Source organism: Apteryx rowi, unplaced genomic scaffold (genome assembly GCF_003343035.1).
Source record: "Apteryx rowi isolate R43461 unplaced genomic scaffold, aptRow1 scaffold_347, whole genome shotgun sequence".
Taxonomy (NCBI): domain Eukaryota; kingdom Metazoa; phylum Chordata; class Aves; order Apterygiformes; family Apterygidae; genus Apteryx; species Apteryx rowi.
Window position 1 is genome coordinate 234,222 of NW_020449941.1, and position 72,089 is coordinate 306,310.

General features: G+C 41.1%; 1 protein-coding gene across 1 annotated transcript; it reads right to left on the reverse strand.

Moving 5' to 3' along the window:
• Positions 1-16,779: 16,779 nt before the first annotated feature.
• On the reverse strand, positions 16,780-57,285 carry LOC112969397 (leucine-rich repeat and fibronectin type-III domain-containing protein 2-like). The gene is made up of 2 exons (XM_026072668.1): positions 55,913-57,285; positions 16,780-17,698 (listed from the first exon to the last, which is right to left on the reverse strand). Exons 1-2 carry the CDS (start codon positions 57,283-57,285, stop codon positions 16,780-16,782), a joined length of 2,292 nt encoding a protein of 763 aa, XP_025928453.1.
• Positions 57,286-72,089: the final 14,804 nt, after the last annotated feature.

Below are 72,089 nucleotides of genomic sequence, written 5' to 3' on the forward strand. Positions count from 1 at the left end.
TTAAGTTTCTCTGGAAATGGCATCAACACATTTGTGCTAGATATGATTCACTTGATCTTTCCTGTATGTATTCCGGTGTGCTTCATTCACCAGAGAAAGGCAGGCACATTTAAGACTAAGTCAGCAGCTGTTTAGAAAAGGAGTGAGCAAAGATTACCTCCACTGAATGGCATTTCATGGTAGTTCCCATAGGTGCAGAAAGCATAAATAAGCACACCTACTGCAACTACTTCCCTCACAAACTTGAGTGCAGGACAACCATGGTAAGTAAAGACAGCTGRGTTCAGGACAGCTTGTCAAAGAGCACAGTGTGCACAAATAAAGTAAAATAAGGATCAGTTGGACAGAAAGTACAGGGTCCTGAAACCCTCTTAACAACAGGCTTGTTTTACAGCTTTTCTGTTACTCCCACGCTGAGGCAAGCAATGAGGAAAGTCAAGAAGGAAACAGATATTCATGTTTTTCAGAGACCTGATGGGACTGGTGCTTAAACCCATATTGCCTCAGATTTGTCTGTTCTCCTCACATACCCTTCCTCTCTGTAAAGCGATTATGAATCCAGTGCTACTGGTACTGAACATGCTCTGCCTGCCTGCGCCTTTCTTTGCCCGCAGAGGGTCTTACATGGAGCTGTTGCTGCCTGCTCAGGTTTTGTGCTCTGTGCTGGGACTATCAAAACCAAGTCCTACTGCCAAAGTGTCCTCTCCCGTTCAGGTGGGATCTTGGGCTATTTCTTTTACATGGTCCTGGAAGTTCTACTCATTCACTGCCTTTCCCTCACATGTGAGAAAGGCAGCCCTTTCCTCTAAGCCATATTTCACATGGGATAAACCTGTGTCACACAAACAGCCAGAAGGGATTTGCCCATGCCATGTCTTTAATCCAGGCTAATTCAAAGCAGATGGCTCTGAGAGCCATGCGCAGGGGCACCCACTGCACCAGTCAGTCCCTCCCCACACGGGGCCCGCTGGCAGTTGACGGGGTGGTCCCCGACTGCCGGTGCTACAGGAAGGATGGGAGGCTGTCCTGAGCCATCCCTTTGCACAAGTCCAGGGTGTCTTTCCACAGGCCTGACTCATCTCATTATTTGTAATCTTCTGGAAGAGGATAGTTAACCTTAAATCTTTTTCTGTCCTGTAAAATCCCGTGACCTCATGGGGGAGGATAGATGCTATCCATTTAATGGCTTAGCGTGCAGGGATGCTGGAGCCTCCACCGAGGTAAGGACCTGCAGGTGCAGCCTGCTATGCTAAGCCGAGACGTGACATCTGATTGACAGTGAGAGGCGAGGACCTACTTGCCATTTTGGTCATTCAGAATTGAATTCAACAGCCCCTTGGAAAATGCACCATGATGGGCTGCCCCAGTGGACCCTGAGAGGGACTGAGTGCCCTAGCAAACCTCTTTAGATCTCTAATTTCAGTGTCCTATAGCTGGCTGTCAACTCTGCCAGATGCTATAGGAGACATAAAGTCAACAGGCTGCACCTAACTGGGCTTTATTCTGAAAGGTGAAAGGATGTGATTTCTTTCTGATGATTTCTTTCTAACCCAGGCTGGTAAACAGAACGGGCATTCTCAAGCTTTCAAAAATCATGTGTCRCACCTGCCCCAAACCAATCACAAAATGTTACAGTATTAAAATGATAAATCTGGCATTTGAATTACCTTCTGATCTTCAAACTTTAGTCAAGAGGCTTTCTGCCACAGCCAGAAGGGCAAAAAAGTTTTTTTTTTTTAATGGAAGCTAACAGTCTGCCAAAATAATAAAAGCATAGGAGTTGGGCCTTTAAGAATGACACCAAATATAGCAAGTGTCATGATAAAAATCACTGACACTGGGTCCATTTGTTGCCCTGAAATGTACAGAGTGACAGCCCTTAGAATTTGTATACCAGCAAGAGTAACTGCAGATACTATTATTATTTACCTAAATGAAATATATAATCCCTTTACTGAAACATTTTCAGCTGGAAATCAGCCCAAATAATTTAGTGGATTGAGCCCAGGTACTTATACTGTTTCTATCAATCTGGTAACTGAACAGCTTGTGAAATTAAAATATACTAAGAATTTCAAGGTAACGTCCCATTGTCAGCAATTAAAGTTACATCTCCTTTCCCTGAAAAACTAGTTGTTCTTTTTTTTATGTATGATTTTACACTTGGTTTTGCATGCCCTTTGTCAAATGTCTGATTTGAACCTGAAATCAGGTTGGGCTGTGGTTTTGGAAATGAATTGTTCAGTCAGGTCAGCTAATCTATAAAATCTAAGTGTGTTCATGATTTCTGTCTTGGAGGGAAAAAATCCCTTGTTCCAGCAGAACAACAATGCTAACGGTGGCCAAAGAGTAGGGAAGCAAGACAGTTTTTTAAGTATTCTATTTCTACAACATTGAGAACTTTTGAAAAATGAGAGCAGGAGAAGATACACATGAACAGTGAGATGTTTGAAGTGTCAAATAGATACTTCATGGGTCCCTTCCTAGATTTAGAGATTAGAAACACAATCAGAATCAGTAATTTGGATGCTTTTGTAAAACTCACTGATTATTTATCTTCACGATTAAGTGGCCTAAATACCTTTGTAAACTGCCTTCTTTGTTGCAACAAGGATGTGATCCCAGTGGGAAGTTGAGAAAACATGAATGAGATTTGATTAGGGATTCCTTCCTGTTTTAGGATAGCAAGCTTCTTGATTTCTAAACCAAGTGCTGCTTTTCAGGCAGGCCAAAATACTCTGTATTTGATACCGTGGGACCATAGTTAGGACACAATAAGGTGGTCATCAACCAAAAGGTTGGGAAACAGTTCTCTAGGTAATCAGTTCAGTGCCTTGATATTCTGGGCAAAGACATTTTGATATTTCTGCATGAATGGCTAGTGTTGCATTAAATGCAAGCTATAAATGTACACCCTCTATCATTAGTATGTCACAGTGCTGGCCATGGGCCTTAGACTGTGTTTGTTGTCCCTCCTCAACTGACCACTCTTGTGATGTTACGGACTGAAACAGGGAAACCACGGCTGTCTTCTGTCCCCTTTGCCAGTTTGTCCCTCTAAGGGATACCCAAATATTGCTGCGTTCCACTTCTGTCCCAGAAATGGCAAAGGAAGTTTGTACCTAAGGGGTTAACAAAAAACCACATTCAGCTTCCTCAAGACTCAGCAAATCCACATTTCTCTACTCTAGGAGTCAACCTTCAGAGCTCCCCTGTGAAGCAATTTGCAAATGACTGTGTTGGACAAACCTATTTTGTTTCCCTTGATTCCGAGATCAAAGTCCAGAGTACAATACTTTTGTATTTAGTACGTAAATCCTTCCTGCTTCAGAGGCATCCACTTAAAGGAATATATCGACTATATATATATATGTATGTATGCATGTATGTATCTATCTATTTAAAAGATTACATTTCTCACACAGCAGACAGAATGAAGAGCAGAATACCCTGCTAAAAGTATATTTGAGGGAGGAATAAACTCAGTAACTAAAGACTCAAATTCCAATTCACCAAGTAGGGATGAACTTAAAGAGACCCAGCGCTGACACAATGTGTTTATTGCTCTTGTGTTTAATTTTCCTGCCCTTACAGTGTGGAAATTCATAGAAAGTCCATGTAAACCAATCTTGATACACTGCCAGAGTCTTACTGGTAACTCAGTAAAACACAGAAGCTGAACACAGCATAACCTGGGCAGGTGCTTCAGAGTGGGGCAGGAGGGATAGCAGGAGAGCTGCTAGAGGGCAGTTGTCCTAAAAGGCACCCCTCTTTCTCATGGCAATGGCCCTGACAAGCAAAGGGACTCAGTCAGTCATTCCTTTTTGGCTTGAACATAACAGCAGAAGTCCACATTCCCTCCCTGTGGCATCCAGGCTGTGCCATGGAGGGAGCTCGCGGAGGCCTGGGAGCAGCAATGAGGAGCCTGCCAGAAACCCTGCTGACTGCCAGCATGGTGTAACAGGGACATACCTCTCGGTGGAGGTGAGGGGGTTAATGCGCAGCACCACAGTTGCAGCCACAAGCAGAGAAGCACTCCTTTCCTGCCCCATCTCCCTGTATTGCTTCCCTGCCTCAGGCTGACCTGACACATTCTGGTCTTGCAGCAAAACCAGGGTCCTGCTCCCTGAAGCTTTTAGGACCCAGTTGCCACCGAAAATAAGAAGAAAAAGGTACCCAAAGGGTTGTTAGGGGCAGTGTCTCAAGTTCTGGTCGCTTTTAAAATGAGAGGTGCATTTAGTGTGAATGAAGCTTATAGGTGAAAAAGATGTAGTGGTGAATGCAGTTCCTGATATTTAGCGATGTGTCTTCTCTCTGAAGAGAGACAGCAATTAGTGAACTGCATTCATCTCTTACCTCTGACACTACCTCCTTCTGTGACCTTGGTCATTTTACTTTTCTATGGCACATAAAAAATGAGAATGCCATAGAAATACTTTAACAGGCTCTGGAGACTGACATTATTATAATATATATATATGTATGTGTGTATGTATGTATGTACGTATATGCAAATATATGCAGAGTTTTATTTATCAAGGTTAATTTTATTCCAGACGTTTCTTAATTACCATCATCAAATTATCATCATCAAAGGAGTGTTTTGACATCTCCCTTAGAACTAATAAAATAGTAGCACTGCCAGTATGTGGATCAATACAGAACTGTCTAGTCACAGAGAGAGAATATATACTCTTATATACAAATCTATTACTTGTAAAAAGCATAACAAACCGAAACAGAAAATTTGTACGTGTGTGGGCAAAATAAAGAGACAGAGAGAAAGGGAGAGAGAACAATGGAGAGGCAATGTTATACTTCATTTCTGTCAGTTCTTGCTATAAGTTTGAGGAAATGTCTGTGGAAATCAACGGGAGTATTCCTGTTGCTACCAGTGATCTCAGGACTACGTGCAAGTCAGATCTTCAGAAGATGCCAGGACTGTGGATAGACAGCGAGGAATGGAGACACTGCTGTTTTACTTTTGCTTCATTGMCTGAGATTTATACACTCTGTAGCAGAATAATTGTTCTATATGTTGAATGCATATCATATATGAAGACTACTGAAGAAATATACTTTTATAGAAGTTAAAAATTTCATGATGTGTAGCTGACTGCAAAAAAAAGTGCCTTTTCCCCTGCCTCCTATTTCCCATGCATTGAAAAATTTCATCTTGCTCTCCCTCCAGGGTTTCCTTCCAAGTCGAGTGCTGCCAGGCCATTCAGGCTTGCCACGACACTGTCACAGTAGCATGGACCTCCAAGAAGCCAGGAGACTATGAGAAATGCAGATTTTCTCACAGAAATGTGGGCAATCTTACACATCGGGGGGGGGGGGGTTGGGTGAGGTCCTAACAAAATTAGTGCAGTTTGGATTCACTACTGTTATTTGAGTATTTTTCTAGGTGTTGCAGGCCATCTCTAGGGATTTTTAAACATTGGAACTAGAACTTGAGTCCCATGCAGCTTAAGAGAGGAGAAAATTTAGTGAATGGGAGACAAAGTCAATACACTTTTAGTGAATGGTTTTTCTCTACTCTCTGGAGCAATTGAGTTTTTCCAGGTCAGAAATTTGATTCATCCTAGCACCCTAAGCCAGACTCTCCAGCTGGGATAAACTAGCAGAAGTGTCCTTGAGATTATGCCCATATATACAATCTGAGAAGCTGCCCTGATTCCTCTAGCATTTCTTCACTATGTTTTAAGAGAACTCTGCCTTTGAGGGAGATGACAATACAGGCAGAAAAAATGAGAATGAAGTAAAACTTGAATACAGACTAATTTGGATGTTTTTGTAAAGTCTTGCAGCCTTCTCTCCACAAACCATTAAGTCCTAATTGCCATACTAATGTTATTTTATATTGTAAGTGCAGCTCCCAACTCCCGATATTATGGCACCCAGCGGAATTAAAGCAGGCACTTAGCTTTACCACACTCTCCGCTGTAACCTTTTCAATCCATGATTATTATTCTGCCAATGCACGCTTGTTCATTATTACTTAAAGGTGTCATCCCTTTCACCAGGACGACATACTGCTGTGTAAATTAGAGCCTTAACTAACCTGGTTCAGTGCTGAAGCAAGCACCTTTCTTCTTACTAATTATGAATTAAGGGCTTCTTTTTTTTCCTGGTGGAATGAGTCTCTCTCCTTCATTCCTAATAAGGGCAATGCTGAGGTGGATTTAAAAGGTTCTTTTCTGGTAAAAGGGTTTGATCTGTGATAATCTCTTGTAATCTGGAGACTAGGAACAAACTGAGCATTTGGTTTGGACTGCAAATCCACTCTCAACTCTTTTTTTAAAATTTCAAAACTCATTTAAATATGCTACCTTCCTTTCCCATTCCATAGGGCACATCAGGGAAATGCTTTTCCAATTAGGATTCAAATTTGATTAATTATTATTAGTTAATCCCAGCTCTGGTAATTACATTCCTCCTTCAGAAATTTCACAAGCCTTTTAGAAATTATACAGTATTAGGCTGCATGTTGCATGTTATAACTCTTTGTTAGCCTCAGAGCTGATATTCTTGCCCTGCCTGTGTATGGAGTAGAACCTGTGCAGTTCAGGAAAATCATTATTCCTTTTTTAACTGACCTTTAAAGCTCTTAGAATTACATTTTCCAAATAATCATCCGATGAATTTAATTTGTTTTGTTCTCAGTTTGTTTTCATTCATGAATTGCTTCTGACCTATCCCGATTTTAGCAAATCTTAGTCTCATTTGCACAGAATTTTGGAGAAAGATATTTTATTCTAGGAGTTGTATTTACAGTGTTCATTTCAGCTGCTGCATTCCCCRTACAGCTGTTTGTGATAGATCAGATGTTGTTATTTCTACTCCCTCGCTGGATGAGAATAATTTTTTCTAAGTACAAGTAATGAAGAAGACATGATGAACAGCAAATAAAGAACGGYGAATATTTGTGCTCATGCAAGAGTAACTGTATGCTAATGGAGGTAGTGGTAGGAGGATCATTCCCCAGGCATTCATATGAACGAAAAATAACTGACATGAATATTTACGAACTGAAAATAACGTGGGATAGACAAGCCATAGTAGAACCAAACACATTTTGAGTCTGGCTAGGTTTTCACTAACACAGGTGGCAAAGAGAGCTTCATCTCCCCTTCAGCTGCTGGTAAAAAAATATCAGTGGACAATACAACCAAAGGAGACTTTTACCAGTACAGGAAAAGATTGGTCCATGGCTGTTTTGGAAAAGGCTGTTTTGGGAAATCCTGCTGGGGGTGCTGAGGATGACAGATGAGAAGACAAAAATGTTGTCCTGAAAAAGCAGTGTAGCAGCCTGTAGAACTGCTGTAATTTAGATAGGTCTCTAGCACAGGCTAACTAATTTTGGGGGTTGTGAAGCCAGTTAAGACCAGAAGAATGCAAATCCACCTCTGTTGACAATGTTTGGGGGTGAAGTTTTGTGCAGAAAGCACACATAAATATTGCTGTCAAGAGTTATTTCATATTTAGTTTTAATTATCCCACTCCAGTTTGTGCTTGGGGTATAAATCCAAAATAAATCCAGAATAAATCCTTTCTTGAATGGCTGAAGATTTACTCCCTGGTGTATTTCAGAGGAGATTCAGTCTAATGCAGAGGATTTCATTCTGCACAGCAGTAAGGTCCATCTGTACCCACCTAGTAGTATGCACAATAGGAGCATCCAGCCTTACACTGTTTATATTTATAGATATGAATTTTTATATATATACACATATAAACAGAAAAATTAAATGTATCCTAATTAGTTTATAAGACACATACAGTAGATTCTCCAGAATAGCCAGGAAAAGATGGGGCCTCTGAAAGGTACGACATCCTCTCCTCATGAAAATGAGATCCAGGTCACCTGTCCAAGAGACTAATTTTGAAGCTCTTCACCAGGTGTAATCCATATTAATGCCAGATACAATTTAAATGAGTGGCATTAGCAGTGAATCTAACCTACCTGACACAGTAATACCTTTTAGCTGTTTGGAAACTGGGTCACCAGTTTGATATCCTTCTCAAAACAAGGATTATTCTTTGTCTCCTGCTGGAAGAATGACAAAACAATGGGTTGGTTTAGTCAGCATATTTTTGGTTAGTTAGTTAGTTTTGTGGTTGTTATGAAGAAGTTGTCCTGAAATGGGCGTCACTGGACTATTTATCAGGAGTGAAGAGTTAGCAGATCCTCTGATACTGATGTATGTACATACCACCTCTTGGGAGAACACTTGAAGATAACGAATGCCTTTCAGGAAATTGGGATCCTCAGTTTCTGTGTGATAAAGGAGCTGAATTCATCTGATCATTTTGTTACGCTGAATAATTCAAACATCTGTAATTGTAATCCTCAATCTCTGTAGCCAGCAACAAAATTGCATAAGGGTAACTAACTGAGAAAGGAATATGGCCAGAAAGTATATCAGCCAAAGTCTGTCCGCCTATTCTCTGGTGGTTTGCTGTTACCTCATAGCACCAGCTGTGCTGACGTGTACTGCAGATAAAAATAGCCTCTTGCCTAAAATCAAATGATAAATCAGTGAAGAAACAGGGAAGGGAGGAGAGGAGAAATGCAGAAGGGAGGGAATTGGTGGGTTCCAGAAGGCCAGGCTAGAGCTGTGTGATCCTTCCCTCATGAAGAAAATGGAGCTGTTACAGACTGGTCTAGATGGCAGAAGTGGAGCCACCTTATGGATCGAGCTCCCAGAGCCATCTATGACATACCCTCACCAAGGAGGGACAAGTTCCTCAATCTCTTTCAAGCTCACACTCAGTTCTTTTCCTGGCAGAAGTCCAAACCATGTGGGTCTAACCCTCTGACTCTGCTCAGCCAAGGTTGGAGGTGGTGCAGTGATTCAGGCAGCCAGCACCATTCACATACTGCAGCCTAGAAGTTGCAACAAAAAAACATATTTCTCTCATCTGTATTCTTGACTTCTAACCAGTGCTAACCATTAGCCAACACTCAGTGTATCATGGGCAGTTACGTTTCAATCATTTGAGTCTGTGTAGTCATTTCAGAAGTGTTTGTGTAGCAGCCCAACCGTACRGCTAGTGAAGGCTCTCTGGCAGCTGCTCCCAACCATTTGTATTAACGGCCCCAGGACTGACTGCATTTTCACGTTCCTGCTAAGCTTTGCACTGGCCTTGCAACCCAGCTTCAAAGATCCACAATCCCATTGGGGTTTCTTCATTAGAAAGCCATCATCTTATGGTCTGTATTAAACAGGAGGAGAAATAAGATAACTTCTTTTGTTGATCTTAAATCTATGGACACCAGTTATTAGGGATCAAATTAGTACTGTGTTTTCTCCTTCTCATCTCCAAATATTACTACACAACCCTGCTATTGCAGTGTGCAATGAAGTCTTCTGGAAGATGGGATCCTTCTTCTATACAAATTTTCTATTATATGCATATTCAGGGTATTTGAGTGTAAGAGAGAATATCTGGTCCTTTGTTCTGCCCAAAGTCATGTGAGAAAGGCACTGTTAGAAGTGATGGTGATGGAGGGAGTTGCTTGTTTTATGGCACAGATTTTCATATTTGGTGAAGCTYCTATTTATTGTTGTTGTTGCTGTACACTTTGCTCTGGGTTTAGTGACACTGTGAGACACACAGGAGGTGCACTCTGGCCTCTCGCAGGCGAGGAATGTTCTCATCATCTCTGTACATACTCATCTATGGGCTACATTTCCAAGCTCCTCGGGCAACTCAGTCTCAAATGACAAAGCTTATCTTTTTTGCAAAGTCAGGCTTGACAAGGTCAGAGGCAGATAACAGAGGAAGAGTCACTCAGAACTCATTTTTGTCCCAGTTTTAATTCTAAGTTGTGCTTTGCTTTCTGGGATATGAATTTTGGAAGAAACTGTCTGCTTCCTTATGGAGGACAGAATAAGGACATGTTCTCCTTATGGAGAACAGAATAAGCCCATGAGGCTTGGGGTACAGCTCTCTGAATTTTTCCTGAAGATGCTTTTCCTGAAACAACTGGTGTTGAATCTATCACAGGGTATTGGGCTAGAGCAATTGATCCCAACTAGCCAGACCTAGCATGTTCCTACATTGCCAAGCCACCTGTCCATGCCTGTGACCTGCCAGTGATCCAGTGCTGGGGCTCCTGCTTCACCAGGTCCAGCCCTTGTGCATAAACACAGATTCCAGCAGTGACCCACCATGCAGTCCTCTGCTGCAATAACACTTGGATCTCATCAGTCCAGTGAGTACCATTTTTCTGCCTGTGGTACATCAGATTTATGGGTCAAATTATTTAAAGCTTCACATCTCTGAGTCATGTTCGAAGGAAGGAAGATTAACACATCTCCTCTCTGGATTTCTGTTTCAGCCTCATTACAACAGGGTAAAAAGTAGATGTTTCACAGCATGCAGGCCTGCCTGTACTTTCTCAGATCCTACATTTCACATCAATGTACCAATAATTCTGGCAAAGAGGGCCAACTTCCCTGAAACAATAGAATCTATTCTTTCTGTGCAGACACCCATCTTGTGATTTGACTCATAAAATGTGTAGGTGATAATTAACTGCTCAGTATTAAAATATTCCTGCATTGTTCATTGCAGAGAAGAGGATGGGAGTATTAATACTTTCAAAATAAACTAGTGCTGCTAAAAGGAACCCTATGTGAAAAGCATCATAAAAGACATCCATTCAATTTATCATTGCTCAAACAATATTTCAGGCAAACATGGCAGCACGGCTTATTAAAGGTTCCCAGCACATTCCCTTGGAGCTCTGGTTTTCAGTGGCTGAATTTTTATTTGGAAATTTTCAGCCAAAAGGATTCAGCTATTTTCAAAAGAAAAGGAATGGAAAATTTGTTTGCTTATATGAAAAAAGAAATCCGGAGACAGTTTTAGTGGTCCCCATGCTTTGAAGTGCAGCCTGGATAATTTGTGAGTGAAGGGACAGTGTGTCAGGTGTGCTTTGTGCTACTTTTAGGGAATGTTACTGAGACCTGGCCAAACCAAAAACCCATGAAAAAATATGCAGACTGCACATGCTCCGTGAAGACCTCATTAGATTTATCAATAAAAATCTCTGGAGACTGTGCATGCTTTGTCTCCTCGCAGCTCCTGTATGTGACCAAACTGCACATGCACCACCCCACAACAACGCAACTGGACTGGCTCCAGCTACGAGCTATGGATATTCCTCGGAAATGGCAGCTCCAGGCTAAGTGCACTGGAGCTTGGAGCTCATCTCTCCTGTGCTCTAGATAGCTCTCTAGTCAGCCTTGAGGCACTGTGGAGAGGGCAAAAACTGGATTTGGGCTTAGGAAAAGGAACAGGCTGAAGCAAAGAGTTTGATAAGCTACCTAGAAAGAGAAGTTTCTGCTCTCTTTCTTTCTCCTGTTACTATTTCATAAAAAATTTTGAATGTTTTATTGCCAAACCAGAAAAGCTCTACATAACAAACCATAAGGTTAAAGAACATAACATATATGGGTGCATGTGTTCACATAAGCGTGTGTGCATGAACACAGATGCACACATATGCTGATATATCTATATATATTTGTATCTGTGGCATTTGCCATCTGTTGGCAGTGTAATGCTGTGAATAAGCATCTGGCATTATTTCATAGAGTAGGGCCTTTTGACAGCTGATGCTAGGCAATGCGTACCATTGGGGATTAAGGAGCAATTAATTAGGACCAGACAAACATATCACAGAAAATAAAATCCCTATATTGAAAGCAAGAGTTTCAAGGTACTCTTTGGTTTAATTTTCATTGGGCCTAAGACCTAGAACCAAACTAAATATAACATATGTGGATGGAGCCCCTCATCATGTTTAAGGTAATTTAAAAGTAAAACATGTAAAATGTTAATAATGTCATTTGTTAATTCCACATTCAGAATATTATTACATCTCCAGAATTACCCAAGTAATGAATTATAAACACTGAACACAGAAGGGAGAGAGTCATCGATAATGGGCTCCAGGAAAATAGGCTTCAAGGAGTAGATGGGGGAACTGTATACACCATATGGTATGTTGTGTATTACCCATGGGTTAATGGGTACAAAACATTGGAAACAGATGTGACACTTAAGCTATTCAAAGACTAAGATGTGTTCTTTGTTATCAGATGGAATTATTCATTGGCTTCCCAATCTGAAAGTGCTTAAATCATTACTGCATTTATTGCATTTGCCCAGATGCCTCCAGGGGCTCTTTTTGGTCAGCTGTCTTTGCAACCCTTCTGCTGGGTGAAATGTGAGAATGAAATAAGCAGAGTCTTTTGAAACATTAATTTCTTCTCTTTCCAGGGCGAATCAGTTCCATGGACTGAGATATAAATAAGCTTAGCCAAGGGAATGCTACAACCTTTCAGTCCTGCATTGTGCAGTGCAGTGGTACCTTTCATTGCTTTGTTGTAATGCATTGCTTTATGAATGGATTAATCTGAATGGTAACCAGCTACTGGGTGGAGTTTGGAGAGATCTAAAATGCTATGGTCCTCTAAGGACAAGGGGAAAGCAAATCAGCTGATGTTTTCTAGGGCTGGCAAACTCAGAAAAGACATTTGAAACCAGAAGCATATTCTAATTCATGCAAACAGTAAGAAAGATACAAATTGTGAGTAAATAGTATGGTCGGCTTTGCTACTCGCATGTACACACACACACACACACACACACACACTTTCATATTCATATACAACCAGTAGATTCCCAGCAGTCATCAAGTAAACACCACATTATCAGAAATTTCAGAGTTTCCCATTTCATTATCTTGTTTTACAGTCTCCAGGATGATATTCTGGGGGATTTGGGTTGTTTCTTTTAGTAGGACTAACTATGTGCAGCATTTCATAGTGGAGTCATATCCTGTTCTTTCAAGTAAATGGCCTAATATATTTTTAGAAACAAAGTTTATGCTGCTATTACAGAAGATGCCAAAAAAATTAACTTAGGTTACACACCCATGTACAGTTGTCTTTAATTATTTCCACAGGCTTCACTTTGAATTTTGCAGCATCTTTAATTGTCCAGGCTCTTTTTTCAGAAGGTTTTTGTCGATCWATGTTGTTTTCTTTACTGTCTACACTACATGACACTTGCATCTAACACACAGTGCAGCTGCATGCCACACTACCACATTAATTTATGTGACAGCACTCTTACTTGAGGTCTGCATAAATTTCTCAGCATAGGGTTGTGGGATTGGGGGACTAGTGCATTGGAGCTAGCTCAGCTCCTCAGCAACATGTGAAAATATTTACTACACTCAGGTAAGTGGATATCTATATATCATTTCATCAGCCACTGATATGCAGTTGCCCTCAGAAGTGGAACAAGGAAGAATCCATTCCATGCAGCAGCACTATACAAAAATAATCAAATACAGAGATGCTGAATGAGGTGCACACATGAAAACTACAGCAGAATATAGACAGGATAGAGCTTAGTCAGGGTGGGGTATTTGGAAAAGGACCATGGGATTGCACTCATGTGTTAGCAATTAGGGTGTTGATACAGGGTTTGACACAAAAGGCAGTGATGTCTGCAGCAGTGCAGAGGTCTGCTTGGTTGGTGGGGCAGTGGTAGTCTGAAGGATAGTCAGGATCCAGCAGTGCTCCAGGTACTACCATCTCAGGACTCCTGGCTGGCTCCAGTCATCTCTAAGGGTTGTGTCCATAGGGGTATTTGCTGTGGTCCTCATTATTTTTTAAAGCTTGAGAGTCTGTTAGGTAGGATCCTTCCCAGCCCCACCACTTGAGCACTACTGGGCACCTGCACTTGTGAAAAGGAGGGAAGGGGCAGGGCCCAGACTGCTGGAGGAAAGCTGAAGGTCTCTGCCAGCCTGGGAACCCTGTGCTGAGCTGAGGCACAAGAACATTAGCTCAGGGCTGTGTGGAGGCACTGTGGTCACTTTCTGATGCACCCTGCTGGTCCCTGCCTCCCCCAGGAGTCCCTTGGTCCTCATGCTCCCAAGTGTTGTGAGCACGGAAGATAATTGCTGGGTATGGGTTTCATTTTGCTCACTATTTGCAAATTTGCTGATGTGGATTGAACCTCATTCATTAAAGCTAGATGAACTGAAATCATGATTAACAGTTATAAATGCAGCTGTTTGTTAGATTGTGGACTTTATTATCTGGGTCCTTTGGCAATCACCTATTATTTTAAAATAGCATCTGTTGACTTATGTGTAAGCTTGTATGAGAAAGTGAAAGAGATGTTTTCCTTTTTTACAAAGAAGACGGTACTGGATTTTGCTTTTGAAAATTCATGGCTGCATATGCTACTAATACTGATGATGAACTCAACAGCTAAATTAAAAACAACCCAGATGTCATGTTCAAAGGGAAGCAGAAACATAATAAAAAGTAGTCTGACCACACTGCAGCATAATGAGTAAAAGAAAATCATTACATGAACTTCTTCAAGAGTCTTCAGTACAATGTAAATGTAAGTAAGTGTCATCAACAGTTAATAAGAAGCTGCCATCTGGACAGTTGGATGATGTAGATTCTGGCACTGGATGTGTCATTCCTCCTGAAAAGCATGAGAAAACCAGAGGCTCTCAAAGATGTTGCAAATAAAGTTTGCCTGGAACTCTTCTGAATATATAAATGTTGGCTGTGAGCCAAAAGCCTACAAAGTTAGTAAAAAAAGGTTTTCTCATATTTCAGCAGATTTCAGATCCAGGCTTAGATCACTGTTAAAACATATTAGTGATAAAGATCTGTCTTAAATATAGCTATAAAAAAAGATGTTTTTTTGCAAGTTTTTTTCCTATGCATTCCAAAGAGAGTTGTACCACTTGATTCCTACTGTATGTCTAAAATCCTGAAGACAATGATCATTTGAGGGAAAGAGAAAGCAAGCATATAACTTTTCACAATCATTTTTTAAACAATTATTGTTCCTTGTTTAGGTTTCAAAGCAGACCACAGCAGAAAAAGGAAAAACAGGTGCTTTGCTTTTCCCCAAGAATGTTTTTACTGTACATTTTTTAGCAAAAAAAGAAAATAAAGGAAAAAAAATATTCTGATCACAGAGATGTAATTTTCTAAAACTCCAAGTAAGAAACGTGACAAATACAAGATCAAGTACACAGCCATGTCACAATATATCTCTGCGCCTTTAAAAAAAATATACATAGAGTTTTTCATGTGTTATTTTCTCTGTGCCTTGCACCCTTTCTCCACATCTTTTACAAAATCATAGGAACAATGTGCAATTTCAGAATGGTTCCCAGTAGCTGATTGTTGGGAGACGACAAATAAATAAACAAAGTAAGGACAGTTGCAGTAGCCACCAGAATGCTGGAAATCACAGTAAAGTCACTGAGGACAATGAAATCAGTTGGGTGGGCCTTGTGCATTCCCAAAACTGCAGTAATGCTCCCCCAAAAGGAATCAGAGAATCAGTTTGCAAGCCCTAAAGAGCTCCTGTTCTTAGTTAGCAAGTACCTCAGTGAGGGTGAGGGACAGAGGCTTAGGAGTATATGGGGGACTGGGGAACAGCAGGCTGTAATGCAGGGGACAAAAGGGAGACACTATGTTCTGAGACATCCAAATTTAACTCAGTTTCCATGGCTAATTGGGAASATACTCAATCCCCTGAGTATGCACAAAACTTACATTTCCTGTGATTCTACTGATACAGTCAAGTCCTGTTGGGGCGACTGTACAAAAGAGCTCTTGTCACAATAGAGTGAAAGTGTGTGTTTTCTTTGTTTCATTGTCAGCTGAACAGAGAGCGACAGCATGACCTTTGCCAGAAGCAATTGGTATTCATAAAGTGGAGAATACATGGGAGACACTTTTGTTTTCTCTTTCTTTTTTTTAGATATGAAATCTGATTACTATTTTTCCTATCTTTGATAGCTAAACTCCCACAGATATCAATAGCTGCTGCAATCTGCCTTGTGCATTGACAAGCAGAGACTATGAAGAAGATGGAAAAAAGAGGAATTTTTTTTTAAATTTATTAGCCCCTAGATTTCATTTTTTCCTAGGATTCAAAGGGGTGGTGTTGGAGGTGGGTTATACAGTACATCAGAAATTTGACCTTTGTACATATCCTCCTTTTCATCAAGGGGATTGATGAGAGACTGAAAACAAAAACAAACAAAAAAAACCTCATGAAAACATACTTTCTGCTGTGGGGGAAAAAAACAACCTCAAACCAGTAACAAGGCAAATAAAAAAATCATCAAATCCCAACCAAAAGTCCACTCAACAAAAGGTATTATTATTTTTCCAGATGTCACTGTTAACACCATGATATTAAGCTTAACATTTGCTCTGATCTGTCCCTCTGGATGCCCTGTCTGCACTTTTGAGAATGTCACTTGCAATAACAGCCAGAGACATCCTAGCACCAGTCTTATATCCACAGAAGTGTATTTCTGAGGTTAAAAGAAGAGGGTGGAAAAAAACCCAAACCCTTCAAAATTAGATTTGTGCTGTTAAACCCATTTTACCTTCCTTGTTTAATCTTGTTTGACGGTTCACCAAGAGGCTGAGAAACTTTTGGAAAGCAATGCTAAATACAACTAGAAAATTCCTTGAAACATTCACGCATGGTTTAGCTGGGGCCGGACATGAAAGGTGCCATACGTGCCTATTCACATTTCATGACCTTCTTCCTCTTTATCCCCATTACTTATTTATTTACCTATCTTTTTGGCCATTATGATTGAGAATGTTCCCACCCCTCTCTTTTCAAATGCATGGCCCTGCAGCAAACCATGCTTTATCACACATGAGGCGAGAAGAGAGAGGGAGACACTGGTATTTACACTGTGCTTTCCATTACCCATTCTGAGCTCCCAAAAGTTCCTTTTGCCCCTATTAGGTCATTGTCATCATACTGCAAAAGCATGCCGTTCACAGAGAGGCTCCTCTTTGTCCAAATGTTTGTTATCTTTTTTGGGTAGGTGCAACACTGAGATGTGGCAAAGTCCCCCATGTCAAAAGAATGGCTGCGTTTAGTTTTGCCCTCCAGAGGCAATGTGAGGAGGCTGCGAAATTTGGACTCCGCTTGGCCCAGCAGTGGCTCTTTGTCCGAGTGGCGGGCCACTGTGGAAGTTCTGGAGTCTGTTGCATCCTCCTTTTTCTGACATTTCAGTTCCAGGGAGGCAAAAGCTCCCATTAGCCGGTCAATATTGTGTTTTGACCTAGAGGGGGGCCTCCACTTACTGGACAATGTGCCCTGTTCACTTTGGAGGCTATAGTCATCACAGTCGCGGCTATTCGCGGAGCTGGAGGAAGAGGAGATACTGCTCCGCATGGACTCACAGTTAAACTCCATAAGTTCATTTCTCACCACCACTTTGGGGTTGACTTGGGGCAGGACTCCATTCTGAACTGGTTGTGCTCCATTTGTTTGTGAGTAGACGTTGCTGACGTTGGACATCTTCCCCTGTGAATTGTTGCAGACCTTGTAGCGGACCATGAGTATAATAATGAACACCAATAAAGTTGCCACAATGATGCCTCCAATGATCAGAATCATGGTCCCACCCAGGAACTGGCTGTGGATGGACTGGCACTGAGGATAGTCTTCTTTGGTGAAGAACTGGGCACATCCCACAATGTTGGTGGCAGTAAGGGTCGTAGCTGTGTCATCCCACATTGCCAGGACACAGAGGTCATAGCCTGTCCCAGAAACAAGGTTGTTTACCACAAAGGCTTTGTTTGTAGCAGGAATCATCCTTTAAAAAGAGAGAGAGAGAGAGAGAGAAAGAATAAAATAGGTTACTCTTGACACTAAGGGAATAGACAGGAGGGCAGACATAAGAACAATGTGGTGTTTACTGTGCTGGGTGCTGGCAGAGATGAGCCAGAGTTATGAAGTTCAAACATATGTTCGAACTTCCCAATCCCTGTGGGTCCAGTATCCCAGCATTTAGCAATGCACAAGTTTTCAGGGCCATCTCTCTAATATGCAATAAAGGGTAAAAAAGAAAAAGAAAAAGCAGACCAAACTAGTCTGTTTTTTTTTTTCTCCTCACCTGCATCTGTCCTAATCTTAAATATACCTAAACCTGAACAAATAATTCAGAACAAAAATACCTGCCTGCAACAAGCAGTTCTTTCTGAGCATGCAAATGATCCTTGCCTTTGCTGAGTCTGAACCTGGCAGCCGTGACATTGCTTCATGGGTGCCTGAACATTTACTTTGTAACATCAGCAGGTTGCTTACCTTGTTAAGACAAGAGGCTACATTCAGGCTGCACATTTCCTGAAAATGCATGGCAGGCAGCCACCTCTCTCTCTTTCCCTGCTCCCCACCTCCTTTCCCCATCCTCCTACTCCCCGCTATGGAAAATGGCTCCTAGAAATGCAGATATCTACTTTGCCAGAGATTTCTCCTTGCAATCATCTTCCTCTATTTGAGTCAAAAAGAAATACTGGCATTGGCACTATGAGCTATGGAAGTGAGAGGAGAGGTAGGAAGATGCAAGTTTTTGGGTTTTTTTAACCTACTCAAAACAAAACCTAATTACAGCAAACTAATAGATAGACCCAAGCTGTACTCCAGGTTTGGTCATTTATGAGTGTTACTCTTTGCTGCCACAAAACTTAAGCAGTCATTTGCACCCATGCAARGTTAGAGCATCGCTAGCATTCAAACTTATCAGATGGTAATGAACATGGTCTACCCCCACTTCACACTGGTGAAAACTGCAGCACAATAGTCAGGGCAGTGGCAAATCTCAGATTTAGTGCCTGGTGGGAGGCTAAGAATACAACCAAAGAGGTATCCTGTACATTTTTCTCTTTACCTCTCCATAATAATGGGTTTGAGTGAGAGAAAAAAGTTGAAATGAAAAAAGGAGCCCATTCTTACTTAGAACTACAGCTCTTTAGCATCAACAGCAAAGCAGCCCTCGAGGCACTTACACCACGGAGGAAAATGGTGTGAGTGCAAAGAGGAAGGCAAGGCCTGGCTAGAGGAAAACAGCATACTCTGCATGGGAGTGTCTGGCTTTCTTAGCCTCAAATAGCTATTGCAGTTAGCATAAATTACAGCACTCCAGAGGCCTTTCTGTGCAGTGGAAGGGAATGTGCCTGCACAGAGAAGCAGCAACATCAGGGCACTGCAAAGATGAGCTTCTGATCATCTTTGCATTTATGCGTTCACGCACACTTACACGCCCCTTCAGTGTGGCCACAGGCAAGGATGTGGCTCCTTTTTAAAAAGCAAACAAACAAACAAAAGAATTTTGTAAATAAAAGAAGTATCAGTGAGAGACAGCTGGAATAAAAACATCACCTGGTAGGTTTACTCAATGTTATATTTGAGATCTGTGGCACATTTATCATTGTAATAGAGCCATTCTGCACAAACACAGATGAGCTTTTCAGAATGAGCTGAGATCACAGAAAGCAGCCCTCCTGGAAAGCTCCAGATACATTTGCTAAAACAGTTGTTTATGGTCAAAATGGTTGTTCTGGAGTTATTTCGAATTGTTCTCCCCTCGCTGTGGCTCTTAGGACAACACACCTCCAGCCACTGTGGCTGGGGCAATGCTTGTCCTCTACTGAACTGTTCAACAAACTGTTTTGTACTGTCAGCATAACTAGTAGCCACAGAGTCTGGTACTGATTGTTCCTGTTGACTATTACTATATTTCTCCTTGCCTGAACTCTGTCCTAGCCATTACTGTAATTCACAAACTATTCTCCCATCTGTAAATAAGTGGGCCAGTGGGTTGGCAGTTATGACTCTATTTCTAGCTGGTATATGCTCTCACTTTTTCCAGCCTTTCTGTAAGCAGGGACATACTGAAAGCTTCAGAGGAAGGCCTGGTGTTGACTGAAATATCTCTGCCCTTGTTAGTGGTGTTGTCCCCCCACCAGATGATTCCCTCAGCTCTCCCATGTCCTGCAGATTGCAGGACCCCACTGTTTCCTGCAGGTCACTCATCCCTTGCTTTACGCCACTCTGAGGAGTGGAAAAGTTTTTCTTCTTTCTTTCCTTCCTTGCATAGGCTTCATATAGTCCCCATCCTGCCAAGGGGACTTCATATGCACACATCAAGAATGATATATGGAATAACAGAATCCTATCAATTCTCACATATACAGCTATATCTCATTTATTAACAGTGCTACTGACTGCTTCATATCTCGTGCTGTGCTACCTGATGCTATATTCCACATTCCACTATCACTCTGATCCACATGCTTAAAAAAGATCTGCAGCGCTTAAGTCTTTTAGAAGTTCTTTCACTATGAAACTCCGGTAAAAACAGGTACCACTGTTAGAAGAGAGAATAGTCAACCCCACAAAAAGGAGCCTAGGACTTTGGTCATAACTCTCAAAAAACAGAGCTATAGCACTATCAGTTAGAACAGTTCCTCTTGCCTTGCACCAGTGAAACACAGAGGTATCCTTATATTGTCTCCAAGCAAGCAGCAAATAACTGGGTTTACCTAATATGTAGCTTTACACATATCTTATGCACATAGAAATACAATAGTTCAGCCTAATGTACCATGCCAATTTATATAGTAAAGTATCAGTAAACACTGATAGCTTCAATTATTTACAACTTGTTCTCTTCAAATATAGAATACACATAGTCTTTCAAGGAAATATAACTGCCTGGAATATTTCAAGGGCTGGCAATCAGTGAGAGTGACACTGTAAGGCCAGTGCATTTTTGAAAATATGGCAGTGATGCAATGATGAGTCCTAAAGCCTGGCCAAGTTAACAGTTTTGATACTTGCCATAAAAGCTCCTCTTAGCCTTCGAAAGAAACTGAGTGATTTCTAAACTCAGTCAGTCCTGGCAGCTACAGCTGTGGTAGTACTGGGACTAATAATAGGTTTATAATGGAACACAGTTGCAATCCCAATATGGAAAAAGCAATCAACTCTCCATATACATCTACAACGAAGAATTTTGGATGGTTCTATAAATAAACTTCAAATGTTCTTGTAAAATATTCAAATTAATGTTATTGTAAAAGAACAGCTGAGCATAGGCATAAGCACCAAGTTCAAGAATACTAGGAGTTAAGTAACTAATCTCAGAAACAGCTTTCTAGCTTCTAGGGAAGATGATCTTGTTTTGATGAAGTTGCCAAATTGTAAGAGTATTTTGTGACTCTCTCCCAGCTTGAACCCACCCTTCCCAAACCTACTGCCAGTCAGCTATGATGGATGACAACTCGTAACATTCCCCACACCTAAAATCAATGAAGACACATTTTCACTCTGGGATACTGATGACTCTTTGATTATCCCCAGCGTAGGTAGCTGCAAGATGCCACTTCAATCTTTGGTTTACTCCAACCCAGGGGGAGGCTTTTCATAGATGCTCTGTACTTTACCACCATTAATCATGGAGGACCATTCTCTGCCATTTGGACTCAATAACTAGGAGTTGGGAGAAAACCAAAAGGAGTCTTTAAAATTGTGGCTGGTCAGCTCCCCCAAGAGTTTGTTCAGTCGACTTGTGGGCTAAACACAGAAAGTTGAGTTCAGGTAGTAAGAACCTATTGTCTGGTTCATTGGAGAAGATCAAAAACAGCTTTTGAAAGCTGAGAGCTTTTGAACTCAGAAGATCATTGTGCTCACAATGCTCACAGTCCTCAGATACCAAACCTATTGGATTGTACCAATATCTTGAAGCAAGGAGCCTGATATTGTTCATACGCTCTTCAAGGCAGTGTGATCTTGCAGAGCTGTTTCTTATCACAGAACTGGAGCAGAGACCTCAATTACACATAGCCTTATTTAGGAAAAAAAGAGAAACGGCTGACTAACTGCATGAGGAAATCAACAAGCAAAACACTTGCTTAATTTTAATCTGAGATTACTAGGATAGCTTTTAATGTGCACAGTTTAAGGAGCACAAGAATTGTAAGCATTGGAAAAGATTACTCAAGGGAAAGAAAACAAATACTCAAGCATAAGTGTAGTGACATTTCACAGCAGAGGATCTAAAAACAACCTTACCTCTACATATAGATAGACAATCCACTTAACAAAGGGGTATTTAAAACCTAATTAGAACAACAACAAATTTGAAAAGCCTCATGARTCTTAAATCTCTTCTTTCTGAAATTTCACTGTGGTCCAGACACATATGACACAGTAATTTCTGTCTTTTGCCTCTATTTTATTTTTCTTGGGGCAGGAAGAGCAAGCAAATTTCCCCCATGCTGATGCTGGGATTTTGTTATCTGATTCTTAAGGTAGTTGCTGAACCATATCAGTGAAGATCAAAATAACTCAAGGAAAACCATTCATATAAGAACATGGTCTGACTTCTTTGAAAATCTTGCCTCTAAGGAATGAAATGAACATGGGTGTCCTAAAACTGACCTTCTTAATTTACAAAAAAAAAAAATCCTCTTATCTCACAGGCACAATGACATCACTTACTGAAAGAGGAGGGGAGCTACTGGCTGGGACTGGGGCATAGCAAAAGTGCCTGAAATGGAATAGCAGTAGATGATCCTGTAAGAATTTACATGTGATGAAGAGCTATGAGTATGAGATGACAATTTGCAGGGCTTTTGCAAACAATACTTTCCCTTCAATACATGGAGATTTATGTCTCATTTTCTGGAAGCACCAAAGTGAGACTGTAAGATCTGTTTTTTAAAAAGGAAGCATAGTTTTAGCACCCTTCTCGAATTCAACTCTATTTTCTACCCCCAACACTAAAAAGTCCTTGTTGTGTCCTTGAAGACATAACATATGTAAAGCAATTCTGTAATAACTCACTTCAGCTTGTGGCGATATTAAGAAAATTAGAAAATAAATGACTTAGAAATGCAGGAGAAAAAGTTTTGTTGCAGACTTCACTTATAAAACCAGATGCAAGTGCTCACTGAAGCTTGCAGAGAGTGAACTGGGCTGAGAATTTAGGAGACCTGACTTTTATTCCCTACTTTATCAGTTACACTGACATCAGGCTCTACTTTATCAGTAATTCTCAGTTCCTGAGAAATCATTTTGTTGTGCTGTAAGTCTCCTCATTTATAAAAAGGGGATAATGCCAGCAATTTCCTTTCAAAAGATGCCTGTAGTATATGGAAGGAAATAGTAGATATTATGATTAGACTGTAATATACAAATGGGTTCTTTTCTTCTTTGTAGCATTGGGGATCAGCGAGAGCGAACTGCTGGTTAATACTGTGGTTATGCAAAACTGACAAATTAGAGAAAAGACAGATCAGGCTAATTGGCTAGGAAATTCTGTTCCTTTTCTCCATCATACGAGGGGTATGATACCATCTGGTCTTTGCTTGAAACTGGCTGCTTTAATGAGAGGACTGGCCAGGAGCTTTCAAGGTAATTCCTTTGGGAAGGCACTTGCATCTCCCCAGAGTCAGTTTTATGCTTACTCACTAGATTATGTTGCTTCTCTCATGGCCCTTTTTTGTATTATCCAGGGCCATACATTATCTATATTGCAACAATTTCTCTTTTTCAACTGAAAAGCATTTCAAACTGAAAGTCATGCTAATTTATTAAGTGCGTGTATCTGTAAAAAAGCCCGATTGCTAGGGCATAAACTTGCTGTGCCTAAACTGCTCTACCCAAATCCTTCATGTAGGTTCTACAGTATAGATGATGGGGTTCTGGTGCATGGGAATGTTTCTGGGCACTCTTTAATTTATTAATGCAGCTGTAGCCTGTACACTCAATGCAAAGTAAATGTTTCCAGTATTAAATATTGTCACCATGAACTACAAGTTTGTAATGGAGAGGGGAAAAGGAAGGGGAAGAGGGATGGCAGTGAGAAATGGCTACGGTTCTGTAAAATCTTATCCTGGTTATTTAGCACACTAACTTCCCTGTATAGAAATCCCTTACTGCGATAATATCAATCTCACTGCACCTTCCTAATCTTAAATTATCTCAAACACACAATTGCATTCACATAAGAAGTGCAAAATACCACCATCGATGATCTCAGAATTAAAAATTGATCCAAAAACGTTTAATACTGGAATCTGATGAATTTTGATTTTCCAGGGAAAATCTCAAGCTTAAATTAAAATCTCAAGTTAATTTAGTTCATCAGTAACTTCATCCTCTATTTTTTATTTATTTTATTTTTTTCCAACTCAACAGGTAATTCTTAAAGAATGATAATGCCGGCTAGGTCTCCTTGAAAGCACTGTAGAAAGGTCTGGTAGGGACCTGCTCCATCTTTCAGGTGGAGTGCCCACTTTCGGTCCCAGTGGGATTAAAGTGGGATGGTAGAGAATGGGAGGGAGGAAGTATCAAAAGTGACATACTGAACAGAGACTGGCTAAAGAGTCAGTGAGAAGAGTGGGAAATCAGAGGATGGACTTCATCGCTGGCAGAAATAACACATAAAAGACCCTTAAATCCTGGTGAATGTAACTTAGTGGCACACAGATCTKGCTTCTGAAAAATAGAGATAATAATGAGGTGTTATTTCAGGGATGACAGCTAAGGAAAGAAAGAATATCAGGCTGACATGAGCGAGTATGCAAGAAGAAAAGAGGATGATGAAAGTTGGTGGCTCTGGCAGTGTCAGAGCAGTAGAAAACAGGAGAAAGACAAAGGGGCTCAAAGCAGCCATTGGCAGGGCACTATCAGGCATGTGGTGACCATCAAAATGATGGAAGTAGATCAGTAGGCCACTGAATGGTGACCAAGATCACAGAAACAGATCAATACACAGCTGAGTGCAATCAAATGCAGGGGAAGGTCTTTAAGCAGAAAATGAGACAATCAGAAAGATAGTGAAGTGAATTAGAGCAGTAGGAAGAGTTTAGATGGTGGACAGATATTGAGAAGCCTGGAGAAAAGGGCAAAAAAGATCAGAAGAAGACTAGAAGGATCTAAATTGTACTGAAAATGTCACACATGATGTATTGCCCAGGAGCAAAAGCAAGGAATTGATGTATTTGGACTGCACAGCTAGCACTCTTCAGTGATGCCAACTTTTGTGATTTCCTTGAAAGTTTTATGGTATGTAGTGTTGTTGGCATTTTTATTGTTTTTTTTTTCCCCTGAAAGCCCCAGTTCCTGGAGTCACAGAATGAAAACAGAGGCTCAAGTGTTATTAAAAATCAAGTAAACCAACACTGAAGATTAATTTATGACCCTTAAAACTGCAAAAACAACAAAAAAAACCCTTGAAAATATAACTTCAATCATCCCAAAGACTCAGGAATTAAGAAACAAATACATAGTGCCAACTATTCTACCATGTGAAATCTCATAATTGTTTCATGCCTGATTCAAGACTTTTGAATCCGAGAATCTGAAAACGACATAGAGCTACTGTGACTTGCACCTGGAAAAGAGGACAGTTGTATCTGACTACTTCTGGTGTCCTGGGAATGAGACGGTTTTTAGTACTAGCAACATGGCATAATTTCTTTGTCAGTCATGCCAACACAAGAAAATGTCAGATAATACTGGGAGGTAGTCAGGCTTGTTCAGTAAACACTAACCCAACCCAGCATTAATATTTCCCTGCATTTTTTAATTTATCAGGTTTTGTGTCTTTATGACATACAATCATGATTTTGCCTCTTGATGGAACATTTATTATTAAACCCAAATCCCTTCCTGGTTTTCTGAATCTTGTCTCCTCATCACTCATGCATGCAGCTGCCCTTCAGAGAATCTGTCTTGTCAAATGAAACACATACATATTGTTTCATTATTATTTCCTAATTTGCTTACGCTCTTTTCTGCTCACATAGAAAAGTAAGAGGGTGGGGGGAGAAGATAGAGCCAAAAACAATTGATAAATCTGCCATGAAATGGTGGGCCAGGGAGTTACTGATAATGAATATATCTACAGAGCTACAGGGGAAAGAAAAAAAAAATAAAAGCATTGAACTACTACCTCAGAGAATATAAATTTCTGGTGAGATCTATTAGACTTCTGAATGGTGTCCACAGGGGATGCACTAAAGCCATGCAACAGGTTACAGAACAAAGCATAGGCTTCATTATTGCACGAGGCTGAGAAAGAGGCACTGTGGCACAAGGTATTCTGCTTCTCTCCATCACCCATTGCTCTAAGAGGCAATTCTCCTCTCCCTATWATTTCCATCCAGATTCTGGCCTACAGTAGGGATCCACAAACCAGCAGAGCTGGTGAGGCACTTCTGGGTGAATGAAGACCACCAGACTCACTCTGTGATGCCCTGCATCAGGGAAGGTGCTCAGTTCAGCTCTCCAGGTGCAAGCTTCTGTACTGAGGCAACCTCATTTTGGTTAATGTTGGTAAGACAGCACAAAAAGGAGACTTGCAAGTTCCCTGCTCTACACTATCATTTCTTTCACACGGACGTGACAGCAGCAGGCATTTGGTGCCCTGACCATTAACTTTAATCTCCTAAGGGAATACAGACATACCCCATGAACATTTGGCAGCACAAAAGATAAATTACATTCAATCAACCAAAGCTATTCAAATGCACAAAGAACACCTTTCACCTCAATATATCTGGGATACTAACTGCCTCAGAAAAAAATCCTCACACTGATTCAAATCCAACTAAAACATATTTAAGCTCATTAGCAGTATAAATGAAAGCCCACACAGTATTCCTGTTAGTAAATGTGAAGCTGAAGTATTTATAGAAACAATGCATAGCCATACCAATAAATTCACTCTGTATCATATTAATGTAGAGTCAGAGAGCTATCATAATTCTCAGCAGTGTTTTGAAGAGCCAGATTGTAAATCTGAGATTAATCAAAAAATACCTAAAGTCAGTAAGCTATTCTACTGATAGTCACAACAACACATTACAACACAATTTCCAAGGATGAGAACAGATAAAAGTTATGCATGAAAGGTGTGTTCAAGTCTTTGAAGAGTGTGTGTGACCTGGGACGCTGTTCCCAGGGTTTTACAGACAGATAGCCCATCTGCTTGGCTGAAGTGTCATGCTTATTTTCTCTCTCTCTGACCCAAGTAATTTTGAATTTTTTTTTACAGAGCTGAAGAGTTACACCAGAARAGGTCATCTACCATACCAGCATGTAGCAGAGGTTCCTAGAAAAGAAACAATATTATAAATAATGAGCAAATTTAAGAGCTCAGAGGAAATTCATTTGCAAAAGGGATTCTGCTATTTTTCCAGCAGAACACAGCTGTGACAGTCAGCCACATGCTGTCCCTTCTTGCATGTTACAAGCAGAGCTGTCCGCTTACTTCAAGGCAATGAAATCTGTGCAAACGATAATGATAGGATCAAGAAGAGATGACTGGGATCCCATAGTGATTGTCAGCTGTTGACCTTCCTTTTCCATAAGAGTTCAGGTGAGCTGAAGTGAGGAGGAGAAGGATTTTGGGTGACTACTAGCAGCTTCTTCCAGGCTTACTATGCGGGCACTTGGTGCTAGCTTGCAACTCACATATCCTACAGGAACTCCATGCCCTACTACACAGGTTAATTTTATATCTAGAAGGTTGTGCTGGAATGCCACAAACCCCAGGCACTGCTTGAAGTGGTGTTCTGGCATGTTTTGTAATTGACTGGTCAAAATAAACTCCTGCAGGCTGTTCCAGGCTACTCTGTCACAAAGTCTTTTTGTACTGCTCAGAGAAGCTTGGTGCCAGCTAACAGAACAGCTAACAAGATTATTTTAACTATTCCAAATAGCAGAAAGATTCTTACAGATTGAGTCAGAAGTCTCAATATCAATGGAAACTCTGTSTATAAACTGATATACTGGCTTATATACAAATATATCTTAACATCAGTTTAAGACACAGTCTATATGCTATTATACAGTTTAATCATGTCTCATGTAAACATTCCACCAAAGTTCCCTTGGGCCCTGCTAACACTTCAGTAACTCAACTTGTGGATAAACTAAAGAAATCAGGAATGGTCTTCTCCCAGAATCCTGAAAACCTCTCTCACTAGGAAGCTGAAAGAATGAGTTTTAATATCAGTTGAGAGGCTGAGAGAACTGCATTTGCCAATTCTCCAAAAATGAGCCAAAGAAATGTCATCTCACCAAAGATACTGTCAGAGTATATACGTATATTCAGAGAAGAACATAGTCACAATTTAGCGATATGAAAGGGGACTTACTTGAAGAGATTTTTACCAGCACAGGAAGGTTGAAAAGCAAGCAGAGATCTGAGGAAAACTGAAAGATTGGGATCCAGCCCTCTAGCCCCTCAGCAAACATTTGAAATATCTTTTGTTATGTAAAATAGATACATCAGAATTGCTTGCTTCTTGTAAATTAGGAAAATTTATTGAAAAATAATAAAGGACGGTTTAAATAACAAACCTTTTATGTCAACCATCAAGCTTTTTGTTTCTGAATTAGAAGAGGGAGGAAATCTTTTGCAACAAAAAAACCTGCAAAATATGCACAGCAATGCACAAGGTAAAAAGAACCAAGATGATTCAGAGTGACTTTTACAATAACATTACGAGAAGAATATCTTTTCACTTGAAGAATGAGAACATAGGGTGTAAAAATCACTAAGGGTCAAAAGCATTGTCTCCTGGCAGGGGTGGGGGGTGGGGAGTATGGGTGAGAGACATAGACATGTAATAAAGACACTTCCTAAAGGAGAGGTTTGACATTGTGTCATTTTCTGGGTATTACAGGAAAGCAAAAGAAAAGGAAGGCTGGAAGGACTAGATAGGCTAGAAAGACATGAAGGCATATAGAATTTAGGAACTCTCTGAAAGAGACCAGAACATAGTTACATACTTTAAGTTTGTGACACCAAAATTAGATAAAAGCGTTTCTCTGCAACCAGAGACACCCTGCTTCTTTCAAAGCTGAGGCTGGACTGAAGGGATACGCTGTGAAGAGGGACAAACACATCACTCAGTGAAAAGGAAGCTAAAATCCATCCAAGTCAGAAAACAGGCTTTCGTTTATAATGACCTCAGGAGGAAGAACAGAAGTTAATGGTAGATTCCACTAGTAGCACGATATCTTTCTAGAGGGACCTTGACAGGCTGGGGAAATGGGCAGAAAGGAACCTCATGAAGTTCAACACAGGGAATTGCAAAGTCCTGCACCTAGGGAAGAATAACTTCATGCACCAATACAGGCTGGGAGCCAACCGGCTGGAGAGCAGCTTGGCAGAAAAGGACCTGAGGGTCCTGGCGGGCAAAAGAAGATGGGGTCAGACTCTTCTCAGTGGTGTTCGTGACTGGAYGCGAGGCAATGGGCACAAACTGAAACACAGGAAATTCCAGCTGAACACAAGAAAACACTTCTTTACTGTGAGGGTGGTTGAACACTGGAACAAGTTGCCCAGAGAGGTTGTGGAGTCTCCATCCCTGAAGATATTCAAAACCCAACTGGACACGGTCCTGGGCAACCTGCTCTAGCTGATCCTACTTGAGCAGGGGTGTTGGACCAGATGATCTCCAGAGACCCCTGCCAACACCAGCTATATTGTAATTCTGTGATTCTGGCCTAGAATTATGTTTCTCTCCTTAAGGGTCTTAGACAAGTGTCACAGATTTCTAGTACATGAACGAAGTGTACTAGAAAGTAGTTCACTAGTGTTCTTTACATGCTACAAATGAGACATAGAAAACTGACAAAAGTTGCCAAGAGTCATCTCATAGGCTAACAGCAATGCCCGAAAGTGAAGGTAAGCACTCCAGAATACCAGGCAGCAGGTCCTAACAGTGAACCTATTGCAGAGAAAAAAGCATAGGCAATATTAATTGGATTTTCTTCTTCCAGCTACTAGCATATACTTTTGAAAATATATATTTGGCCCTCCTTGTGTTTCCTATCACTCACAGAAAGCAGAAACAGTTGGAGTGGAACTATATCCTACTTTTCAGCAAGGTGACATACTAAAAGGTAAGGTTACTAATAGAAGACTGCTCAGACTTTATTTCTCCCCTTTATTTCAGAGAACCACAACTGACCTGTGTAGGTTTGATGGTATGAYGCTAAAAAGAGACTAAATCATGTTTTAACCTCTCCAATTAATTAAAGCTTTACCTGGGTCATGAGATTTACCCATGAGATTTAGAGCTTAAGTTACACAGTTTTGCTGAATATGGTTTTAGGATCAAATGGACTCAGACAATGCACAACTCACCAGCAAGTGAGTTTTTGCATGAAAACCAGTCACAACTCATGCTAGGCATGCCATCAGTCTGTGGATATCCCTACATCCAGATATGGTATGTCTGTTACTTATTTACCATGACTGATTATTAGTTATCGTGCCTAAGGTACTCACAATCACAGATATTTCATTGTCCGCCAGTAGAATGAAAGTCAAAGGAGCTTCTGCACATTACAGGCATCCTTTTGAAGTCATTACAGATAATGGAGAACAGTTTGTGAATAATTTCTTTGAAGAAATATTGAAACAGGTAAGACCTCCCTGCACTACTGAAAGAGTAGTGAAAGAATGGACTTTTTAATCTTTGCTTGAAAAACTTTCAAAGCAGTGAGCAATGAAGGAAAAGACTGGCAGACTGCTCTGCTCTGCAGACTTTCAAGTATAAAGGCTGCAAAACTATCTCTTCTTCACTCTGGAAAATCTTCCCTGAGCTTCCCTGTTGTAACTCCAGATAGCATAAGTAAGAAGGACATGCAAAAATGACACTGAAAGTTAAAAAAGGAGAGTATGGAATAAAATGCAAATCAAATACACAGTGATACTAAACCCACAACTTTTGCCCACTTGGAGAATACAGACTTGTTTGTCATCTCTCCTATCAGAGAAGGGAATGCTGTTCTCATCCTGTCAAAATGAGCAATAATAAAAATTTGCCAAATGTTCATTGATCTTTAGGAGAAAAATGGATGGATTGAACCTTGATTCATAATATCGAGCAGTATCAAAACCTGAGTGTGACCCTTCTGAAAAGACTAAGAAATATAAAGCCAGGATCTATCATTCCTAGAAAGGAAGGGAAAATAAATACTCTAAGAAAACATCACTCCATAAAAATCCAAGATCCCCAGCTTCTTGGAGAACACAGCCAGCACTGCATTCTAAGGTATGCTAGTTCTATGATTTCCTGTACGTATACTTGTCATAAGTGCTATCAATAAGGGCTTTTTACTCATCATTTCTAATAGCCAACGTAATCCTCCAGAGGAAGGTTAAATACATCCTTCCTTAACCACTACATGGGCTAAAGGGCTTCCTTACAATCTGCAGTCAAGGAAGAAAGAACTTTTGTTGCTCTTACTAAAGCATCTTCCCTTGTTTTCTCAATAAATAAGCACACCAGAAGTATGGGAGTGCAGCTCAGCTTGTATGAGCAAGAGAATAAGGTAGGCAGGAACTTTATTCTCTTGTGGAGCCCTGTGAAGGGATTGCTTCACGTGGTAATACTGCTGATTTTGGCTTCCCTAAAGTGAACTGGACTGGAAAAAGTCCTAAAATTGCCTCTGCACCACCGAATACATAGCTACTTGGCTCTGAGTTCTCTTTTCCAAATCATGAGTCCTCTTTCTAGGTTACTCTGAGACTGTGCTGTTCATGTGATGTATGGAGCTTGGCTAGGAACTACCCTCAGTCTGTGGCTGGATCTAAGCAAAGCAGTGTCTGTCTTTTTGCTTAAGGAGAAAATGAGGGTTAAACTTGAGGCAGAATCTTTCACTGTGACTGATGAAATGACCTTTCCTACCTTCTTGCTCAGGAAGTCTTCCAGCTTTGGAGTGTGGGGAGTTATTTTTCTGAAAGTTTAATTAGTCCTTCCTTGTTTCTCTGCCTCATCAAAACGACAGCAAGAGGAAGAATCACCAGCAGAAAAAATGACGCTGGTAAAACTGCTGAACAACAACTCTGACTAAACAAGGGTAGAGGATGTGGCCTGTCCCAAGGTGTCTCTAGGTAGAATACTTGTATTTCCCCCAAAACAATGCAGCAAAGGAAGCAGAATGGGAATTTTTGCTTGGAATGGGAAGATAAGAGCTGTCTCTTCTACTCACAGTCTGCTTGGGACCAGCCTTTGATCATGACTGAGCCTTTGTTTCCACCATCCTTGGAGGTAGCTCGGACAGGGTGCATGCCTGTCTTATTCCTGATGCTTTCGCAAGTAGATTGTACAGGTGAGAAAAATCCTATGACCAAGCACTGCTAAGTCTTTGTATCTGTTTTAGAGTTCAGGATTCTTTGCAGAAGAGAGATTTAGGGTGCAGTCCTTTGCTGGACATGTGCATGTCATCTTTGCAGGTGTGTATTTGTACTCTTCCCCTACACTGAGTGAGAATCTTTTTCCCTAGACCTGACTTTGGAAATATTGGCCCTGCTGTGACACTGCCAACAATTGTTTGGTGGCAGGAAAGGATCACATTCAGGGATGAAATGGAGACAGCTCAAGCACTGCAGTAAACTTCTACTAGCCACTGCTTTTCACACAACTTTTAGAGAAGTTACTATCTGATGTGTCTTGTGGGTGGATTATAATTAACTTATCTCAGCCAACAGAAACTACAGACTGAGCCAAATGATTCCCCACAATGTGTGTGCTTCTCTCTTCCACATTAGCYTAACTATAAGGCACAAGCCAAAGACTGAGTTTAGTTCTAAATTCATGTAACTATGCACCTAATGAAGGTATAATTCTGACTCACAGTGATTAAATTTCAGTGAAATATTAAAGGATGCTTAATTGGTTTTAGCACCTCAGCAGTAGAAAAGAATTTATTCTGTCATGACTAAACTTCATAACCATGTTTCAGAAAATTAGTTGCTTTTTAATGACTGTGCTGGCAACTTTTTGCAGTGCCATRGAAAAGGTGAATAAACATAAAAGTTCTTATAGTCACAGGTGTAATTTCCAGTCTCATAGTGTAAATACACAGTGACCTACCACAGGGTAGCAACTCACCTAGCTCTTGTTTTCTCCTATACACTCTGCACTTGTCTGTGGATACTGGCCCTTTTATTCTCCAAAGAGCCCCAGAGCATTCATACACATATTTCTGAATCTGCCAATATTTGGAACTTTTTTAACTTGGTCTGGAGTGAATCACTCTGCTCTCCCTCCAGCATGAAGAGAAGTGCAATTGCTGCTCCTGAACATATGGTACAGCCTAAGAAAAGGGTAATCATGTAGGAGTATATCCGTATGGATCACTTACCACACAGTCTCCACCGGAGAATTCTAAGAGATAGCATCTCTTTTTCTTTCTCAAAATGTTTGTGTTCAAAATTTTCTGTCTACTGTGTTCCAGCATGCTCATGGTTCCTCAAGAGAGGAAAGCCCACTCCCATTACAAGCAACCTTTTACCATTCTACTGCCAGGGACTAGTTATACCAGTTGCTAAAGAAAACATACAAAAATTATCCTCCTTTCTGTATTCATCATCCTAGATTTGTCCAGAGTCATTTCCCATAAGAATGAGATTTTCAGATACTGAAGTAGCTGGTGAAATGTTAATGAATATGTTTGTCTCTGAAGAGAGCAACTTGTAATCACTTGAAATGGAGATTTTCAAAGTTACAAATTTCTACACTGTTCTCAGCTTGAGAGATAATGTGGGCATGATGTTTGCTCCCAGAACAAGCTTCTCAAATTACAAGATTTGTTTCCCTCAAGAACCTATAAATGTCRTCTGGGAGACCTAGGTGATGGGAAAAAAGGATCACCATTTCGCAGGAATTCAGAGCAGTTTTATGCAAATACTTTGAGGACCTCAAAATGCTGTAATCAATATCCAAAATTATCCACTTAGAATAGTCTCTAATGGAAACCCTTTATAAAAATCAAGAGATAGCTACCCTAARTTGAGGGATCACCTGGCTCTATTCTTGGGTACCGGACAAACAAGTGGATTTGGCTGATAGGATGTTTCTATGCATTGGATAACATAGATGTAAGGCTTGCTAGAGCAATCGCTACTGCAGGTGCTCACACAAAAGTTTACTATGGCATGACAAAAGAAGGTCTAGCTAACAAATCTGACTAATACACGAATCCCCTACCTGAGCAGAAATTGCAAGGTTGATGATGGCTGATATCAAGTGTGCATCCTTTTCAGGATGGGAGGAAGAAAAACTTGCTATAGATATAGGATGACTCAGATAAAGTATATAGGACAGTATGGCCATAAAACATGATCCAGATAAAATGCAAATATATCAGTTGTTTTTCACCATGGTATAAATGAGAGTAGAGGCACAGAAATGAACACAGTAGTCTCAGGGAGCCTTTTGGCATTGAGATTGTTCACTCAGCCACCAGCACACTATGCCGTAACTCTTTCTCCAATGTTTATAAGCAGAGCTGTTTTAGGGTTATGCTTATGCTCATTAAACCTGGACAAACCTGTACTGCTGGACTGAGTCTGTTGTTATTTTTTAAAAGAAATCTGATACTGCAGTCTTTCAACTGCAGCCCTGCTGGCACTGCAGTACTTGAGACCTTGACACTGATATATCAATAACACCAGCAGAAGCAGCAAAGAGGAAGACACTGATGAATGAGTCTGGTGACCACTAACCATCCCAGACAACAACACAGCTAAAAAGACAGGTCTAGACCAGCCCCCTTCCACAGTGACTGATGGCACAGAGGGAAGGCTGAAAGGCAGAGATGTGTCTGCAGTGTTCAAAAGATCTTTGCATACAACTGTCCAAGGGACTGACTGGCAAAAAGCATCCCCAACCAAGAAAGTGCAGATTTTCATAATTTTCCCTCTCAGTGGCAGCCCAGAGCTGTAACTCCGATTCATAATTCACTCTTCTCAGTTTACACACAAGTAGAAATATCCCATGCAAGCTGAATCTTGCTAAGATGAAATCCATTGAAAAGATACCAGAGGAACAGGCTAGGTGAAGCTTAATAGTTCATAACTTAATAGCTTATCCAGTGAACAAACGACAATATAGAGACTTTGATCCTGCCAAGTGCTTTCTGCTCCCATGGGAAATTGCTCAGAGTTTGGTAGGATATAACCAGCAGTCTTTGAAATGTGCCTGGTGTTTTCATTAATTCATTACTTGCAGAGCTGTAAGGGGAGGGCTGATACTTAAAGACATGCACTGACTGAAAGTTTGACAGCCTTCTACGGTGTCAGTTACAAAGAGTCTGCTTAGTTGTCAAGGAAGGCAAGGCCACGTAATACCTATTTTTGATAAGGCCTAAGAAGATCCATTCAGCGTAACTGCTGTGACATAACTGTCAGTTAAAGTAATAGTTATTCATATTCACAAAAGGTAAAGCAATTGCAATTTTAATGTATACAATTGTAGTCACGTACRCTGAGTTTAACTGAACCTATTGACTTTACTGGAAGATTTGATTGGCAGTTTGACTGCTTTTACATTTTTGCCTTTATAGGTGGCTGGTTCACAAATGTTAAGAGCAGTATGGATGGTTGTGCACATCTAGTCTGACCTTTTGGACAGCATTGTCCATCATAGGCTTGGAAGTTTTATCCAGGGATTCTTCCACTGAGCCACAGCACACTGGTTTAAAAAGACACCTAATCTTAAGGATTCCTCAGGGAATCAGTAGCCCCATCTTCTTCTACTGGCTAATACTGCAAGGTTAAAATCTTGCAACTCATTTCCAATTTTTAGCTCCAGGCTGAGAAACATAAACACTGATTTATGTACCTGCATATAAAGCCAGACCAATAAGCTAATAACGGATGTTGAGACAGGGTGACAAAGCCAAAAAGGTGTTTTTTTTCTTTTGGGAGAGTCAGAGGGTAGTATGGACGTGCATACTTGGGGGAGGAAGGCAGGGATTTGCTGAGATTTGGAAGACAGTGTCATGGGTGATGGATGGCCTGTTAACAGCTAAGATGGCTGGCTAAACAGCCTGTGGCACCTCATAAAATAGTTGAAGGATAGACTTGAGAAAACCCAAGTAGACACAAGCAATCTGTACCAGGACAAAGTGAACATGAAGAAGAATATTCAGAGATTACTTGAGGGAAAAAGTACTAGGACAAGTGGTTGAAATCGAAGGGGATGCACCGGGTAAAGTGGAAAACTAAGCCATTAAACACGTAAGAGGAAAGAGAAGGATGTCCCACGTATTTAAAGCCAGTTCTGGTGTGCCCAGACACAGGTCATTTATTTTGTAGTCAGTCACTTAAAATGTACCTGTGGCTGTGATGTACTTTTATGTGTTATTATTATATTAAGAGACACACTGAAATAACATTTAGAAGCTTCAGCTGAGGGCCACAGGATCACATAAATACATAACAACATAAAACCAGTGTCTTTGCATTTAACATGTTAGTTGAAAAGTTTCTATAGTAATACTCAGTTCTAAGGTGTCTCTATCATCATTTTGATCATCATGAACTCAGTGGGGGGAAGCCAGTATCACTCAGCCTAAGGGTTTTGTGCAGTAGATTTTTAATGCTTTCATGATAAGGCATTTTCAAAGTTTTTGCTGCCTAGACGAAATAAAGATGACCTTTATGCTTTACTTTTCTCTATTCAAGGTCAACAGCGGTTCTGTGATCTACTGACAATGGCACATGCTGCCTACTGAGGAAAGGACATCCCATGGCTGTCAGTGATTAATAGTTGTATTTCCTTCTCCCCAGAGCCATAACTCACTCAAAGCTTCAGCATTTGAGAATGACGGAACTTCCCTGGAACAGATAAATCCATAAATCCTCCCCAGCCACCAAAAAATTGCCAGCTCTCTAGGAGTTTCTTCACAAGTCAGGCTATAGTTTTCAGATTAATATGTGCATGTAACAGAAGAGGGGGAAAAAACAGGTCACCAAGAGGAAAAATCAGAGAGGTAATTTAAGGTTACAGTTACTTTCCACACTCTGTTCACTATTGTTCACTTTGCAGGAAGAAAATGTCAGACAGGTGGACATCATGTATTGTCCACAGTACCTGCATCTGCCACAGTAAATTCATTTGCGATTGTGCTGGGAAATATATTCTGAAGCACGGGACTTCTCCCCAAAGCATCCATATAAAAATATCACCAACCAGTCTTCAGAAGCACTGCCTGCAGGAAAAGCGTATCAGTCACATCATTCAGAGTTATATTTGCTGACTTTAGCTACCAAAAGTTTTTATTCCTGATAGCTCTGTAGAACAAACTCATGTATCAGAGAGAGTGGGACTGTGTTTAGGCTAATGTATCATCTACAAATGGCTACTATGCTCCAGTTACAGCATATTTGTTGCAGGCGACATGACAGGAATAAATGTGCTAGCAGGGTTGGGGGGAAAGGCAGCAGAGGGGTCTGTATGGTCTCTGTCTTCTGCATGGGCAGCAAATAGACAGGGCCCTCCAAAGGGAGAGGCAGAAACCTGAATGATGCTCCTATTCAGACTCCATCCTTGGAGGCATTTGTCCCCTACTCCTCTTGAAAATTGAAGTGAAGAGGGACTGGCTTCCTCACTCAGCCACTGAAAGGTCCATCTTCCCAGCTGGCCAAAGCTCAAAATTCACTGGTGCTGAGAGGGAGAGTCCTGTCTCCTGCCTGGCTGCACCAGGAGCTGGCCCTGCTGCCCAGGGGCTGAGGCGAGTCAGGCTCACAGATCCGACTGAAATGTGCTCCCCAAGGTGCCAAAGAGCAGCTGTCACGGAGCTGTTACAGCGTGCTGGAGCTGGCGAGGGAAGGCAGGGGTGGGAGGAGGAAGAGTAACCCTCCTTCAGCAGCCAGGTAGTCTCAGATCAGTTTAAGCTGACTGTGCAATCACAGTCTAAATTAGATGCTGAAGTCAGGTGATACGAAYACCTCTCTTGGGGAGCCAGGCAGTGAGTTTGTGTGGACTGTCAGTCACAAACAACGTTTTTGTAAACAAAACAAAAGGCATGTGAAATTGCCAAAATGCTAAGTGTAGAAACTCTCCGTTAYACACCGTAAGGTTCTGCTTTGAAGTTCACAGTAGAACTTTCATAACAGAAAAATTTCCTGTAGGTCTCAGGAGCTGTAGTTAATTTGCACAAATATTTTAATCAAAACTAAGTAGTTTTATTTGCATTTTTTTTAAAAAGTGTTCATGGATTCAAGAAACAAAAATTTAACCTTTTCAACTATTCAATATCAAAAACTTAGGGAGTTTTTTTTTTACTGTTCGCTTTTCAGTGAAAACCTATAAAAAATAATGGAATAGAACATTATTTCCTAAATATTTTCTTTACCTGTTGTAAAATTTTACTTTACATTTTGAGTGAAGAAGAATTTTAATTTTATAGGAATTTTAGCTATGGCCTAATTTAGCAATGGCCTAATTAAGAAAATCTTGAATATGGCTTTGAGTACTTTCTTCAAAGTTTTGGTGCTTATCCAAATCTGACTGAACGTCAGTGAAATCTCCATAGCTTCTGAGGATGCAAAATAGAACTGGAAACCACTGAAAAAGGCTGTTCTGCTTCTATTCTTGGCCCACTCTATAGCAAGAGAAAGCACCTCATGTTATTCCAGTGCTGGAGCAGAGCAAATACCGAATTCTTAGAGAACTGTTAGTTAACCCATCCTTAAAAGCAATACTGCATTTCTTATCTCTAGGCCCACATGGCAGGTTGCTTCCACTTTTTGATTATCTCAACTGTATTTGCCATTATGTACATGAATGACAGATACACCAGGACCATCCCACACAGACTGACAAATCATGTCCTAAGTATATATTCATCTGCCAGTGTTCAGTAAAATAATGGCATAAAGGCCATCTGGAAATACTGACGTCAGAAGAGAGAGCAAGGATAAGCTTGCCAGTCAGATCATAAAACGTGATCCCAGATGACTTATCTAACATATACATCCCAAACAAAAGAGATCTGCACAGAAATGTCAGAAGTCATACCTGGCATAATTAAACTAATTAGCAAAAAAGCTCACAAAACTTTCAACCTGATTATGCTGAATAGCAAGTAAGCTGAGGACATCTCAATCTGGTCATAAACCCCATTAAAACACAAGTGGAAAAAGGGGATCCAATCCTAACAGAGTCTGTTGGCTGAGTAGAGCCACAAAGGCTCTACTCAGCCTCTTGATTTGTAGCTAAAATCCATGGGTGAATGAAATGAAAGAGAGTAGAGATTGCATTAATCAAAGTTACATTCAGCTTATATTTGGGAAGAGGAAAGGAGGGGAGAAAGATAAAGAATTTTTATTTCTAGTTCCCAGATTGATCCCTCTGCCTTCATGCATGCTTTCTTTGTGGTCATATATATGACCCTTTTCGTACTGTATTTTCCATCTTCATTCCTCTCCCTTTAGCTAAGTGTTATGAAGCTCTGTGCCTTTTTGAACTGGCATTAAGACAACATGTAAGAGACAGCACCCTAGATCAATTGCATGTATGTCACCTGGTTAGTTATGTAGGCACTGCAAAGGAAAAGGACAACACACTGTGCACTCAAAATTGAGCCAAGCATCTGGAAAAGAAGGGGCTTTGCTTTTCATATATGTGCAAAACTTAGCAGGAAGGCTGCAGCTGGGATGGGACAAGTGTGGAATTTATTGCTAGTGTCAGAGAGTGATTGAAAAATGTGACAGCTTCCAGGGCATGAATTGTAGTAGGAGATCTTAGGTTCCTTGAGCTGTAGTGGACTGCTTCGGCATAAGGCAGAGCTGTTCAGTTTCTGTCCAGCAGAGGGATTCATTACTCACACCAAATCATCCTGTCGCTGAGTTAGCTTGTGTAAAGTGCACAAGTATTTTCCATTAGCTCCATGTCTCTTGGTCTTTCAAAGCTATTACAAGAACTAACATTAGATATACCTCACAAAACCATGGTATTCTGAGGGCAAAGGTGRTTGAATACCTCAAATGAAACATATTCTTAGTGTTAAAATAGGGGTTTCTGCTAGACACAAGTTTTTCTTATTTGCTGTCAAGACAAATGAGAATGAAAGTTACAGCTGCAGGCACTCACAGCACTCTTCCTCTCCCTGGCACCTGTGATGGGTGCCCTGGGTCTGGACCTCACTCTGCTCCTCCACCACACCTCTGCTCCTTTCCCTTTCCCTCACAGACAGCCTCCATTTCCCATCGTGCACCCTGAGCTTTTCTGTACCATCGTACCATTGCCTCGCCACTGTGGGTGCTGAAAGGAGGGAGAATATGTTGGGGTGTGAAGCATCCTGTGGTCAGGAGAGAGAGCGAAGTGAATATGACAAATTTAGGAAGCTTTGTTTCCAGAAGGAGAACCACCCCCGGGGGCATGATGCATGGTGGGGATAGAGCTATCACTCCTGAGGCTCTAACATCCACAAAGAGATTGATAGCAACATTTCCACATTTCCAAATGAATTATTTTAAAAGTTTTCTTTCCATAAGCAAACAAAACAACTGTTATGGAGACTTTTCAGCCTGATTCTTGACAGAAACAGATGTTGCAATATTGGAATTTCCCATGGGACAGATATTCCAGGGTTTGTTCCATTTTAACAGGAATAGAAAATAAACTTGAGTTGATATATGGTTTTCTTCTTCATAGCTTTTGCAGAGGCAGGTGGCTGGAGGGTGTTCCAGACAGATGTTGCACACTGCTGCTGTGATTGTGAGACCAAATAGTATGAATCTTTTTTCTTTAATTAGTTTTTAAATCTGTTCCTTTATTCAATGTGAGGAAAATCAATTACTCTGCAGTTTTGTCCCATCACATGACAGATAGGTTTGCTTTGGGTAAATTGAGGCACCAGCTTCAAAATTTCCATAAGAAAACATCTTCCATTTGGTAAACCAGTAAATATGACTTGCTTTGAAAAAGCAGCCTAGAGGTCTTTTGAGTATACATCTCTATGTCACCAACAAGTTTAACTAGGGTTACACAGAAAAGAGGAAATGGCAGAAGCCAGGAAAAAAGTTCTGATTTGAAGGTTCTTGCTGATCACATCCTCAAGGTCTTTCTCTAAGTAGAAGGATGGACTCTGCTTCTATGGCTAGACTCCCTCTGCTTCCCTATGAACATGGAGTGCTTCTGAACTGAAATCACATAAAGAGGGGTAGAAAACAGGTTTCAACCTGGTACAGACATATATAGCTTCAGTAACTCATGTACGTGATGCTCAGCACACACATTAATCCAGTCTTAAATGGAGAGGTGAGGGGGCCAGTAAACTTTCAGGAGGTTGATCCAATGTTGACTACCAAAGCTAGAAATTTTTCAGGAGAGGGCAGATAGACCAGTTTGCCAGTCTTCCTGACTCCACGAGCCACAGCCTGTATACACCCGAGAGCAACAAGATACATACCAGACATTTCTGAGTGCTGATGAGGAGGGGAGGCAGGAGATGTTTAAGGTTCCCCCCACAGAACCTCTTTGTCTTATTGAAAGCCAGGTGGGCTGGGCACACCTCTGGCTCCCAGGGTGATATGGCAATGCTCACTTCTTCCTGCATGCCACTACAGGAATACCCAGAACCCTGTATGTTGCCACAACCCGACTGCTGGTCTCAGGACCTAATCCTGCTATGGCAGTGACTCTCAAACTATTTCTGAGACCCATGCAGCTATAAGGTCACAGCTCTGAGCTAAAGTGTGATCCTGGCCATGCTCATACTAAATGCAAGATTCCAGACATTTTAACAACACCCTGGCCTTCTCACTGTGACCTAGACACATCTGAGGGGGGACCAAAAAGAATGAAGAGGAAAACTATACAAGCCCAAATGGGCACACTGAAAGTAGTGAGATAGGAAAACAGCCTTACTAAGACTTTGCCCATTATCACCTTCAATAGCTGATCAATGTCGAGTGACCTTGAATAGATAGCTACAGAATAGTAATGAATAGGGGAGTATAGTTAGTGATCATCGCTACAAGGTGATATGGATTTTGAAAGGAAGTGATAGGACTTTGTGTGAGGTAGGCATCACTAGAAAAAACTTATGTTACAATTCCACACATTACAGCAACATAAACCTTAGTGTTATATGTACTAATCAGGCCAAGGAACAACTCTCCTTGCATGGTTCTCTGTGCTATTCCTTGTATTCTTCAACTTTTTCAAGAAAGCCCAGATATATAATGAAGACACAGCTTTGATTCCATTCACCTGTAACTTCTAGTTCAGGCACCTCTCAGTGATGAGCTAAATCTTTGTCTACAGTAGGGCTAGCAAGAGGAGCAAGATTTATATACTGACGAACTAATGCTGCCCAGGAAAGGGAGATCTTTTCGTTTGGAGATCCAATGGAAAAATCCAAAAAGCTTTGCACTTTCTAGATAAAACGTGTCCTTTAAAGATGTTAATATGAAAGTTCAAATCACTCTTTTGAAAGAAAACAGTATTATTGTTATTATTTTTTACTCTGAAGCCAAAATATCAACTAGCTTTTGCAGGAAGTTTTGTGTCACTGTGCTACTCCCAGGAGTATTCCACCTCTGCCCTCCAGAGTGCTGTTCCTTTCACTATAACCAACATATTCATAAACCCCAATGAAACCAGTTATAAACACCTGTGATGCCACATAATGGAATATGCAGAAAATTCTAGGAGAAAACCCAAAAGGAAGCTGCTTAAGAACAACTAAATAAAAGGATTTACTCTGAAAAATACTCCAGCTCTAGCATAATTAGCTAATTAAACCACAGCCAATATAATTATCTACTCTGAGAGAGCCTGGATGGGGAAAACAAAGTGAAAAGGTGAAACAAACAACAATATTATGTTTCAGCAAAAACAAAAATAAGAGCTAAACCCTCAGACACTTCCATTAGTCAGAGCTTGTATAGCACAAGTTCTAGCCACCACTTAATCCCACCAACCTGGTGTGGTACAAAGATGTGGTACTGAGCACCTGAAACGGGACTGTTACATTCCCTCAGGCTTTTGGTAGCACTCTTCACAGGCATGAATCCTGCTGCCAGTGTTTATACCACCTTTCCTTCCCCTTGCAAACACTCTTTCACTTTCAAAGGAGTGGAGTGTCCCCCGAGAAATAAAATGGAATTTAAACTACTAGACATATATATAGCCTTGTGTCCTCGATGTGCCTCATCTCCCTAAGCAAATCGCACAGTTGTCAAGTTTCTATCTCAGGTACTTCTACACTATTCAAGCAGAGAGATCACAGCATTGCTAGTGCCACTGAGGATGCAAGGAGGTTGTTGCCCTGCTCTGCCACTGCCCTCCACTTGGCCAGCAGCCTGAGTGACAGCAGCCACCCAAGGTGGCATAAGGTCCTGGGCAGGAGATGCTCAGGGTCCATTGACAGTGGCCATTCCTCCTTCCACCTGCTCACAGAGCAGGGGCACTGTCAACATGGTGCCCAAAACAACAACCAGAGGAGGCTGCAAGGAACAAGGGATGGAGGAGAGAAGCAGGGGCACCCTTGGCTCCCTTCCCTGCTGCAGCACTGCTGAACACCAGGCTCCCTTCTAGGTATGAAAGAGAAGGGACATGGGGAGGCAGACTGGTTTCAATCCAGCTACCTTCATTCCTCCTCCCCTCTCCCATGCCCTGTCAAGCCATGACCCTCTGTGCACAGGGGAGGGAAGAGGAGGCACTGAGCTCATGACCCATCCTGGCCCCAGAGTACCCAAGCTGCACTTCTACCTGTACATACTCAGATTAGCAAGATTCAAGCTCATTTGCATGCTGCTGTCCCAACTCTGTTTGCAGTGCAATGTCCTGGGAGGTTCAGAGCACTGTGATCACTGCAATGTATCTTTCTTATTCTGCAACAGGCTTCAGGAGAAGAGAAGCAGGCTTCCCCCTCCCACCCAGCACAAGCAGAAGGACTGATTCATCAAGCCTGACTCTTTGAGGCAAACTGCCAGACAACAGAGCTGCTGGTGGGGTGCCTCTGGGCTGTCATCTGCCCATATGTCTATCGGGCAGCTACTGCCTGTGCAATCCCCACTCTAAGAAGAATTCAGAGCACGGTTTGGAATATCTACATTTGAATCAATTCCACAATCCAAGCTGATTAAACAAATAAATAGATAATAATAAGAAGAAAGGTTTGGGGTTGAGCAAACAGCTCTTTTAWTTGTTTTCTTGTCAAAATGAAATAAATTGTGAGGTAATAAATACATTACAAAATTTAAATCTAGGCAAATTCAAAATAACACACAGGGAAAAGGAGGTGGGAGGACAGATGGGCAAATTCAGCACAAATTCACACCTAGTGCTGGCTGACTCAAACTGCTCATCTCTGCAAATAAACTAATCTGTAAACCAGGAACAGCTGAGCAGAGGAGGGATTATGGTACAGCCGTACTGAGTTGCATATAGGAACGTTCAGGCTACCCTAACTCACAGCTGTAACTCCTAATGGATAAAAGCTCTTTCCTGTCTGAGGATCCCAGGGTAGGTATTTCTCTCTCTTTCCTAGTACCCCATGTAGCCTACTTTGTTGTCATAGCACACAGCTGATTTTGCTTCCACTCTGCAAAGCACTCAGCCAAAGGCTGAAGCCAATTCCCATTTCCTTTCTGGGCAACATCACTTTGTGGGATTCTTGTCAAGTGCTCTGGGACCCAGTATAATCACACTGTGACTCTAATGACATCAGTAGGGCTCTTACAACAGGCCAGAATTTGCTTGCTGTCTAGACTTCTTTTTCTCCATCTGCAAAAATTGGAACATTTCATTTTAAACATAGACATTTCCCAATTGCATTATATTCTCAAGGTTTCTTTAGATCCCAATACTAGCCTGTTATCCACAAATAGGATTGGAGGTCCTTTGTGCTTGGCCCTATTACAGATTATTCTTCCCTGTACTACTCTTTTTATTAGACTGTAAGACATGATATATTTGGGGGGAAAGGGTAACATGACAATGGAATAACTTACATTATGTTTTCAAAGATACCCATTACCTCACATTTTCTTTCTTCACCATTTAAGCTTTGAGCTACATTTTGACTGTGCCCTTTTAAGAACAAAAAAGAATAAATGACTTCCTTGTAGTACAAGCCTTCATTGAAGACCTACAACTACTCAGAACATTACATGGAATATGAACCTGATTTCTAGACTGTCTCAAGTTTTAAGCTTCTCAACTTGTATGAAATCCTCCTCCCTCAGTCTTCCCCAGTCAGAGCATTAGCAGAAAGGCTACTCACCAGCACCATCTTAATTAAGCCCCAGAATAGGTTTAAATGAGAAACAAATGTTGCATTTACCTTGTACTCATCACCTGAAAAAAATTTTCCTCGCTCTGAGTGCATATATTTTGTTCAGAAAGTCTGCCTATTATAGGCAAGTGCAAAAATAACTAGGCTTATAAAAAACTAAAGCTAATGAGGACTTATTATACCATTTAATTGGTCTAGTGTATTCTCTTTCTTTATTTTTCCAGTACTGTGTCTATTCCACTTGCAAACTTTTCAAATGATGAATTTTAAATCATTTCACCAAGGAAACAAACTGTATTATTGCTATCATATGTTAAGGTTAACTAGCAGAATCACTGTACAGAAAGGCATTGTCTTTCTGTAAATAATCTGAACATACAAGCTGAAAGTCTGGTATGCAAGAGATAGGGTATACTGGGAAATTCAGAACTAGGAATTATACAGGTGAGTCTGCAGCTGGGGCAGTAAATTAAGGCACTTGGCTTTGGTTGTGTTTGTAACTTTGGGCTATTCCATCCCCCCCCCCTCCCCCGGCTCTTGTTCTTTCTTTATCCTGGGCAGCAGTAGACTCAAGAGCAAAGAGAGTTTCCTCTGTCTACCCTCTAGGTTGGTCAGAAGCAAACTGCTTCCATTTGGACTGCTGCATTAGGCAGATGCTCAACATTATAAGCTAATAAGCTCTGAAGATATCTGATCAGGTAGGTATAGGCTGAGGATGCTTGATGACATGCCCCTCAGCACTGCAGGCTACAAGCTCACTGAGGAAAGGCATGTTTCTTATTTAGGTTTGTCTGGGGTCTATTGCCATAAGCATTTGATAGGGTCCTGTAGTTAACTAATAATATAATTATACCCAAGACAGGGGGGATAGCCCTTTGGCTAAGAGGCAGCCTTCTGCTGGCTGGCAGCTACTGTTTAGTGTTTTGATTTGTGTGGGGAATGTTATGTCTACTCACAGCATTTTCTCTCACTTTCACTTTTTCACGAAATCTGTATATTGTTTCTTGTGTTCCTTCCTTCAAAGCAAAGTTCACCTGCACTGCAAGTGGCATTTGCTATCAATTATTGGTGGTGAAACAAAGCAAACAGCAAGATATTGCTCCTCTTTTTCTCCTTTTCAAAGACAGACTAAACTCAAAATGCTGCTTTTTGTTTGCTTGGAAGCCTATCCTCACCTGGAGGGTCAGTGTTCCGCTCTTGGAGAGAGGATGGCATTGCAGGGCAGTAAGTGTAACTGCTCAGCTCTGCACAATCCCATTTCCAAGCTGTTCCTTGGGGGCAGAGGGCAGGGGCCAAAATCTTGTCTGCCACAGCACTCTTGCCAGTGGACAAATCTGAAAGCATTTGGTGACAGACAGTCAACAAGTCTCTCAGAAACAAGTATTTCTGAACATCATTCAAGAATATAATACTTGGGCTACTTTTTCATTGTCACAGTGGCAGTGAAGATGCTTCTGATCCTACTTGTTTTCACTCTTTCCTGTGTTTCCTGTCCTTGCAAATTTTCTCTTTTGTACAGAGCAGCTCTACACACTTCAGGCTCTCCTGGAGCTTTACTTTCATTATCCTTTTCTGAGCTTCATGGAAAGCTGAGAAATCTCTGTCATCATCAGACTCCATTGTTTTCTTTGCATCTTTTCGTGTTCTGAGGTAGAAGATGTGAGGAATAAAGGAAATGCCTGTGATAGTCTTATGAATGCTAAATATCTTTGTCTCTCTCATGGGTTTGATAAATAAAGCATTCCTACCCAAAAAGTTATGCATAAGATCTTGCATGATCCCACAAATAATACCATCAGTCAGAATTCAACTGATAAGTGCCTGAGACACAATAAAAGGAATCTGCTGCAGGAAGAGCAGCTGAAGCCTTTTCTGAAGGAGTACATCCCCCAGACTGGTCATTTTAGCTGCCCTCCTCCAAGTCCTTAGGATCTTGGAAATCTAAAAGAAAGACAGCTTTGAAAGGAGTAAAAAGGCTTCCTGTGATTTAAGAGGGAAGCCATGCAGGGTACTGGGTCAGACAGTCCAGGATGCAGGAGGTGCCAAGGCACCCTGCCTCACCTAGCCCGCTGCCTGGAGCCTGTATGTGAGTGAGTAGGAAAAGAGTTAAGCAAAACAATCTCAACCTGGAAAGGCAAATTTTAGAAATACTATATGCTTTCAAGCTTTTCTTTTTTTTATCTTTAACTCTCTTGTAAAACACCTGTGGATAAAAATAAATCATCCTCTCCTTTGAGCAGGTAGTGTTCTGCTACTGCTTTTACTACTGGGTCACCAGTCTTGAAGGAGGTTTCTTAATCTGACCGGCTAGATTACCTGGGTTTCTGGTGACCCAGTTAAAATGTAGGGTGAAGTGAGGAGAGGCAGGAAGTTCACAGATGTAGATCTAGAAAGGCTAGGGAGTAGTTGCCACACTGTCATCATTGATGCTTTTTCCATGATGCATAAATTGACCTAGGCATCTGTAGCTATGATCCAAGTCCAGGAAGGAATTAGAGTGGTCAATCTCTGGCATCACCTGAAGAAACAAAACTCGGACATCAAGTGGAGCATCTTGCATGCTTTAATGCAACTTACATACAGAGAGCATGGAGAAAATCAAGTCTCATGGTTTGCACTGTTGGTCCCTTTGAGGAGAGACCACACTTTGTTGTATGGGTACATGCTGCCTCTTAGAATGAAACCCCTAACCAAGACTGGCACTATTGGAGGTGTCTTCCCCGCTTCAAGTGGACTTGTAACACATAGTTAACAATAGTAACAGCATTGAGAATGCTGTATTTTCCCCCAATAATGACATTAAGAGGGAAAATTATCACCTTTGAAATGTGATGAAGGGCTTTATTAGAAATGCTCTAAAAGCTACTACAGGACTACTCCCAGCTGTGATTCTGTAGGCAGTGTTGTTTCTTCCACTGGTTTACTAAATTAAGTAGAGCAAACTATTTACCCTCCTTCCTCCATCTGCGTCTCTAGAGAATAATGATAAGCCCTAAAACACAAAGTTTTCAGGTTGAAAGAAAGCCCACAAGAGCCAATAGTGGTTACTCTCTTCATTTCTGAGGGCTTTAAGTCAAGCCTTCAGCAAGCATTTAATTAGTTAACATTTGTAACTATCAATGCTAACTATTATTACTTACTGACTCTGAATGACATGAGAGGTTGTTACTATTAACCAGTCAGCATTTGGCAACAATTTTTACACAGAGCAGCACATGAACTGCTATAAATTCAGCCCAGACTTAAAATAGGAAAGATAGTGGCAATGGTGCAGCTGTCTGCTGGCTTGTTAATATTCATGAATGGTATGAACCTGAATATGTTAAAATTTTTCATTTAGATATCAAAATGTTGTCTCACCTGGAGATTAATCAAAATCTTATTACAGTAGTTCATTTTGGCATCAAATGTTTAACTCTCTATTGCAATGACGGGCGGGGACAGCTCCTGGCATTTGGGTTCAGAGTAGCTAACAGAGGTGATGTGACAGATGTTATGGGCAAGCATTAGCTCATCCTGAATTCCCCTCAGGTAAAAATGCTGAGCCTTTGATGAGCTAAATAAATAATTAGCAGCAGACATAAAACAGGAGTATGGCAGTCTCATACTGGAAACTGATTCTGATTCCATTTCTACCTGTATAACACCCCAGACTGTGGTGGGCTTATTTCTGAGAAACATGACAGGYGCTGAGATGAGAATCAGGCTCTTTGCCTTTATATTCAGCTCCTGAGGCAGTGCTCAGGGGTACAGCTGTAACATACAGACTCTCCCTATACCTCACTAAATGTTATTAGACAGTTGTTTAACTTTAAAGGAAATGGGAATGCTGCCAAGACAGAGGAAGGTGTTGTCCTGCCAGTCTTTGTGGCTTGGAGTTTTTCTTCCTCTTCTCTGCTCATTTCTGAAGGGCACCACCACAGCAGCAGCATGTTCAGTCCAGGGGTAGCTGTTGTCTGGGAAGCAGCAGTGTAAGCTGCTGCTCACATATGCTCATGTGCTTCTCATGTAAAGGTAAATGTCTTCTGTACAGTTAGATGGCCATTTAGTATTTTGTCTTTCTGTGGTGGTTATCAAGCAAGAAAATAGTGGTCTAGGCAGTGTTTGCATGGTTGGTGTTTGCTCATGATGGACCGGACTGCCTGTGACCAATGGATTTCGTATCAGCTGCTGTATGAGCAAAACATGATGCTGACAGTTTGTCACAACAATCCGGGACCACTTTAGTGACAAACTGAAACTATAAGGCTTTTCTTTAAATCTTGCTTAATTTCATATATCCACTCCATTATCTGGCAATACATGTAATTTTTGCCATTTTTGCTGTATTTTCTTTTCTATTCTTCCTCAAAGGCTTCCTATACAAGGAGAAGAAGAAAAAAAAAAAGCAAAACAAAGCAAATAATAAAAACCCTGCCCCTGTACTTCTGGCAAAAGGAAAAGAAAAGACTTTTATGAAAATTATTTCAGCTGAAGCAACCCCCCCCCCCAACCCAGATTGTAAGCTTTTGTGAAGCAGCTTCTTTATTATGTCTAAGGCCCTTCAGCAAGCCTGCACATGCTAAGAATCCTCTAGAAGGAAAAGCACTCCATTGCTACAAACCACTCTCAGGTAATTTCAAGTACCAAATGTCCATCTCAGACTTTCTCCTGTCCTGCTTATAGGAGTTTTGCTTCTCTTCAGGAATGTGACTTTGCATTTTTATTTTTATACAGTTGCTATCTCCACCTGTCAAACATAAATGATTAATTCATGATGATTAAAGTCTTCGTATGAAAGTCTTTCCTACCAATGGTTGTTTTATCCAGTGTTTAAATATAAAAATGCTTTCACCAAATCAAGGCTTGTATACTGCATACAATGCAGTTGCAAAGGCTCAGCTTCATCTGTTGAAGCTGAGGAGTGGTTTTCACACCAGCCATGAGCCACAGAGGACAGTTTAATACCTAACAAAGTTTGAGACAGGGATGGAACTGAAAAAAAAAAAAAAAGCAGAAGAGTGGAAGGCATTCACCAACAAGTCTTYATCTATATGAATCTGCTCTCCAAATCATAAGTATAGATGTTCAGGCCTTTCAGAAGAAATGAATCCTCTGTCTTTTCTAAAGCTATCTACCTCTTACTAGAGAAAGTAAGAGAAAATTACGTAATCATGTTTTACTACAGCATCAGGCTGTTGAGATTATTTTCCCTGAATGGACAGGACAGGGCTTCCTCTGTTTTCAGTCTTTAGCTGGCAGACCTCCACACAATAAGCTTTTGTTGCAAGAAGCATTAACAATCTAGACAGTGGCATCCCTCTCTGAGGCATGGGCCCAGCCTGGTGTTCAGTGCGGTGCTGTTGTTGGGGGGGAACATCTTCACACATCTTAGATATTTCTAAGGTTTCAGCACCTTTTTCACAAAGTATTTCTTATTGGCATGCAACTGAACAGAAGAATGGGTAGGTATGTTTACCCCATGGTGCTGTGGAAGTTCAAACTCAGTTAATTACATCCTACCTTGTTAAAAGTATCTGTAAGTGTGAATGTTATACTTTGTTCAAAAAATGCTGTTGCACTGTCATCTGACTGCCAAACTGCAGCTAATACTTAACTAAGAGGTGACTGGACAGCAGTGGTTGGTGGAGTGATCTCTGTTCAGTCAGTCTGTAAAGCACTGGCAGTGAAAGGAGCTGTGTAAATCATTACTATATTGTTTAAGTAATCAAATCCATGGGACTATTGTTTAAATAGGCTGGAGATGTGGAGCCATTTATTCATATTTTAGTGCCTAAACTGACTGCTACATAAAATATATATTGAAAAAATAAGCTATCAAAAATATATAAAATACATTTTTTCCAGTGTTGAATTTATAAGCTAGGGAGAATGTAATGCTACAGTAATTCTTAATTTGTAGAGTTGTGTTTTATCACCCCTACTATGAAATACTGCAAAATAAAACAGGCCTAAATCTGTCATAAATCTAATGGCTGCATCACACTTCAGATGCACATTTTTAAGTGGCTCCACCATTGCTTTAATTCAAAATACAGCCAGCAAGCTCAGTGTGACCAGGAAAGCTCTACAGACCACTTTCGTTTTTATTCATCTTTTGAAATTATGGTGAATTTCTATATAACACTAACGCCCGATGGCCATAACTGAGATTTGGTCCCACGTCACGCAGGGCGCTCTCCCATAAGAAAGTCTCTGTCCGCAAATGGTTTACTTGAATTCAAGTGTTATGTAATGCTCCATCTTAATCATTCATGACTACCCCTGTTCCTGCAGACCACATCATGACTTCAAAGGAACAGGCTCCCTATCCATCTATGTGGGCTCCCGTTTCCATAGTATTTTCTCACGGGTTTATTCCTGTGAGGCAAGGCAGCGCTGTCACCTCCATGTTACACAGGGGAAACTGAGGCCCAAAGAGACTAAAACCCGTCCTTTTGTGTCTCCTCCTGTGCCTTCTCCCATGCCCCCGGCCCCGCAGCTCCCCCCTTCCCTAAACGCGCCCGCCCAGCGGCTGGTGGCGGCGTTGGGGCACAGGGGCTGCCGCCACCCATTGTGGAGCCGGCTGGAACCGGCTGGGACTGGCTGGAACCGGCTGTGACCGGCCGGGGCAGCTCCCAGCCTCCTGCCACGCAGCGCGCCCAGCACCCCCAGCTGCCCAGACCTGTGTGYGAGCACAGTGGCTCACATGAATCGGTTTTGAGAGGCGCTTACGCATGTATGTGCGCCCTAGGGAGCCTTGCAGAGGTGAGGAAAAAACCTCCTGCGGCCTATATGTGTCCCGTGGGCCACCAACAGGGCGGCTTTTCTCTCGTAGCCTTCGTCAGTGAAGGAACCGTGCGTATGGACTGAAGGCACAGATRGTGACCCGCTGTCGGCTTTGCTCTCTGTGGCAACTGCTGGCCTCTTGATGTAACCGACAGTTGCCATCTGCTCTGTCCAGGGCAGCATGGGTGTGAAGGGCACCAACATGAATAGGAGAGATTATCAGTGTAGGGAGTGTCAAGGAGGAAGAAAGGTCAAAGGAATAAGCAACACAAATCAGAAAAGGGAAGAAATACAAACAAGAAGTAAAAAAAAACAAACAAAACAGTCCTGTCCCCCCCCCCAAAAAAAAAAAAAAAAGAAAGAAAGAAAAACAGCTTGAAGAAGTCTGCCTAGGGAGAGGAGTTCTGAGTCCGGTTCTAGGTGAAACAGAGTAATTCTCTTGACAGCAGGATTACTAAAAGCAGTACAAGGACAAGTCAGAGAGAGAAAGAGCTCACTGGGACCATGCATAGATCAGTATAGCAATGGTGTCACCTGCCAGTGCACCTGACAGCAAGAGCTCCAGCGCAGGGTCCCTGCTGCAGCATAATTTTTATACAAGTGCAGGTCCAGACACAAAAGGCAAGTTTTGTGTTGTACCCAAAAGAGGAACCATTCCTTCTGCCAGTGATGTGGAAAGCACAAGATATGGCACCTCGCCTCTGAGCAGCCTCACATGTTAGTTCTTCCGCGCCAAAATTAAGTGCCATAGCTGTCACTGCAAGCTGACATTGACCGAGCTGTCTTTTCAAGGCATTTCCACAAGCTATCACTCCCTTCCCTCCAACTTCTCACTCTGGGAAGCCATGTAGAGCAAAGTGCTGATCCAGACCTGCCTTCATTAGATCAGTATCAGAAACATGCATCCTGCATCCACTAAAACTGATAAAATCCTGCTGTTAGCTTCAGCAATGGCCCTGAGACAGAAAAGACAAGGGAAGGTCAGCTGGTGGAAGCAAAGAAACAGTGCTCCTTCCATTAATACGAGTAACGATAGCATTAGTGTATCAAGAGCCAAAAGCCAGATTGTGATATCATTTCTGCTCAGTGAAATCAGGCGAGTTGATAGGAAACATTTGTCGCTATTTCCCAGACTTTTGAGTTTTTCTGGGGCCTTTGCACCCCATTGTGATCTCTTTCACACCATCTACAGCTCATGCAAGAGGAATCCCACAGCTGGGATGGAAGCAGAAATGGGACTGGTGTCCTACGTAATGATCAGGAGACACATTATTACCAAAAGGATGTGTGTGGGGGGAGGACTGCTGTTTTCACACTTTCACTATGAGCACAATGTTTATGAAAAAAATTGAAGAGAGAACACAGCAAACTTTTGTCTTTTCTGCATACAGCATTTCTTATCAGCAAGGCAGGATTCCTTCTAACTAAGCACAGCCAGTGTGCCTGAGTCCTGACATATCCATGTATCTTAGCTTATACTAAGTGCCCATCATTTTAGTAGCTAAGCAGTATCCCAGCCCATTTAGCACATACACAGCATTTTATAGAGCAAAGCACTGTAGAAATTGTGTTCCCTTAGGTTTTTCTACATGCTCATTGCAGTGACATGCATCTGACCAATTAAAGCAAAACAGCTTTAGTTAATTAACTCTAAGGGACTGAGTAGTTCCCTGGCTGAAAGTCATAAGAGCTGGCTTTGATGCATGTGAGTGCCAATGATTAACTTTCAGACATTGGACAATTCACTTATTTCATCTTCCTATGCTTCACTTTTCCCTGGCGCAAAATGTAGGGAAATAAAATTTGTTTTCTTTTGTGAAGTGCTTTTGAGAGCTGTGAATGAAAAGAGCTACACATAGTCAATGAATCCTCACAAAGTGCCTATGGGAAATTTATGTAAACAGCACTGTTCTCACTGTACTTCTGGAAAAATGAGACACAGCCAAGTAAAGTAATATGGCCAAAACCTCACTGAGAGGAAATAGAGGGTACAGGATAAGAATTTAGGGTTGCTTGAGACATCATTGACCGGCACTTGTTCCTCCAGACAAGGCTGGCAAAACAGCATCTTCCTCTCTCTCATTTCTTCTAACAGCATCTAGTTTTCACCTCTCCAGCTGCTAGATTATATGTCATCTCTTTTGTGTTGCTTGTCTTATTTACCCTGGCCATCCTACCCTCAGTAAACAAACATATCGGATTGCTTCCAACACCTGACAGCCTCCACAAGTTTCTGTTTCCAGGGATATTCTTGTCCACTGGGCCAAATTCACTATATGGTGTCATATGACTATGCATACCCTTCAAAGTATTTTTCTTCAGACTTCTACTGGGCTCAAGATCTTAAATACTGTTGAGTTTTTGCCAAGAGCTTTGCCTCAGCAAAAATTGGCACTAGCATATTTTCATTCATCCTGTTCCTAATGTTCTACCATTATTTGGTTTTATCTTATTCTTTCATTCTACTTGACTCCACATAATTGCAAGTCCCAAGGCTAACACACCACTTCTACAGTACATTACCCAGAGCAAGGCAAATAATTTCCACCTGCTAATTGATTTGATTATTTTAACATATTTTTATAAYTGAGCAATGGAAATGAACAGAACTGAGTTTCCTCAGATTTATTCAGTATTTGAATAAATATTCTTTAAAAACAAATCTTTGTACTTGCTTGTCAATAGTCCTACTTTTGGCAAAGAGTGTCAAAGTCTGGAGTAGCTAAATAAGTCACTTTATTACTTCTGCTCTTCAACTGACTGAGTTACAAGTATTTCTGGCACAAAATTTTGGCCATGTCAACTTAACATTCAGTTCTGAAAACAACTTTAAAATTAGATTTCACTGCATGAGAAGGGTGAGCGAAAAATGTCAAATGAGCATTCACCATGTCTTGTTTTGACTTTTCCAGGGTAGAGAAAGCTACAATAAGGTAATGAAGAAAATAGGAATGTTTGTTTGGGCGAGGGAGGGTGACTACTGTGATTTGCAATTGCCTCAGCTCTCATTGCAGGCAGTAGGGGAAGGGTGCAGCAGTTTGCAGGCCAACAGATAATAACCACAAGCCTATCATGGAAAGCCATGTCTTTGATTGTATTTTGGCCAGGATTTCATGCTCAAAGTAAAATTAAAATGCAATCCCAGGATTTCTCCATCAGATTCATTTTTTCTTCACTGGGTTCAAGATGCTTGCAACGAGTTTGTGTGTTTGGTTCTGTTCTGACCTAAGATTCTGACTTCTGCTGGTAGCTCACATATATCCAAAGACAGACTTTAGTTCAATACGTCTAATATTGCTATCTCTGCAATAAGAAGGCAGGAAGGGCTGGTTTCTAGAGATTCATCATTAGCGTAGTACATCAATCATTTTTCCAAGACAGAAGGAAAAAGCAATAACACTATATTTTCCTGTTCTGTTAAGCAGTTTCCTACCCATTTTTAATCCCTAAAATATATTACTTCTTTCTTTTTGATGACTTAAGTTCATTGCAGAATGATTCTTGTTTTACATCAACAAAAGTCAAAAGAGTTGTAGAACTGGAGGAGCATAATGAACATTCAGAGCTTGCTTTTGAAAATATCTGTCTCTTCTTGTATTTAACATGGTATAAAACATTAAATGCTCCAACGCTGTCAGCAATTACAGTTGTGTAAAACTGATGTTAGTGAAGTAAGAAACAAACTCTTTCATATAAGTGAAAGATCTCTTGCTAACAACCCTGAATGTTGAACCACAGAATAATTAGAGCCTGTGTTATGGGTAGACAGCACAAACTTACTCCCACATTTCTTCCTCTCTCAGTAGTATGTTTCAATCCAACCTACAGGAGAAGGAGATGGAAACTTCTAGACTGTCAAGTTTTGCTTACTTTGTTAAGCTTAGTAAAGAGGGTATCAACTACGGTAGTAATTTTTTTCTAAATGGGAAAAGTTAACAAAAACAGTTGATGTTAGAAGATGCATGCTACACAGATTTATAATACATGACTTGAAATGGACAGAAAAGCAATGGACAGACCAACATCAACTGACAGACTGACAGATGTAACACAAATTTATCAGACAACAGTAATTTTTTGGCAATGACCCTTCAGTTCAAATTCAAATCAAGGACAAAAAGTAAAAGACTTCATATCCTACTTTACTCTCTCTGCCATCATCAGAGGACAAACCAGCCATTGCAATTACCTGTAGATCAGGACTTCATCATCCGAGCAATTATATTGCAGCTGATACATTTTTACCCGAGGAGCTGACTTGCTCACCGTCCACTTGACCAAAGCTGAGGTAGTCGTCACATCTGACACCAAGACAGCCCTTTCTGGTGGACCTTTTGTTTCCCCTCGATTAGACTTGCTGGAGCTGGTGATGTCTGAGAGCCTGGATTTTGGTGGGGCTGCTCGGCCTGTGCCGTTGCTGAGGTGAGGGAGCTGAACAATTGAGAGCTCAATTGTTGCGGTCGACTCTCCAGCAGCATTGGCTGCTATGCATGTGAAAGTCCCGTAATCCTTGGACGTGGTGATGAGGATATCTAGGGTGCCATTGTCGTAGACAGCCGTCCTTGAAGAATTCCCAATGAGACGGTCATCGGGGGCCACCCAGTGAATGACTGGGGTGGGATCCCCAATGGCTTTGCATTTCAGTGTGGCAGTTTGCCCTTCTAAAACCAGCAACTTGTGTGTATGTTGGGTAATAAGAGGCGGCTCACAAACAAATTCTTCTTCCCGTACGTACCAGAAGTACCTCCCCTTTAGACCTGGAGGGGAAGCACAAGTTTCCATATCATCATCTCTGTCAAGTCGCCTTAACCACAGTAGCTCACAGTTGCAGTGCAGTGGATTGCCCCCAAAGCTGAGAGACAAAGGTGGTGAAAACGGGGTAGCAGCTAATGGAATTACTTGAGACCTGGCAAATATAGGATCGGGGGGGAGCTTCTGAAGTCTGTTGGATGTTAGATCCAGTCGGGCCAATTTCTGAAGATCTGCAAACGTCCCCTCTGTAATATAATCTATCAGGTTATGATCCAAACTGAGCTGGTGCAAGTTTATCATCTTCCTTATAGATTCCCAGGGAATACTTCGGAGGTTATTGTAGGAAAGATCCAAGTCTTCCAGTGTCAGCAAGAAATCCTCAAAGGCTTCATCAGAGATGCTGCTTAGCTGGTTGTTGTTTAAAATCAAGTGCTGAAGGTTAATTAAGCCTCTCAAAATATCCTCTCCAATGTCAGGCAGCCTGTTGCTGTCCAAGTGTAAAGACCGAAGGCTCTCCAAGTCAGTGAAGGAGTAGGGCTGTATGTAACTGATGGTGTTTCTGGACAAAGTGAGGTCAACAAGTCCAGACATATTGGCAAAATCCTGACGGCTGATATTGATGATAAAATTTCCACCAAGGCGGAGTTCAACAGTCCTTCGGTCTATGTCTAGTGGTACAAATAGGAGACCCTTAGAGGGACACAAAGTCCCCAGTGACTCAGACAGGTTCTGACAGACACAATATTTAGGACAAGCGTTGACCGTAATAGCCATTCCAAACACCAGGATGCTGCAGAGCAATTTTTCCATGGTAAATCACGCAACAGTACCTGCARGAAAGGAAAAGAGTTACAAGGAATATTAGCAGTTATGATATAGCTACCATTCCTGCTTGATTTAGATAACATCTACCTCCAGAGAGACTTCCCAGTGCATCCTCTGAGGAGTCATATCTAAAGTGTACATCATTCTGGGATGGGAAGATTAAATGTTATAGAAGCATTTTCCCACATAATACATTTCTGTCTTTAAAAAAAAAATGTGATTTTGGTTCCAAATCTGAATGAGAGAGGAATTCTTTGCACTTATGCCTGGTAATAGGTTCTTGTAACTACCTATTCTCTAGTTACCATTTTATAATTTTACATTGGGTATCTGGAAGAGGACAAATCCTGCCATCAGAGTGCATGGCTTACTTAAAACCCTGCAAGATTTCATTTGGAATAGCGCCTGCTTCTTTGAGGGTAAAAGCTGTCTTATAGTAATTACATATTGCTGCATAATAATGTGGAATTAATCTTAGGGTTGAAAGAGCTGATTTTATGGATAAAAATAACTGCATATTTACCCTTCAGTAATGTGCTTGGTAACGACTGTGTAATTATGACCAGTCCTGGGGCAAGTCAGTTCACTTGCCTGCCCATAATAAAATTTATGAGAGATAGCGTAGGAAGCAGAAGTCACTTGCACAGTCATCACCTGGATTCATGCTGCGCTCAGCCACCCTATTGGAAAGATGACATTGTTGAGCTCCAAACAGAAGAGATGTAGGGGAAACCTGTGCTGCTTTGGCTTCTGGCAAGCCTTCCAACACCCTCTTTCTCTCATGCTGCAGTCCTTCCTGTTGTAGTGACAGCTGAGCTCTCTTCTGCATCCGCTGGCCTCCATCAGATCCTGCCCATTTCCCTTTGCYCCATTATCCCATGTTTTTCTCAGCTCTCACATGCTTTTCCAACTTGAGCTGTAAGCGGTGTGTCTTTGGAGAATAAACAAAGTATATTTACAGGCTGATTCAGAGGGCCAGCTGTGCCTGAAAGAAACTGCAGCCCTGCTTCAGGGGTGGGACCATCCTCTTGCATAGTTTTGTTGGCCTTCCTCCTAGCCACACAGGACACAGGTAAACCTGCTTTCTTCCCATCTCTCCCTTGCCTAGGCCCTTCTATCAGGGAGGGCTGAGGAATGGCAGATCATTCATTTCTACCCCTCATTCTCTCTCTGAGGCAAGGGACAGGTAGACAAGGAGCTACAGTTTTGGGAGGTATCTCCCAGACTTTTTTGCCAAGATGGGGTGGTTTACTCTCTATTCCCCTTACTTGTGGCAGTAGCTACAGACACAGTTCAGGCTATAATTTCTGACACAACCATTTTGATTCTATTTAACCTGCATTACTCCTGCCACATAACTTTGCATCACTGTTCTCAACGCTTGGTATACATCATGTCCCTTCTCAGTCCACAGGTGCTCMTACGCTCAGTGATTTTTGGCAGTACTGTTTCAAGAGCAATTATTGCACAAGAAGAAATGAGACACCCTCGTGCTTCATCTGTTCCCCTTACAGTGGCACTCTTCCAATATGCCAGTGCTGGGTTTCCTGAGGACAAGGCCCAGAGGACGGCTCTTGGTGTGCATGTACAATAGCTCTCCATGCCCCCACAGCCTGCTACCATTTCTGCTGAGTAACAGCTACCCATCCGCTGCTGAGTAACCGCTATCCATCTGCTACAGTAACCACTGTGAAGGAGCTTGTAATGCAGTCCTCATGCTAAGATGTGAGGTTGCAATAAAGTCACACGCACATTGTAGATGGTAGAGAGTCATTTTCATCTAAATTTGTTATGGAGGATGTTACTGCTGTACACACGATAGGATAATACACAATATCTTATAAATAGCTCCAATAATTAGCATTATGAGGCCACTCAAAATTAACAAATGTATGACATGACACATATTTCATGAAAAAGTTACCGTGCAATTATTTACGCTTAAGCACACAGCTAAAATGACAGTTGCTCAGATGCTTTATAATAATTTAAAAAATATACAAAGATTAGTTATTAATCCCCCAGTAACACACACCAAGCACAAAACAAAATCTGTCACCTTAGTAAATGCTTTTTAACTCTTTAAACAGGGCTTGCTCCAGCTCTCYGCAAAGGAATAAAAACTAGGGCCTCTGTGTTTGGGGCCCTGGCCCAAAGGTGGCTGATTCCTCTTGTGCATAAGGTGGTTTTGTATCCTCTCTATAAAATATGTAACACAACTGGAAAGAAGGAGTTATAGAAATGCAAGATGTTGATTGCTGAACTATGTATAGTATGTTTTTTATGGCAATTTTTTTTTGAATGTTGAGATGCTAGTAATTATATAACATTACTATTTTATAGGAGAAGAAAGGATTGAAGCATCTGTGTTTGCTGAACTCTTCAAACAAGATGAAAGTGGGATAGTTTTTAAAAGGATGGCTTGAGAGGAGTGATCTTACCTTAAATAGTAAGAAAAAGGTTACTGGATAAAACGTTTGGAGACTATGAACTGTTATTGATGCAAATCTGTGACATACTTAGCAAAGTGCTATAAATATCCCTTACATAATTATCAATTGGTAGTTTACTAACAGGCAATTGGCTTTTTGAATCTTAATTATATTTGTGTTCTGCAGCTTTAATTTAGTGTATTACCCTRCCAGCTGAAATGATAAACAAAAAGTTAAAAAGGGGGAGAAATAGATACAGTTAATTAGTAATAAGCCCTTTCATAGCTTCTCCCTCATCTACATTCCCACCCTCCGAATATCTATTCAAAAATGTGAATGCACACTTACAAGAGCAGTGTCTCCTTTAAGTGTCCCAATTCTCTAACCACATTTTTTCCAGATGCTGTTAAATATCACAGTGCTTTGGGGACACAGTTGACTCTAAGCATCAGTGAAAAGCATTGTAAAAAAAAATGGGGGGAGGAACAGAAGTTAATTACAGAAAATAGGCACTGCAACACAGAGAGGAGGCTGTGAAGCAGAAGATCTAAATGGCAAAGTAAACCCTGATGGGGAAACCATCTGTGGATGGCTTGAAAGCTCATCATCTGTGTGCGCTTGCCTGCGTATGAAGAAGGCACAGAGAGAGTGCTACGTGCAGGGCAGATCAGTAACATCTTCAGTAGGATGGAAATATCATGGCAGCTGTCATTCTGATTGAATACATGTGGAAGTATTAATGTAAATATTGCTTCTCTACTGTGGAAATTTCCAGCCATTGTGATCTGTTGCCAGCATTGGTATTTCGAGTACTTCTGAGCCTGGTACATAACTTGCTCTCTAACATAGTCCTTATGGGATCAGTTCACTACACAGCAACATTGCAGAGCTGAAACAAACCCAAGAAGCTACAAATAGGACAGTGGAGAGAACAGAGGTGGGCAGGGGGCTTTACGGAGAGAACATTTGGGGCTTTCATAGAGGAGCTGTTTTTCTTTTTTCACCCAAGAGGAAAACAAAATACCTAGGTCACAGATGACTTAAATATTCTGCAGACTGGACACTTATACTAGTATCTGCTAGAAACCCTCCCACAGGCCTGATAATTGCTAGTTTCAGAGGCAATGGGGGTACAATAAGAATTGTTATGTTTTCAGTTCTGGTAACTTTCATATAAGACAGAAAAAGTGCCAAGGTCTGGTTTTGCTGACCAGTTTGCTCACCTTGTTCCCAAATCTCTTGTGACCTGCAGTGCCAAGCATTTTACAGTCTGTTAATGGTAGCCTTGTGAGAAACTCACTATTCTGATTTATATTTAAAAGATATCTATCAGCCAGCTAAAGTAGATTTCTCACAGCAAGTCAGTAAATCTGGCAGAGCTCCTGTCTCAGCCCAAGATGAAAAATAGCCCCTTTAGTCCTCTTATAACATGGATTGGTATGAATTAATATGAGCAAGAGTCATAAACCCTGGTCTTTTGTATTTAAATTTTCCTCATAAAGATACAACTTCTGAGATTTGGCATGTCATTTCAGGAATGTCTCCAAGGCATTTTTTAATTCTATATTCATTGAGCTTTGCAAATAAATTYGAATAACCTTTGCATACTATGGCACCAAGTACAAGGTAACTGTCAGACAAATAAAGTACAGCTGCAGTATACAGACCAACAAAAAAAAAAAAAATGGATGGATAGGTGGATAGCAGTTCCTGTTGTACTATCTCCTAGTGCTCTGGAACCTAACTTTTAGGGACTCCGCGAATGAGTTTAGGTACTTTTCTTTAGCTTTACTGGTGCTGAGGAAGAGCTGGGGATTTTTTTTTCCTAGGAGCTACCCTTTTACTTTTGCTTAACCTTTTCTTATCTGTTTACACTGAAACTGTGACTACAAAATCTACTCCATAGCTATAAGGCTTGAAAGACTGCAGCAATGGAAGAAGTTGCATGGATATTCTCTGACACAGTTTAATCTGCAGCACGTAAAAGGGGATGGGGTAATGTCAGGACAAAGATTTCTGCTTAATCCTTGCATTGCCAGAAACTGTGTGTGGAAATTTACTTAAGTCACATGCTCCCTGATCCTTACAGGTAGTTTATGCCTAACTCACAGGGATTACTATGTCAGTAAGGAATGTAAATGTCTCTGTCCATCAGGATCTCAGTCCTCAATGCTGCAGCCATTGAAACATGAGTTCTGTGTTATGCCATTGCTACTTTTGTAAGCATCTGTGAGACTGCTTAGGTGTTTAAAGTATGTACCTAAGTGCTTGCAGTGTTAAGGCTTCAGTGGCTCAAATCACCATCTCCAAAATGAGGATACTTGACACTACTTTTGTTTAGCTTTTCTCTTTTATGTTTGCCTAGGTTCGTGCATTCCTTGGGAATTAGGCTGCTTACCATCATGCATACATATATAAAGGGCAACTTAGATTCTTCGGTAGACTTTTTTAGGAACTGGTGCTATTGAAAATAATGAATAACATTAATATGTGAAGCACTTTCTTTCTGAAGTGCTTTCTCTCTCCAGCCATCTTACATTTTATAAATCATGGAAGGGGGACATTTACAAACACACACTTCTCCAGGTATTTCTGCCTGTCTTTACTAAGCTCCACCCATATTAATTTGACTAATATTATTTCCACAGTAACAGAAAGAAAAAAAAGAAGAAAGAAAGACCAACTGAAACTGAATAAAAGAAGTAACAAACAACGTGCTGTGCTGCGCATGGGCTGAATTATAACAAATTTATTGCCTTTTGTACAACTTGTTCTTCAATACTGCAGCCATAGTAAGGTTGCAACAATACATATTTTGCTATCCTAATACCATCATGGAGTTCATTTATGCATTTTATTTCATTTGAGTGCTGTTCTCTTGTTTCCAGCTTTCCCAGGAGTTGGAAGTCCTACCTGCTCTGTGTTCCCCAGGCCTGGAACCAGTTCTTGCTTGGAAGTATGTATGCAGAGCTATGCTAAAGAGGTGTATGCCTCCAAATTAAATTAGCTCATAGGATGGTCTGAAATGCAAGAATGTTTCTGTTATGACTGCAGTGTTTAAAGCACTGGTTTTAGTTCGATCCAGAACAGAGGCAAAGATAAACCAATAAAAAGCAATTTTCAAGAGGGCTTACTCTGTGAAGACTGATCCATTCAAAAGATCCCCGAGGAAATAACCCAGTATTTTCTTAGGCAGGGCTGCCTTACACAGGAAGATGTTCTTCTCTTTCAGTCTTTCATTGCCAGAATTTGTGTGTATTTGTGTGCATTTTGGGGAAACTTGGCTTCAGCCTGGGAAGGGTTTGGCTCTTTCATAACTCTTTCCTGATTTTTCCCTGCCTCTAGTCATGCCCCCATGTTAGTGTTTAAAGCACTAACACTTCACCCAATTCCTTTACCATCCCCAGGACTAAAGCAATGCATTTATCAAAAGCCCAAATTATCAATGTAGGTAATCAAGTGCAGGGATGGGGCAGATGTAATTCAGTTGCAAACCGAGCATCCCTGCAGCACCAGGCTATGAGGTAGAACATGTATTTACACACTGCAAATTTCTATTCACTGCAGGATTTTCATAGGAGAAGCTGTGACCTCACAGCAGCTTTTCTGCTGGAACACAGGACTGTAACACTAATGGTGTGTGGCAAGAGAGCCTCAGTTTAATGCAGATAAATGGTTTCTTCCTTTCATGTCTCCCAGTCTACTGAGGCATCACATTTTTCCCATCGAAAGCAGCACTTTCCATATACCCTAAAAGAACAAATCCATTTGCTAACGTTCTACCACAGTTAATCCTTGCAATTAGTCACCTCTTCACATTTCAGGTTACTTAGGCTAGAAAAAGAACCATAGGTGCTTCTATGAAGGATTAGAATCTGTAATACTTGAAAGACGGTAGTAACCCCAACTCTTATCAAACCTATTTCAGGGTCAGTGAAAAACACCAGAACAGAGTTTTAAATAGACATAGTTAAGTTATTACTAAGTGCTGTTCAGGTGACCTCTTGAAATACATGGAACAAATTCCCTTCCTTCCTAGAGTCACTTTATTGTGATGTACGGACAGCAACTGGAAAGCATTTTGAGTGCTAATGGAAAAGTGTACATGTGTGCTCATGTGTGTGCATGAGGATTTTAGTGTTTCACAGTGGTTTTGACACAGGAGAATCATAAAATATTTGTTGCTTCTCTGCAAAAGATATGGACTCCCGTCTGCTGAACAACCTGTGTGTCTAGCTGCTTTAGCAATCTTAGAGCCCTTACATCTCCAGTTCCTAAGAAGTTCAGCAAAGGAGCTTAAGTCTTGAGGACAAGAGGCACAAGTCCATCAGGTCCTACCTCACTTTCACTAGCGCTTTGCTGAAATGGAGACATCATTATAAGCCATTTGGTTTTGAGAAATGTGCAAAATTACTCAAGCTTTTGAGATTCTTTTCCTGAGAAAATAAAACTTAGTGAACTCATTCTGTATACTTTTAAGCATCTGCCTGTCTGGCACTTCCCTACAATACACCCAAAGAGTACAGGTACCACTACTTCATTATGTCTAATTTCTAGACCTTGCCTGATCTGACATACACAACTTGAAACTTGGACTAAAACGCTTTCCTTCTGGGAGCACATCAAGAACACAGCAAAAGAAATACAGGCTTAAAATTCCACTTAGCAATTAGCCCAAATCTCTTGTGCTGCAGAAGGTGGAAATTTTTACTCTAGAATGATGTTTACCTCCAATGCTAAGGTCAGTTTCAGTTGTATCCATCCTGAAGTTTGCGGTTCAACTTTTAATTCCTGAATGTTGTTTTTAGTGACTAAATTATTTCAGTCCTGTTGAGTGGATTAGGTGCGTTGACAGGTTTGGTTAACACACTCCTTAAAAAACATGCTATTTTAGGTAAATACCTAAACTAAAAACACAATTTCAAAATGAAAGCATTATATTGCAGAAACACCAGAACCAAGCATTTTGAATGCTTCATTTCATATCTTTTCTAAAATCCTCTTTTGAAACCAGAACAATTTCACAAACAGGTTTGGCCAACATGAACTGATACATATCAGGAGGTAAAACTTCTGGCCAAACAAAAAAAGTTGTGTAGCTTTAGCTAGAACTCATGAGTGGCATGTTGCAACCTTAATAATCACAGCCAGATTTTGTTGACAAGTGTGATTTTGCCTGTGAAAATGACTGCACTTGCATTATTAAAGCAGAGACTTTAACTGCTTGATTTGTCAGGACAAAAAACTGTTTTGCTACCTGAGTAATTTTTGAATAGGCACACAATTCAAATATGCAGACAGTTATTTGTAACAATACAAAAAGAAACTGAAGAGGCCATTTAGAAAAATTCAAGTGCAGACATCTGGTGAACAGACAGGCAGACTGAGGTAACACCAGTTGATACCTGTGTATGCACCTGTATTTACATCAGCTGCATGCAGCGTCCCTTTTTTCCCCCACAGAAGGCGCCATCTGTGAATTGCCTGAACTAACTGACCAGAAGCTGTGGCCGTAACAGAAGCCCCAGAGCAGCCAAGCAGTTACCTGATTGCTTCTGGCCAGAAGACAAAATATGCCATTCCCTCAGGCACAGTGGTGCATTGCACCAACAGGCCAAACTGGTTTTCTAGAGCTTTCCAGCTCAGCCACATCTGTGTAGGATGGTGATTCTCCAGTGAAAGATGCACAGGAAGTGCAGAACATAATTTTCAATGGCACTAATTGGAAACAGCTTTTTTTCCCCCCCTTAGACCATTTGCAGGTTGTTCATTTTCTTCTATTCATTTAACACCCCCAACATATATCTTTGCCCTCTGTTTTTAATGCTGTGTGCCAGTCTCCATCAGATTTCATCTACAGACTCATGAGTCAGGTAAGCCGAGCCCCTTTTCTATTTTTAGCTATCCAGTTCATTTATTTATCTGTTTCTTTACAGCAGTCCTGAATTTAGCTTCATCAGCACAACAGAGAAGTTACCATTAATTCTGGCTCTTATTCGTTTTGAACACATAGAAAATCAGCAAAGGCACGAAGGAGCAAGTCTCTCAGAGATACTTTCTATGGTGTGTAACAGTTGTCCATCAACAGACTCTGTCTCTTTCTGCAYATCCAGTTCTAGGCCCGTTATTATCATTTGAGTCCAAATTCCCCTCTGCTCTGAGCCATAACAGCAACTCCTCAGGTGGCTCTTTATCCCAGGCTTACTCTAATCCTTATAAAAACCTTTATATACTCCTATTTCCTTCCACATCAAAGGAAAGGAGGGAATAATTAAAATTGGGATCCTCCCCTTTATCTGGGCTTTTTTTTTTTTTTTTTTTTTGGACCCTTCATTAAGCTCTAGAGACAAACTCTGTCCAACAGCCCTTAGGCAGTATTCTTTACTTGCAGTACATACTGCAGTTTTCCTTTCATGTATAGCCTACACTCACAGAGGCACTCTTAGGAAAAACAAGGCATATATACAAAAAGATTTTTTTCTGATGTTTATTGTAAATTTAATTGGGCACAAAATGTTACATGCAAAGTTTCTGAGGTGCTATGAAATATGGGCAAGAAACTGGAGCATAAGGCAAAAAAAGACCACGCTCAAAAACTATTGCATTCATTTTTGCTGAATGCCCAAAATTAGGATTCCAAAGCATGTTAGCATGGGCATCCAGTAATAGAGGCCCTCTATTTTAGGGAATACACCCTTAAAGGTTTGCTTATGGTATGGTAAGAAATTGGCAGACATCTGAGAAGGGAACACAAGACCCCTACTATCCAGTTGCATGATTCAACACACGGGCTGCACAGCCTCCAAGCTCTTTCTTCAGCCTGGCAAACTTTTCAGTATATTTTCTACCCTTTCATTCAGTTTGGATGGAACTAGATTTGCCAGTTATATCTTCTCTTTCTAATCAATCACTCTCACTTCCTGATTCTCATGAAGTAGGATCATTTGCTCTTTCTTTGAAGGACTTAAAACCTCCATTATTTCTACCACGTGACTAGTGTGTTCTTAAAGTTGGAGATCATGTCGYATCTGGTTATGCAGTTACATATTTCAAAACTGCTATGTCACTAGACAGGAAAGAGAAATGAAATATGGACTAGGGATAGCAATACCTATTTTTTCATATCAGACTCTCAGTGCACTTTACAGAAGGGACTGTTATTACCGAATTTTTACAGATCAGTAAGAAGAGGCACAATCTGCCTCCAAAATCTTGCCCAAGATTATTCAGCAAGTCACTACTGAAAAACCCAGCCGACGGGCGAGTGAGGAGTTAACAGGACTGAAGTTTGTCAATTGATATGCAAAAGAACTGATACGCACAAGAACTGATGTGCGCAAAGCTGCTGAACGGAGGACTTAACAGGACTAAAGAAGTCTACCAACCGATATGCGCAAGGATTGACGTGAGCAAGGCTGCGGAATGGCAGCATTAACAAGACTGAAGAAGTCTGCCACCTGGAATCTGCACGGACCCCCGGGGAGGGAAGAAGCAATACGGAGGTGTTGTGGTCTTGCCTTGCTAGCAGGGTCCTCCCGAGCAGACAAACAAACAGTCCTGTGATTGCGAAACTCGCAAAAAGTCAGCAAAAGCAGTGTTTGCCCAGAGCCCCAGCCGTACAAAAAGAGACTTGGGAGCTAGGAGAGTTTGAGCAGGGACGGGAACGTGACCTGATCATCCTCTCCGGCTGGACCGTGAGTATCCCCCCCCCCCCTTTTCCTGGGACGCTGGGTGAAGGTAACTCCTCGAGGTTGAGAGTCCTCTCGCTAGGAGAGTGAACAAGAAAGCTTTCAAGTAGGGATAAGCAGTGCTTCCAATTAATAGCGCAGTAATCTACGGTTTCAGGTTATCCTTTCTAAATTAGTAACTGATGGTTTTGTGTTATCCTTTCTAAATTAGTAATCGTATTATTTTAATGGATGTTACTAATCCAAGAACTTGTGTGAGGAAATAAACTTTTATATTATTATTGTTATTATATTACTGTCTCAGTCATTGCTATCGAACCTTCATAGCGTGACAGTGCGACACCAGCTCTTTTGACTCTCAGACCTTTTTATTGAAGAGTGATGTTTTCATGTATAAGACATGTCACTGCAAATCTGGCCTCATGTATAGCATTGGTGTAATTATGCTGAAAGGGGAGACTGTGGGGTCTGGGGAAGAAATTTAGCCTTAGTACTAACTCCTGGATGACTTTACCACTGTCTTGATAGGTAGCCTTGGGTAAGATTTACTTAACTTTTCTTTCTCCCCTGTAAGATAATGATAAATCTACCTATTGACTTCTACTAATCAGTTGCTTGCAAGGTACCTGGAGATTCTGTGTGTGTAAAGACAGTCTGTGTGGAAGACTATCATCATGGCCCAGAAAGAGAGATCAAAGATAAGAGACAACCTTTACAGCCTTTTCCTAGGCAGGTCACTCATTCATTATCAGTTCAAATCTGGCAATGAACAGAAGTCAGAGGCCATGGATGTCTGTGCAAGGCTTAAGTGATTTCAGTCCTTAGTACCTAGCCTGTTGCTGTAAACTCCCACAGCTCAGAAGTCCCTGAAAGAAACATTGCCTGCTTTCTGGATATCTCATGTTTTTCTACTTTGGTGACTTACCCATAGCTAAGGGTCTCAGCATTCACCAGTAGTAAGTACATAAATAATAGAATATGTTTCTAACTCTCCTGTCTGTGGAGAAAACTTGATTATAGCAAATGAGTACACCAGAAAACAATACCACGAAAGAAAATAGAAGATAAACAAAAAGCACCCCAAATCTGTTACTGCAGAAACAACGATAATACAAACATATCATTACCTTTCAGTCATCCTGATGAGTTAATGCGGCCTGGCTCAAGGTTTTGAGTGTTTGGCATTGGCAAAACTGTACAAAGTGCTACTCTTTCCCTGTCAAACACTGACTCATCTGTGGGGACCCTGTCCCAGGAAAGATAGGAAGTCTTCCAGGTGAGGCTGAAGGGAGGTGAGTGGAAGGCACAATAAAGATAGCTGCTTTTCTGCTGCACCTGGTGTATTTATTTATGAGGAAGCAAAAGCCTTCAGTCCCCAGGGCTCTCCATATAGCACCTTTCACTGGCACTGAGGCAGGAAAAAAGAACAAGTCTCTTAAAATTAAAATGAAGGGAAAACATGCCATAAAATAAAACATATAAGCCCCAAATATTTCAAATATATATTCTGCTTCACTTCGCAGTTTCTGCCCACCAACTACTCACAGAATGATAGTCTTATCAGATAATAGCGTCCAGCTGCTATATACTGCATTTAAATTTATATCGGAAAACAACAGGCTCCATTACCCAGGGATTTTCTTGTTGCATTCCTAATACTGTCTTTCTGCATGCTTTATTGTTCCTCATTTCCTCACATGTGCTGCTTTCTAGTGTGTGCTAACACATCCTAGTATTTGTTTCAAACATTAATTTTTTTTTTTACTTAATCTGCCTTTGACTAAATGTCCTTGTTTATACCTCTAAGCATTTCCTGCTTCTCAGACACCATCTCTAAAGCTGCTATTTCGTATGGTCTTTGTTGCTGCCTTCTCCCTTTCTGCTGCTCCCCCTGTTCCTTCATCCCCTAATCATTTGATCACTGCAATTCTTTGATGTGTGAGTCTTCCCGTTCAGGCCCAATTTAATTATGTTTTTCAGAAGACTGACCTCTGTGGTCCCAATTTTTTCAAGACATTTCCTTCACTGATCCAGGGCCAGATCCCTGTACTGCCTATTCTAAACTAGATTCCTGATATTAGAAGCAACCATGTATTAGTTCTCAAGGTCAGTTTGCATATATCAGCAGTTAATTGCACTGGTTTATTTGCAGTGGATACAAAATAAACTCTTCCCTGCCCTTAGGTCTGGATGAATTAACATAAAATTAAGGCAAAAACCATTAAAAGTATTTTCATACTAGAACAGAAACACTTGCTTCACCATTCAGAAGCATCCTCAAAGAGTAGAGCACTTTTGTTAGTAAATTGCAAGACAAGCCAGAGGTCTGTATATTTAAGCTCTGTTGGGTTATTATGAAAATGAAGTCCACCACTGTGGGATTCTCACTTCTTAAAATCTCCTAACATCTTCCATTCTGGAAGTAATCAGCAAGATGTTTGAAGCTGCTTTAAGGTGGACAAGCAAAAGGTGTGGTCTCAAGAACAATAAAGAGCCCTGTAGAATATTTACAAGCAAAATACAAGCTGTTTTCACTGCCCACAGAGTGGATAGAAGCTGGTGCTGTTTATAGGATTCCGGTTTGATATATGTGAAAAACTCCCCTGTATGAGCAAAAAATTGCATTCTTTGATTGGCAGTATAAGTTAGGAGGCATCCCGTCTGCAGCAGAAAAACTTATGGAAGAACAAATGCATTTTTTTATTCCAGATAAGGAAAGTTGCAATCTTGCAGTCAAGAAAAGGAAGAAAAGAAAAAGAAAAAAAAAAGAACAAAAAAAAAGAACGATATCCATGGTGATTGCAGCTATTCATTTCTTCCACAGGGTCTATGGTTAGCCAGAGAGCCAAAGAGATGCAGAGCTGTGCCAACAGCACAGTAACTGCACTGCGTCACCAAGCTGTGCATGTTCAATGAACACGAGGTGTGGCAAAGGTCTCTTCGAATTAGACTGAGCTAATTAAATACAGCTCTATCTCTGCTTGACAAGATCTGCAGATGCCTCAATCCACTTTGTCCAGTTCTACCCAAGGATGATGTCAAATCTGAGTAGACCAGCATGAACATGTTATCCTTGCCTGCTGCCAAAGTTAACAGCCTGAATAAGATCAGCGAAAGTGTTACGCCTGACCCTGACTAGGAGGTGTCAAAGAAACTGAGCCTTCTAGATAAAACCAGAGCTGCTTTGTGATCACTCTGTCATTTCCTCAAAGCAGAAAGCTAAAACTAGGATGGCATATGTGCCATGGTGAAAGAAGAGGTGCCAGTCTCCTGAACTTTAATGTGAGAGGTGCTGATGTCTAGGGAGAGAGATCTTGACAGTTTTTCCCTCTTCACAGTTGACGCAAAAACCTATTGCAAGATACTGCCATTCATGTTGATGGAAGATTTTTTGCTTGGGTTGAACTTCTAGTTTTAAATAGAGGAGAAAAGTACCCTCACCTCCCTTATGCTATCCATGTACTTACAAACACACAACATGAGAAACTACAGAAAACATAAGTGGAGACAATCAAAGAATCATAATTTGGAAATAAAAGAATAACTCTTGGGTTATCTATCCTACTGTCCTACATTTCCCACCTGTGTTTAAATGACCAAAGCAGCACATCTCTTTCCTCAAAGAAGCAACACCATAGCCTAAGATCTTTCCGTCTCAGAAGCATTTTATAACATCCGAGCCCAACCCAGTCTCCTGAAGAGACTCATCTCCCCCACTCACATCCAAATCATTCCCCCACTTTTGAGTTCACTCGCAGCAAAGACTGCAAATACATGTGCATCCCTGTAATGGCAAGTCAAATGGGAGGAAGTGGGAGGGAAACATCCAGCCTGCAGGGAACAGTTGTTGCTTTTCCCGAGTGATTTTTCCCCACTCAGACTGCCTCTTGCCAGTTGGTTTATGGAGGGTGTTATTCACCTGTCCTCTCCTTTTTCCAGGTTAAGTCCTGAAGTCTCCATTCTTCCCAAAATCTGTGGAAAGTTTGTCTGAGCAAAATGTGAGTAAGAATTTCAAGACATGGACCTCTGAGTCAGATTCCTTGAAAGGGCTACAAAAATGGCAAAAATTCCTGTTCAAGCTACACAATCATGTTGACTGGGACCTGTGTCACATTAACATCTCTGTTCCCCCAAAACAGGGGGGGACAGTGGTACCTGCTGACACTGATAATAGGGATGGTGAATATAGCATCTGTAGCAGGCCTTCTTCAGGGTGTTACTGCCAGGACACCAGTAAGTTCTTTACATTTACTTGCCCAAAGAATCTTCATAAATCTCTGAGCTGGCTGGATAGCCTTAAATAATAGCAACAGTGAAACCTCTTCTGAAGGTATTGCTCAATCTCATAGAAAATTTTCTTTACTTTTTCTCTCTCCTCAAGAGCTTACCTTTCCTTCTGGATTTCTGACATGCACTAGAGTATACTCATGTTCCCTTTCCTATTTGTCTGTTGTAAGGATGTACTGTGGGCATGCTAGGTGCCAAGGAGTCTCTCATTTTCTTGGTGACAACAAACARTTACTAAACTGGAGCAAATCAAAGGGAAATGCAATCCAGACAAGGGCTTAAGGGTTAGGATACTTGATCTCCTTTGCAGATAATTCATTTTGTGACCTTCTCTGGTTGCTGTCTCCCTCTATGCTTTATTTTCCCCAACTGTTGGATAGCC

Coding starts and splice junctions, on each gene's coding strand:
- LOC112969397 (XM_026072668.1), bottom strand. CDS start 57,285: ATGGAAAAATTGCTCTGCAGCATCCTGGTGTTTGGAATGGCTATTACG. Junction 17,699..55,912: donor GATGAAGTCCTGATCTACAG/GTAATTGCAATG, acceptor CTCTTTTTAAAG/GATGATTCCTGCTACAAACA.